This window comes from Carcharodon carcharias, chromosome 17 (genome assembly GCF_017639515.1).
Source record: "Carcharodon carcharias isolate sCarCar2 chromosome 17, sCarCar2.pri, whole genome shotgun sequence".
NCBI lineage: Eukaryota > Metazoa > Chordata > Chondrichthyes > Lamniformes > Lamnidae > Carcharodon > Carcharodon carcharias.
The window spans coordinates 79,470,553-79,542,641 of record NC_054483.1 but is presented as its reverse complement, the minus strand read 5'-3'; the positions used below and the strand labels follow the sequence as shown (position 1 = coordinate 79,542,641).

The 72,089-nt window shown below is 42.0% G+C and overlaps 1 protein-coding gene across 1 annotated transcript; it reads right to left on the bottom strand.

Annotated features, from left to right (window-relative positions):
• Positions 1 to 13,031: 13,031 nt before the first annotated feature.
• Positions 13,032 to 62,771, bottom strand: gpr26 (G protein-coupled receptor 26). The gene is made up of 3 exons (XM_041210425.1): positions 62,104 to 62,771; positions 52,891 to 53,004; positions 13,032 to 13,263 (listed from the first exon to the last, which is right to left on the bottom strand). Exons 1-3 carry the CDS (start codon positions 62,769 to 62,771, stop codon positions 13,032 to 13,034), a joined length of 1,014 nt encoding a protein of 337 aa, XP_041066359.1.
• Between the last annotated feature and the right edge of the window lie 9,318 nt (positions 62,772 to 72,089).

The window sequence follows — 72,089 nt, the reverse complement described above, 5'->3', positions numbered from 1 at the left end:
TCCACCTCACTATCTGCTCTAACACTCTGGTTCCCCTCCCCCTGCAAATCTAGTTTAAACATCCCGGAGAAGCACTAGCAAACCTACCCGCAAGGATGTTAGTCCCCCTCCAGTTCAGGTGCAAACCGTCCTGTCAGAACAGGTCCCACATTCCCTGGAACAGAGCCCAATTGTCCATAAACATGAAGCCCTCCCTCCTGCACCATCTCCTTAGCCACGTATTTAGCTGCATTATCTTCCTATTTCTAGCCTCACTAGCACGTGGCACGAGTAGCACTCCTGAGATCGCAACCCTGGAGGTCCTGTCCTTCAACTTTGCACCTAACTCCTTAAACTCTCTTTGCAGGACCTCCTCCTCCTTCCTATCCATGTCATTGGTCCCTACATGGACCACGACATCTGGCTGCTCACCCTCCCTCCTGAGAATACTGAGAACTCGACCCGAGATATCGCGGACCGTGGCACCAGGGAGGCAACAGACCATCCGGGATTCTCGATCTCTCCCACAGAACCTCCTATCTGTCCCCCTAACTATTGAATCCCCTATCACTACTGCTCTCCTCTTTTCCCTCCCTCCTTTCTGAGCTGAGGTTCCAGCCTCAGTGCCAGAGACGCGACCACTACAACTTGTCCCTGGTAGGTCGTCCCCACCAACAGTATCCAAAACGGTATACGTACTGTTGATGGGAATGGCCACAGGGATGCTCTACTCTTTCTGTCTATTCCCCTTCCCTCTCCTGACATTCACCCAGCTGCCTGCCTCCTGACTTTTAGGGGTGACTGTCTCCCTGAAACTCCTGTCTATTACTGCCTCTGCCTCCCGAATGATCCAAAGTTCATCCAGCTCCAGCTCCAGTTCCCTAACTCGGCTTCTCAGGAGCTGCAGCTGGATGAACCATTTGCAGGTGTAGTCATCAGGGACAGTTGTGCTGTCCATGACTTCCCACATGCTGCATTCGGAGCACTCGACTGCCCCAACTGCTGCCTCCATTATCTACTCCTAATTTACTTAAAGGACTTTACCTGGCCCTACCCCACTTGGAGCAAGCTCGTCCTCAGCTTCTGATCACCTAAGCCTCTCGAGCCAAAGCCTCAAAGCTCCACTCCTTCACTGGGCCGCTCACACGCTGGCCGCTTCTCTTCAGCTTCCCCTCCTTTTATTTTTGCTCTCCGTTCTCTTTTTCAAATGACCTCCCTGCGCTCTTTTTCAAATGACCTGCCTCAAGATCCGCGCTCTTTTTCAAAAAAAAAGAAAAGATTATGTGATAAGGGTGGAGTGGTATGCGAGAAGGTGGCTTAGGTAAAAGCTACTGTTATCCTCTGTGTTTTGAACCCTGCTGTTGCCACAGCCTCATTGATGGCCGCTCCAATGTCTTCCATCACCACATCATCCAAGGATGTGAGGATATGTAGCTGTGCCCATCCTCTGTCACTTTGTTTCTGCTACCCCCTATAATATCCTGAAAGAGGGAGGAAAGTGTGTCAGTGAGTGTGGTGCAATGAGATTGAGTGATGTGGCTGTCACAGTTGAATAGCTGGCAGTATGTGCAAGCTGTGTTATATGAGTATGAGGCCTGGAGCAATGCTATGTTTGTGAGGGTAGAGTAAGACAATTAATGTAGATTATGCATTATGATTGATGGAGATTGCTGGTAGCTGAATGAAGGGCAGTGTGTGAGGCTTGTGGTTATATATCATTGTAAAGATTCTTTCACTGATCTTGACCTCTCACATGAAGTTATTAGATCTCTTACGGCATTGGAATCAGGCCCTGGGACCACGATCCTAAGATTAACCTCTATGGCTATCTTTTCCATTGCAGTGTGTGCCTGGAAAGCCTCCTGGCTCCCTGAGGGAAGAGGACCCATCTCCTATTGGGTATCTCCTGCACCAAAGCCTCTAGCTCTGCATTGGAGAATCTTGACACATGCTATCCTGCTATTGTACAATTTGGCATGCAGTCTTCTTCCTTGTTTCCAACTAGCATAGAATGACTTCCACTGCCTGCTGAAGCCAGACTGCATCTCCCCTTTAAGAATTAAAGCTAGCTTTAACTGATGCTGGCCTCGCACTGAGTTTTCCCACCGGCTGAGTGTGCAGATTGACAGCAGCGCATTTAGCACTGAGCTGCACACCATAATCATGGAGAAGAGCAGGCAGAACAAAGTTTATGTGCTGCCTGTAGCACTTCCATCAGATGCAGGGTAATTACACATCATGATCCCTGTACCCACTATTGGGCCCTATCCAATTTTTAGCCCTGTCAATTCAGAGTTATCAAGTGGGATGTTTGTTTATCAAATCAAAGCAAGGGTATAACTGCAGTCAGCAAGGATGTAAATGGCTTTTTTGAGATGTGGAACACGGCTAGGTATCAGTTATATATTGTTTGAGATTGTATTAATTTCAACACTTTACATTCCATATTTCCAACATCTTAGTTACGGAGTTGGAAAAAATCACCAGTCAAACCAACTGGAGAGACAAATTAAATAAAATGAGAAAAATATAAATATGAAAAGGAAAATACAGATGTCACTGCATTAATTTTGTCAAATTTGTAAATGATGCTGGATACCCCAATAAGTTCTTTTATATGTATTAAAATATGTTCATGGAATCCATTATTAAAGACAATATTGTTGACATTTCTGAGGACCCATTTTGATCAGTGCGCAATTTACCAATGACTGTTGTCATTGGACTTTCCAGAGTATAAAATAAAGAATTTGAATATAATCAACTGCTTAGGCATTTTAACACATTTAACTGTTTCAATTATCTCATGTTGTTACTTTAAGACTTTTCTGGTTCATGAAGATTAAACCTGACGTCATTTTTGGAATAACATTTTATACAGGTCATAAGAAAGGCATGGAGATTGGGGGAAAATGCCGGGTGATCTAATTGTTGTTCAAAGCCTCAGGGTTTTCTTGTCTTTCTGCCTTTTAAGCAAAATTGTGCTTCCGATAAATATTTAGTAGATTTTTATCAGCTATCATGAAAATTTAATCATACAGCTTCTAAATTGGCTTGTTTAGGCCTTTTGAAGATTAAAGTTGTAACAAATTAATTGTTTTAGCACTGAGGTTATTGTATGATTTGCAGTACAAATAATAGGATATTTATTGTATTTGCCTTAAACCCACAGTGATTCCAAAGACATGTTGAAGCAATGTTCTACAATTACAACGTGGCAAGGTATTTGCAGTCTGTAATGTGTCATGGATTTTTGTCATTGATTACTTCACACTAGGGTTCTGACCTTTCAGTGATAAAATGCATGTTAATACTCAAAGGAATAGTATTCTTAAGCAAAAATAAATCTAGTGAGTTAATTTGAAGGCACATAAAGTTCATATAAAGGGCATAGTGACAAATTCATCTAGTGATTGAGACAAATTACTCTGACACCATGCTATTCAACATTCAGATTTAATTTAATAAAATCACAATAAATATTTTTTTGCAAATTCAACCAACATTCCCATATATTAAAAATAGAATACAGTATCTAATATTTCTTTATGCATACACAGAATCACTTTCAATATCACAGATGTAACATACATCATATTCATTTGTGTTTAACACTTTCCAGCCCGTGTCTTGTTTGGCAGTTCAGGTTTGGCTGTTTTAATGTGCCTTTAATATGAATGCACTGCCACACTGATACTTCATTATTGTCAATGGATTCAGCTGCTACAGTCACAGTCAGGCTTTCCGGTGCTTTGGTCATTATGAACAAGGTCACTTTTCAGCTGTTGGGGCTGAAAAACATTAAGCTGAGATGTAACTCAGACAACACTACTCAAGAAGCATCACTGTAGATAATCTGCACTGCTTTACATAAACTTTTCACAAATTGAATTGCCGTAGAATTTTATGACAAATACATTAGCCAGTTGGTCAAATTATGAAAAAACCTACTGTACATGGGATAAACTTTTTAAACTTTCTAATGATTGGTAATATCTTAAGTAATCTGAATTCATACATTGGACAAAATGCAGGGAATCTCACAGAAATATATGATACAGCCTCAAGAAACTTCTGAATGTAAGTGAATAAAAGACAAAACAAAACCTTTTGCCACCTACACTTGAATAGTAGGATAATCAATGATCATCATGTTCTTATCTCCAATCCAGTAGATATTTACTGTCCACCCACATGTAAAGGTCCATAGGCACTGATCTCTTGAAACCATGCACTTCAGAGTGGTTGTCAATACCTTCATTATATTTGATAGCCAAATTATATGAGGGAACCCCAATGATCGAGCAACAGTTATATAACAATGGCAAAAAAAAAAACTACACCAAATATAAGTGAGATTCACAACACTCATTAGTCTGATGATCATTGAAACAGTGTTCAATATTGGAGTACAAAATAAAAGATTACATAATTATTATGTTGAGTTTAGGAATGTTTTGAATTGCTGCCAAACTACAGGTTTACTGAATTGCTGTGTTATTTTGCAGTAACAGATTATTATTCCTTTCACAGCAAGTTGTGGGGTTAGGGGCTAAGGTGTTACAACTAAAGAATGAGGACAAGAGGTGAAATAACTACATGGGGGAGCAACAAACATTGTTCTGGGCCTTGTACTAAGGCCATCTTGTAACATATTGCAATGAAATATATCAAATCATATTTCCTGATATAGAAAAAAGCTGTATATTTGAACTTTAGATAAAGCCCTGCAGTGAAAGTTTTAATCTACATTTGTCTCCCCAAGTTTCCTTTCTCTTCAGGGCAATGTTTCATGTCTGGTGGTCCAGTGATTCTCAGGGAATGTGAACTCTCTTCAATTAGTGTACTGAGTTGCATGCCTTGTGTTATTCACGGAAAAAATGCATTTCATACTACGTCTATTGTGATTATAGATGAAATTAGGAATAAATTAATAACAATAAAATTAAATGAAGTGGCCATGCTCAACATCTGCAGAATTTAAATGGTTGCATTTTCAGTTTAGTAATGTCCCAATTTGATAAAATGTGTACATTTGAATTAAACCTTACAGTGAGAAGTACTACCAGTGCACTTAGCACTGTAGCATTCTTCTTTCTCAATAGTCTTCTATTGATGAATTATAACAATCAATGCAGGGAATGTTTTTGCCAAATGGTTATGTTTTGTGCTATCAAGCAGCGTATTCTCAGTGCATATCATTGCGTATTACTTAGTTAGTCTACCATGAAAAAATTGGGATCTGCTTCATTTTGATATTAAAGAAAACCCCACCGAGTTTGACTTTTAGCTGAAAAATGGAAAAACTTGTCAGTCCATAAGTAAATGGAGCAAAAGCATAATGGTATTGTCACTGGGCTAGTAATCTAGAGACTTTGATTAATTCTCTGGAGAAATTAACTCAAATCTCACTGTGGCAGCTGAATTAACAAACCTGAAATTTTGTTTAAAAACTCATATCAGTAAAGACGGTCATGAAACTACCAGATTATCATAATAACCCATCAAGTTCACTAATGCCTTTCAGAGAAAGGAATCTGATGTCCTTACCAGCTCTGGCTTATATCAGACCCACAGCAATGTGGTTGACTTTTAACTGCCTGCTGAAATGGCCTAGCAAGCCATTTAGTTGTTTCAAACTGCTACAGGAAAGTCAAATAATAATAAAACCAGCATTGACCTAGGCACCGGAAACAGCAAAAGCACACCCTGTTCTGTTGACTCTGCAAAGTCTTCCTTACTAACATGCGGGGGCTTGTGCCAAAAGTGGGAGACCTATCCCATAGACTAATTAAGCAGCAGCTTGGCATAGTCATACTCACTGAATTATACCTTACAGCCAATTATGTCCCAGACACCACCATCACTATCCTCTGAGTTGGCAGCATAGTGGAATACAATTGGGAGGGAGTAACATGATTCAACATGACTCTGGACCCCATGAAGTCTCAGGCATCTGGTCAAACACAGGCAAGGCAATCTCCTGTTGATTACATCTATCACCTTCCTTTCATCAGTACTCATCCATATTGAACACTACTTGAAGAACTGAGAGTAGCAAGAGCACAGAATGTATTCTGGGTGGGAGATCTCAATACCAATCACCAACCGTGGCTTAGTAGCACTACTACAGACCGAGCTGGCTGAGTCCTGAAGGGCATATCAGCCAGACAGGACCAGTGGCAAGTGGTGAGAGAACCAATAAGAGGAAATAAACCTACTTGACCTCATCCTTACCAATCTTCCTGTTACAGATGCACCTCTCCGTAACAGTATTGTTAGGAGTGACCACCACACAGTCCTTGTGGAGAGGAAGACCCATCTTCACACTGAGGGTACCCTGTGCTAAATGGGATAGAATCAGAACAGATATAACTGCACACAATTGGCTATCCATGAGGCATTGTGGGGCCATCAGTAGCAGAAGAATTGTATACAACCACAATCTGTAATCTCATGGCCCAATGTGTCCCCCACTCTGCCATTACCATCAAGCCAGGGGATCAACCCTGGTTCAATGAGGTGTGCAGGAGAGCATGTCAGGAGCAGCTAAAGGCATACATAAAATCACAGTGCCAACCTGGTGAAACTACAACACAGGACTACATAAATAATAGACAGAGCTAACCGACCCCACAACAAATGATCAGATCAAAGCTCTGCATTCATGCCATATTCAGTAATGAATGGTCTGCCTGGCCTATCTTTCACTGTTTTCTCTCTCCCTTATTTCTTGAAAAGTATGGTAACATTTGCTAACTTCTATTCGAATGGGATTGTTACTGGACCTAAGGAATTTGGCAAAATCATAGCCAGCATATCCACTATCACTGCAGCTATTTCTTTTAGAACATAGGCTGTAGGCCATCAGGTCCCAGGATTTATCAGATTTTAGCCTTTTAAGTTTCTCCAATACTTTATCTCTGCTGATATTAATTTCCTTAATTTCCTCACTCTTTTTAGCACCTAGGTTATATTCTATTTCTAGTATGAAACTGTCTTCTACTGTGAAGACAGACAAAATATTTATTCAATGCCTCTGCCATTTCCACATTCCCCATGATAATTTCTCATGTCTCTGCTTCTAAGTGACCAAAGTTTACTTTAGTTACTCTCTTCTTTTTTATATATTTAGAAAAGCTCTGTTTGATATATCTGTTGATATATTGCTGGCTACTTTACTCTCATATCTTTTTTTTTTCCTTTTTCATCAATTTTTTGGTGACCCTCTGCTGGTTTCTAAACCCCACTCCCAATCCTCAGACTTGCTATTGTTTTTTTGAAACATTGTAAGCCTCTTCTTTTAATCTAATACTATCCTAACTGCCTGGGTGAGCCACGGATGGATCTTTCATACTGAGTTTTTGCTTTTCAATGTAATGTATATTTGTTGAACACTTTGAATTGTTTCTTTAAATGCATCCCACTGCTCATTTACCTCCATACCTTTTAGTCTATTTACCTAATTAACCTGTTTCAGTTTTCACAACAGAGACTAGTTTCAGAGACCTATGGTTTGTGTGTTTAAGCTGCTAACTCCAGTTGATACTCCCCAATGTTGATTGTAAAATTAACAGGAATCTAACATCAAAGAAGAGATTAATGACATGATTACTAAAGTTCCTGAAACTAGGGCTAGGATATTGTTCCTGTGACAGAGGGACCCCATCAGTTGGAGATTTGGTGGGAATCTTGTGTCACTTCCATGGGGGAGGCCTGATGCAATTAACTGCCAATCAGGCACTTAGCTGGCCAGCTTCAGGTCTCCCCCAATGGAATTTAGGACCACAGGGTGGAAATCCCACCTACCTAGAGCTGATGGCCAATCAGAGGCCTCTAGCTTTCCACTACTGGCTGCACCAGTGGAAGAGGTGGCTGCTGCTGATAATTCTCACAGGAATAGTCCAAGGATCAACACTGAATCCAAGGACGCAGATGAGTGAGGGCAAGAGGGATCAGAGGCAAGGGCAGCACCCTTCCCTTCCCAATGCCAGGTCCCTCAACTAGGTACTGAGTGCCTGTGAATGAGGGAACCCCACTACAAGGCTGCTGCTGGGTGGCCTTTGAGAGGCAGGGGAAAGCCATGCAACTCTCATTTAATTCCTGAGCAACCGCTAAATTCCGATGGGTTCAGGGTTAATTGGAGTCAAATAGCTCATTAATGAATCCAATTGACATCTCACCACCGTCAGGCAGGATTCCCAGATCGAGCCCGTCCCAACCTCAATTGGGGACAGTTTTCCCGATGCCGTGAATCCAATGTGGGTACTCCCGCCTGATTCTCCCTGCACTCTGTCATCATGTCCACTCTAGTGGGCTCCATTAAATACTTCCCTGGAGTGCTAGAGTGGCAACCAGAAGTGTATGGGAAGGATTTGCTTAGTTTTTACCCGTATATTGGAAACATGCACATATTATGGATCTTTAAATAATGGAAGAATAGAATATGGTTTATCCTATTGTTCGGCTACATTATGTGTCAAGCAATGTGCTTTAAATAATACTCTTTCACTTATACTGGGAGATTTACTCTTGCTCATACAATCAGCAGTCTAGTTGCCTCTGAAGTTAAAAGTGTAATTACAAATGCATGGATGATCCACAATAATAATTACTGGAGGTTGGTTTCGGTGCCATATGCATATTGTGCCATATGCATATGCAACAGCAGATTGAGTAGGTGGGGAACAGTAACTGATTAATTTATTCTCCCCTGGAGCCAAAACATGACGATTGAACTAATATCACTACCATCATCAGTGTAGTGCATAAATATAGTTGCTCAGATGCAGTTTATACCTAACTTACACTGATGATTGAATTCAGTAGCTTGAAATCTTTTATGTTCACTTTATTTGTAAAGGTCAAAAAAGCTAAGGTGTCATAAAATGGACAACAGTTTATCATTTAACTTTTGGTGGTTTTAATTGACATAAGGAATGTAAAGAATTTCAAACTGAATCTCTAAGCTATACACATGTAGAGACTTCACCTTTCCAGAGCAAAAGAAATAACTTATTTGCATATCCAAAGAAGTGGCTGAAAATACTTCTTCCCTGATGTTTGTGATCAAAATGTTTGGGGCAGGTGGGGGAGGGGAGGGGAGGGGGCAGGTAAAATAAAATGGGCAGCCTGCCCGCTACCAACTTCCCATCCACCCCTGACCTGTCTTCTATATTACAGTTGAAAAGGAAGGTGCCAAGCAACCTGTCTGCTCTTGGGTCTATTGAGGCCCTTAAGTGGCCAATTAATGATGACTTAAGGGCCTAATTCTGCCTCCACCAGAATTTCTTATCTGGCTGGGGAAGGTGGAGGAAGATGAGCAGCACAGGAGCTTTCATTGCTTCTGTGGGCAGGAAGAGGAGGTATCGCCTTTGGGGGGGTCTCCTGTGTCCATCAAAGACAAACCCCAAGATCATACCCCTCCTTTATCCCTCCCCTGCTGGCCCCTAAAACCCAACTCCACCTCTCCCACATTCCCCTTGCTGGGATCTGGCAGGCAAGTCTGGCCAAAAATTCCTGACTTACCTGAAGTTGGGAATCCATCGCTCTTCTTCTTCCTAGACTGTTTGTAGTCCCAGCAGTGGTCACTATTTACTTCTGGCACTTCTGGGACTACAGAACTGCCAGCCAATCAGATTGGGCTGCAGCTCTCTAGGGCGGGACCTCATCCTGCATGGGGGTGGAAGTCCCACTCTGAACCAGTTATGGGGCAACTGGGTTTCTGGTGAGTGCAGCTAATCCGTCCCCCATCATAAAATCCACCCCCCAAAATGTCAAGGTTCAAATGGGCAATTTTATCACAGAACCTTCTAGATTGTAAATCTTCAAATACTTTACAACTGCAAAAGTCACAGCATTCAGCATCTTGAATAAGACCACACCGATCTAATTCCTCTGGTAACTTATTAGAACAATCATTGTAGACAAGCTAAATTTTATTATATTCACACTGTCAAACCACACTCATGTGGACTGAAAAAAACATTTTAATAAAGTATTCATTGCAATGAATTTATCTTTCATTTCACGATACAATCTTCAATCAGATTACAACTAATATTTTATTAGGTATTTAGAAAGCTATGAACATTAATTGGGCCATTGGTTTGACCTCAACTCTCCAATTTGAAAAGTAAATTCTACCCTGACAGAATCTACACAATTTTCAAATGATTGTTTGAAATTGGAAGAAAATATACATTATGAAAAGGTAAATGTTCCAGTTTGATATATTATAAATGAAGCTCTAAGAACCCCAATTAACCTCAACTAAATTTGAGTAGAATGAACATTGGCAGATAAATATTCTTCTCTGAGTCTATTTTGAATATAGTGTACTGTTGTAAGTAATGAGTCTGAAATTATACTAGGTTTGAACATTTTAGTTACCAAATAAATTACGTTTTTATTATTGCAGCCACAAACTTATTGGCTTGGATTTTAACTACCAGTGGTAGAAACATGGCCTACTTTAATGGCTGGGGCTGGTCTAAATCCCATGAACTGATTCTGGGCAGCAAGTGGTGGAAAATTATGTAGCCCAGAGATCTCTCACCAACAGTAGCTAAGGATTCAGGAGTCTCACGATCGGGGTTGGTAGAAGGAGATGAAGTTACAGTAAGGAGGGCTTAAACTTTCCTTGTGGGGGCCAGAGGAGCACCCCTACTTCTCCTGGCACAACAAGGAAAATGACAAATAAGTAAGGGCACCTCTTCACCATAGTCTTGGCCAGGCAGATAACTAACTTCCCATCAGGCTGCTTAGAAAAAGCTGCAGTCAAGTCCCAGTAATGTCATTGGGATCTGACATGCATATGTCAAGAAGGGCCTCAGCAGGAGCTATCGTTTCCAGTCTGTTCAGGACAGGTAAAAAGGGCTTGCTAACTGTGTGAAAAGAGACATTAATTTTATGTTACCAGTGTTACTTCAAGAGGACTGGAATCGGGCAGGGACTACATGACATTCTGATATTTTAAATGGTGATTTATGGACACTAAATTTATTGTGTTTGTTTACATTGATAAAGTCAGCTTTGGCTAGCTCCAGTGTGGGTAGGATTTAGTTCCGAACAAGACTCATATTCAACTTGAAACATTAACTCTGTTTCTCTCTGCACAGATGCTGGCAGAACTGCCGAGTTTCTCCAGCACTTTCTGTTTCTATTTCAGATCTCTAGCATCTGCAGTATTTTGCTATTGTTAAAATCACCCACATAGTATGGGAACATAGGACATTTGGAATTTGCTTTCCTGTGAGCTGTCATTAAGCTTTAGGCAAGATTCATGTGTTCTTTTGCACAAAGAGTTCATTATGAACCCTGTAATTATCAATGTAAGCTACAATGGATAATGCAACATTGTAGTTACAGTTACACTCTGATGTTCTCCAACTTCTGTTCAAATTGCTTTTATTAATAGAAAGATCAAAAGGACAGTTACACAGGACTGGTGAAGTCAGCAATATCAACTTTACATGAGATTTTGACTTCGACCTACTTTCAATGATTTCTTATACTATTTGTGGAGTGTTTCAAGGAAGTATTTATGGGCCTGAGTATAGCAATTCATTGTACTTTGGAGCATGAGAGCTTCAAGAATGATAATAGTATCAGGTTTTTCACAAGAAAATTATGACAAAAGGTCATCCGTCATTGTGACTGACGAACTGACTGATCTAAGTTGTTTATTTCCAGCTTTTACATCTCACAATGGACTGGCTGGAAATTTGCTAATATACATCATAATAATCAACTTTGACATCTCTAAAGTTAGTGATTACAGTATGTGTAACTCATTTTGAGCACGTTGGTAATCTACAACAAAATGCCACCATTTCTTATTGACTTCAGATTGATTGACTGACATGTCATACTGACAGGTACGGTAACAGACATGTTTCTGTGTACATTTACATTGTTATACAAAATAACAGCAGTCAAGTTGAGATTGTTTATCAGTAAATTTATTTCTGAATTGACTGCTAGTCAAGTCAAAAGCTTTAATTATGTTCCTACTCAAATAAATTATGTTGAATATGTGTTGAATATTAAAAGCTTATTTGCTTTCCTGCTGCCTCTCTAGTTGAGAAAACGAAGACATTTGCAGCCATGCCCTTTACATATTTCAATATTAGTCAAGGTATGAAGAGTGCAACAAATTTATTTAACCAATATCCTTCAAGGCTTACCTTTACTCAGGGGTATACCTGAAAATATCCAACAGTTCTTATGATTAAAATGCTGTATCAATAAATAGGGCTAATTTATAACAAAAGTTGGTGCTAAGAAAGATAAAAGCTGGACCTGATGATGCCAGTAAAGCTCAGTGTTCACTACTGAGATGATGACATCAAAATAAGTTATTGTCAGAAACCAACTTCTCAAATTATAGAAAAGCAATTACTGCAGATGCTGGAAATCTGAAATAAGAACAGAAAATGCCCAAAATACATGGCAGATCAGGCAGCATCTATAGAGAAATTTCAGGTCGATGAACTGTTGACTCTGTTTCTTTCTCCACAGATGCTGGCAGACCTGCTGAGTATTTCTGGCATTTTCTGTTTGTATTTCTCTACTAACAGTTCCCTCTATGATTTCCATTTGACATATACGTTTAAGGCTCTAACTTAAAAAAATAAACACAATCAGTGATTGTTACTGATAGAATTAGTTGAGGTTGCATTCTAAATGTTGCCTTTTGATTGGTTGACAGTGATTATCCTCTAATCAAGGTATTTCAGCTCTTATCATTTTCAGTTACCATTGCCCATAGACTACCCACAGAGTTCACAGGGTGACTTTACTTGTGAGCTTACAGGACCTCACTGAAAGTACATGCCAATCATCCAAGTACACTTAAAAAAAGAACAAACTAACCATTATAATTACAAAAGTGTAAAGGTGAGCTGTGAGAGTTTTTCTTTAAACATTAACCAAAATAATTGTCCAACATATTAGAAAGCAGAGTAAAGTCAAAAGTTCCATAAGACACATATTCCAATAAAAATCCCATTGCACGTATCTGTCAAACTGTTCCGTTCACAAAGTTTATTTCATTCAGCTGTTTGTACATAATTGCTGTTTATCGTTTCACCTGTCAGCGCAGAGGAGTTTAAAGAGCTTCGTTTAAGCAGTCTATTAATAATGTCCATCCATGTCTTCTTATACTGATGACGCAGCAAAGAGTATACAAAGGGGTCTGAGACAGCCTTGCTATATGCCAAACATTTGGAAAGGACTCCCCAATATGGATTGATTGGTCCTGATGCAGCCAACTCCACCAGCCTGTCAAAAAACAAAATGTTAACAGGAATCTTCTAAGTAAGTTTTTTAAAGAGATTACATTTCAGCTGTGAATTTGTAAACACTCCCCTTTGTCACTCACGTGTTTTTTTCCTCTACACAGACTGCTTCAAGAAGCACCATCAACAAGCTAGTTTTACTGTGGGTCTGAAAGTCAATTCCACATAATAAAAGGTGCACAGTTTATATGAAGAGACATATATATTAGCTTTGCTTCCCATTGAACCAAATGATGAAATTCATCACAGATTCAGATGTTTGTTAATTGTGGGGTTCAACTTTATGATAACAAAGTCTAAGTTAGGCAACGCAACAACATCTCAATGCTACATAATATTTCAAAGAGTTTGTTAATAATGGCCTCCCATTGTAACTGAAGAATAATGCAGTTCCTGAAGAAACACCATACAAGGAAGAAAAAATACTATATATGTCATTTCTCGTAATTCTGCCAATTTTCTCATAAGGATGAAAGGGAAGTCCCATATGGTTATGTTAAACAGCCTTAATCTTTGTTTCCATGCAGTAGTCAAGCTACAATTGCAAATTGAATCAATAGTTATTTAATTTTGCGTTAATATCTTGTTACAAGGCTATGCCCCTTTACTTTGGAAAATATGATTTTTCAACTTTCAGCTGATGGGTACTTTTGCAATTTGAACTGAGACAGAGCAAACTGCTTAAAAATGCAAGGCCACATTCCAAGGTGGAGGTGAGAAATCCACAAATCACCCTCAGGGGAGTGTGAAGAGGGAGACATTTCCTATAATTCAGAGATCCATTGAAACACGTAACTCTCTCAGGAAGGAGACATTCAAAATGCCAAGTATTATATATTGAAACAATGGCTGTCACAGACAGATCCACTCAAAACCGCTTGGAAATATAATCGGTGAAGAAGTTCAAGACAAAGCTGCCAGCCACTAGAGAGAACTTACAAGTGACACCGACAGTGTCCAGAAAGTCTTCAGCAGAGGAAACAAGCCAAGGGCTGCTAATTCTCTCCCTCTGTCTTTTGGAACAAGCATGTTGCCCAGCTTAAGAAGCGAACTTTATCAGAAACCCACCAGAGAACCCAGATTTCATAATCATTGCAACATATTCTACATTTGACTGCATCCAAGAAATCAGCTAACTTAAATCAGCCACAGCCTTTAAAATATATGTCTTAAGAACAATTAAAGGACATTTAGCCACATATTATTTCACCTTTTTTTATTGGACTCTAGCTCCCCTTATTTCTGATACCTCTGTGTGTATGGTGGCCCCAATGATTGCATGAGGGCCAAATGCTTGACAATAAATTTTTATTATTTTTCTCCAGTTTAGGGGTTAATATATTTGCTCTTTCTTTGATTCAAGAAAACCGTGTTTGATTAGCTCCTTATTGCTCACAGCTTAAATAGTTAAATACGTCCTTATTTGGAAAAGGACATATCCTTGTGGAAAAGAAACGTAAACTTTTGTTTCACCCGTTTTCACCTGGGTCATAACAATTTGAGGAAGACTCTTGAACTTTAATTCCTGACCTGCACCCTCCATAAATGCCTTTTCATCTACAAGTCAGTTCATTTTCTATCCCCCCCATCCCTTTCCTTGCTGACCTATGTCAGTTCCTACAAATTGAAAATTCTCATACTTGTTTTTACCTCCTGCATGGCCTCACACCATCCTACCTCAGTAACTTCTTTTAGTCTTTTCTCTTCCCCTTCCACTTGCCTTTCTGCCCACCTAAACCCCATTCTTAACTTCCATTCTTCTGACTCTGAGCTCTAGTGGATCCACCCTCCCTTCATGATTGGCAGCTAGACTTTCACCAATCTAGGACCAACTCTTGGAGTTCTCTCCCTAAACCTATCCACATCTCTTTCTTTAGGACCATCCTTCAAACCCACCATTCTTATCCAGCTTTCGATCAGTGCTCCTAATCCCTCCTTCTTTGATTCAGTGCACATTATCCTCACATCTATCTGAAGTACCTTGGCATGTTTTCTAAGTTATATGAAGGCAAAATTTTATACTTGACATCATAGGATACATGCCCGTCATTCTTATCTGAGGCATTAATATTAAAAAAGTTCAAATATAGTTGGGTACTGAGCTTACTCTATTTCTTCATGCAACAAACTGTTTTCGCACAGAATGTAAACACCCTTTGACCATTTGCAATAGTTTTTAGACTCACCATAGGCAGGAACCTTAGATTTAGGAGCCAATATCTGAGTTCCTTATATTCAAATAATCTTACATAGGACGTACATTCAATTATATAACACCACATTCAGATGTCTATCTGTGATATTGATGTTTAACTCAGCTTTTATGTGCATTAATATACTTTTCCAGCAGACCTGCCCAGCAGAGCTGGTTTTGAGTGTTTAGCACCTTGATGCTGGGCATGTTGGCTTGGGAGAAGCCGCTGCTATTGGACTGCTTTTCTTGTCACTGGATATGGGGATCTTGCAGAGGCACGCTGGTTAGACTTCTCCAGTGCTTTGAAGTGCCTGGAGCACAGGGATCACTGATGCTCGGATAAACCATGACCTTAGTTTCAGGTTTGAGATCCTGATCCTGAGACACTCTTTTCCTCAGTCGGCCAAAGGCTGAGCCGGCACATTGGAGGTGATGGTAAATTTTGTTGCCTATGTCTGCCTCCGTTGAGAGGAGGCTCCCAAGATATGGAAAATGGTCCACATTTTGCAGGATCTCACCATTGGTCTTAATTGATTTGGAGATGTGTGGTGCTGTAGGAGCTGGCTGGAAGAGGACCTCTGTTTTCTGGGCGTTTAGTGCAAGGCCCATTTTCCCATATGCTTCAGAGGAGAAGTCAAGAATGACCTGGAGCTCTGCTTCTGAGTGAGGGCAAACACAAATATCATTTGCATACTGAAGCTCAAAGGCTGGGGTTGGAATTACTTTGTTTTTGGACTGAAGGTGGCTTGAACAGTTTTCCGACTATTCTGTAAATTATTTCCACACCTGTGCTGGATGTGAGGTCCAGTATTGCAGTGAGAGAGATGGAGAAAAGGGTTGGTGTTTAACACAGCCTTACAGAGATAGGGAGGGGCAAGGCTATGGAGGGATTTGAAAACATGGAAGAATTTTAAAATTAAGGTGTTGCTTGAATGGGAGCCAATGTAGGTCAGTGACGAGTGAATGGGACCTGGAGTAAAGACATGGGCAGCAGAGTTTTGGATGACCTCAAGTTTACAGAGGATAGAATGTGGGAGGCCAGCCAGGAGTACTTTACAATAGTCAAGTCTAGATTAATGAAGGCATAAATGAGGGTTTCAGCAGCAGATGAGCTGTCACAGGGGTGAATACAGGCAATATTATGGAGGTGGAAATAGGTGGCCTTAGTGATAGCATGAAAATGTGGCGGAAAGCTCGCTTGGAGTCAATATGACACCAAAGTTGTGAACAAACTGATTTAGTGTCAAAATGTGCCAGGGTGAAGGATGGAGCTGGTAGCTAGGGAATGGAATTTGGAGCAGAGTCTGAAAACAATGGCTTCTGTCTTTCTAATATTTAGGGGGGAAATAGGAGGGAAATTTCCAATAGGAGGGAAATTTCTGCTCATCCAGCACAAGTGAAGCTATGAATGTTAGGTATGAGTAGTGATTAAAGAGATTGTTAATAGGTGAGTGATGGTGGTGTGGTGCATTGTACAGCATGTGAGGTTAGTGATGCAGTTGGTAGGGTATTGGTTAAAGATGCATTCGCTGACCTTGACCACCCAAATAAGCTAATTGAACTTTTTACAGCATTGCACCTAGGTCCTTTGGGCTTAACTCCTGACATTGACCACCATGGTTTTCTGCTTCAAAGGTTTGTCTGGGAGGGCCTCCTGGCCCCCTATGGTGGATGACATCTCTCTCCTCTCCACCTCCTGTACCCATAGCATGCAGTGCAGAGTTAGAGAATCTTGGAGCGCACTCTTTCCCCTGTTGCACCATAATTAACTCTTGTTCCTGTTCAGACACTCTTTCACAAACAGCTCCGGCACCTCCAGCCAGAATGCACCACAACTTTAAGATGTGCAGCTTAATTTGAGGTAGTGCTAGCCTCGTACAAACTTGGGCTCCAAACTGAGGCATGTAGCCGCTCAGTGTATGTAGCTCTGGCCGTATGAAGCAATCATGCAAAATGCCAGTTTGCATGAAGTTTGTTGGTGCCTACATCAGAAATAACAGGCCTGGGTTAATCACACATCATGGTGCCTGCGCCCATTTTTAGAGGCTATTAATTTTTTTCCCACCAAATATCTAATTAAACTGCATATAGCCAGTTGAACTGGTCTAATTCACAGAAAGAAGTCATATTAATGTGACATTTTGAGCAACTGACCAATTTTTATTAAAAAGATGGAATATTAAGAATAAGGCAATTTTAAAAATTCTCCTGTTTTATTATGATGCTAATATAGCATTGAAGGTGCCTACTGAATGACAGCACCTTGCATCTGATTAGCAGACTTATGTTTGTTAAATTCTTGACTGACATTTGCATGCAGACTTCACCCAGAGGGCAAATGTTGTCAGCTTTATTTAAGTCATCTGGAGATTGATGGAAAAAAAAAACCTCCAGCATTGCTGATATGCACCTCTTGGCAAACTTGTCAAGGAGCTACATTGAAGACATCTGTCACATTCTCTCACCAAACCGGACCACTCCCTACCTTCAACCAACCCCCAGGCCATGAAGGTGAATGGAGAAAGATTTTCAGGAGAAAAGAGAGAAAAAGAATAATAGCCTCAATGCTTGTTATATCACTTAATGCGGTTGTGCAACATCCCTCTGTTGGGTGTCTTAATTTGTTTATTTTAAATGGGTTAACACCTTCAGGAAACAAGCAGACAGAAACATTCATCAACTAGTAACATCAGCAGTGATTTCTAGTGTAGCTAGAAATTTAGAAATTTATTTCTACAGAATAGTTGATGGTGAAATTAATTTTTTATCAACAGGTGATACTGGGACTTATTTTCTCTGTCCACCTCTCTCTCCGGATGCTAGACAGGTACATTAGGTATGCCTGAATTTGGTGGGCTGTGTCATTTGAAAGGCCTGGTTACGTGACTGGTGCAGGCTCACCTGCTGATAAGGATTGGCATCTGGAAGGGGGAGGAGAAACTTGACCACTGATTCATGCCTGAGACATCTGCAGCTGTGGCAATGACAGCTGTGGTTGAGGCCCCCTGGCTGCTGTCTAAAACAGCAGGAGAGGTGGAAATGCACCCTCTCACCTTATATAATGACCATTCTGGGCTGAAATGTGCACTTACTTGCTTAGGGGGAAACTTCAACTTCCCATGACAACATCAAGGGTCAAAGACCAGACATCACAGGTCTCTGTCCCATTTCCTGTGCTTAATGCCTGACATCATTTATTGCATCAGTATACTCTTGTGTGCTCCATAGCAAGATCATGAACTATTCCTATACAGGATAGATTTGCACTGATTTAAAATACCAAGAATTGTATCATGCAGGTCTGACTGCAGTTTCCTGCCAGTTATCATGATGTCTTTGAGCTGTGACAGTTCCCAATCCCCCTGACTTCCACTGAGACAATCAAATGTTTAGTCTGGCAGCTTGGGTACAAGGTGTATCCCCTTAACACATGGCTCATATGTCACCTGTCATGAACCTGAGAGCACACACAGAGAAGGATAACAATCAGAGTCATAACTATCTCAGTGGACAAACTATTAGCATTCTGAAACAGCTGTTTTGCTCCTTGGAAAGGTACGCAGGTGTCCTGCAATATAACTGACAGTCCTCAGGTTTGTTATAGTTTACTGCAAGCAAGCTCCATAACTTTTCCCTGCAAGGGGGAAAACTCTTACGGTCTTTTGGGCAGGAAGACATAGTGGTGCAGGAGCAGGAAGAACAGCAGAATACAATGAAAGTCCAAGGGCCACCAATTCGGCCGGCTGCCAGCACTTTACAGCATCAGATCTCCCAACACCTTGGTTGAATCATCTCCCATTCCCTGCACCAACAATCCCTTCAGTCCCAGTCCTTACACCCTCCAAATGAATGTCCACAACCTCACCACTATGGGTATTGCTATCACATCATTAGCTATAGCTATCCAATCAAAAAAAAAATTACACAGCTACAAATTGTTCAAAATGTATCATTATCCAATTGGAAAAAAAATGAGGTGCAAAGCTTGGCTACAAAATTTGTCCTCCGGTTTAATAGAAGTATTAATCTTTGAACTTGTTAAAATTTGGTACCTAGGGCAGAATTTTCTGGCTGGTGGTGGGGGGGGGGACAGAGCAGGAGCGAGCATGGACCTGATTGCCATGCGCGATTGGGTCCCTGCCACCATTTTATGTGGGCGGGCCAATTAAGGCCCGCCCTGCGTGAATCACGGCTCCCGGGGTCAGAGGGAGTGGGTAGGCAGCAGCAGGACTTTAATGACCGCCGGGTCCAATGGCAACTCGGCGGCCTGTCTTAAAAAGTTGCTGCAGCCTTTCGAAGGTTGTGAATCATTGCCAGTGGAAGGGCTCCCCAGAGCGCTGCTGGTGAGCAGGCCAGGCAGGAGTGTAGGGAAGGTGGGCACTGTGCCCCTCGTTTTTCGGCTGATTGCCTTGCTCCCCTCCTCAAGGAAGTGGCAGCATGGTGGGAGATTCTCGTACCACAGGACAGAAGGAGGATGCCCCCCCCCACATGACCAAACGTGCCTGGGAGGAGGTGATGGAGGTGGTGAACTCCCGCGACATGGTGCGACGCACCTGGATCCAGTGTCGCAAGCACTTCAATGACCTGTTGTGCTCAGGAAGTGTGAGTACCATGTTGGCACTGGTCACTTAACCCAGCAGGTAGGCTTTTCCTCTGGTGCACCACCCCTGCCAACACAAGTCTGAGTGTAGTGACTGCATTGAATCATTGACGGCATAAGAGACCATAAGACACAGGAGCAGAAATTAGGCCATTCGGCCTATCGAGTCTGTTCCGCCATTCAATCATGGCTGATAAGTTTCTCAACCCCATTCTCCTGCCTTCTCCCCGTAACCTTTGATCCCCTTACCAGTCAAGAACCTATCTATCTCGGTCTTCAATACACTCAATGACCTGGCCTCCACAGCCTTCTGTGGCATGTGTCCTTCACTGGGTGGGCCAGCAGATATTACCCATGCCAAGGTCACCCTAAGGGGGTGGTGATGAGATGGGTTCTGCACCCGCAGCATATGGTAAACTGAGACCCACATTAGGTTTTGAGGACAACATGGAGGAGCTGCACCCAGGCGCAGTGCTAGAACTCCAGGACATGTCAAAGTCAGGATGATGACATGCTGGGAGGAGAGCTTCAAGGTGGTGTGGCAATGAACCATCTGCTGTCCTCTGCGCTTCATGTGCTTGCGCTTCCTTGTTATGGAAGGCTAGACCATGTGGTATCAAATATGATGTAGGCAGCATTTGCTCAAGGGTGAGGGGGAAGGGGGGTGGGGGGGTGGCAGGCCTAGCATCTTTGTGTGAGTGTTCGGCAGCAGCGGGGTGAGGAGGCACTGGAGCCCTGCAATGTACCACTCTGGTTGGGGTGTGCTGTCTGTGAAGAGAGTCCAGGTACAAGTAGCACTAATCAACGCTCTTCTCTCATTTTCAGGAGAAGATTGCACATAATGCCGCTGAGCGGGTAAGGACTGGAGGAGGGCCGGCACAGTTGACGATACTCAGCCACTTCGAGCAGGAGGCCCTAGATTTGGAGAGGCGCCAGGTGCCTATGTCCACCGGTGTCGGTGAGGTTGGGGTGCCGCGGGCAGATATGTTTGCCCAGCAATGAGGTCACCATTGTCTTCCCAATAGCCACAGCAGTGCTGAATGTTAAGTGATTTAATTTTGCAACATGGCTTAACCATTGCTTATGGAAGGATGAACACATAATGATCCGGGGGACAGGGATGCACTTTGTCATTGTCTCCACGTTAACTGATCCAATGTTCTTCCTTTCAGCATCAGTGGACCAGGGCTGGGAGGAGAAGCAGCAGAGGTCCCCTTTCACACCCGAGGGCCCTGAAGTCTCACCAGCGTCACATCATCTCTGCCAGGCAGGCACCAGCGCAGATACTAGCACCTCAGAGAGAGTTAGAACATCGGCTATTGTCCCGGGGCAGAACGGTGAGGGCACTTCACAGCTGCTGGAGGAGCTGGCAGAGACAGAGAGTGCCTATGTCGCCAGCAGTTGGAGGACTGTAGGGGACCATATGCTCAGTCGGTGCCCGATGATGTGCCTCTGGAGTTGTCTGTGATGCAGCAGGGGCATGAAATGCGGCCGGTTGTGCGGGAGCATCTGGTGGAGATACGTGAAGCTATGCTTGGCTTGGTGCCTGTGGTGGAGGAGTCTACGCGGATGATCACTGAAGCAATGAGCCTCATGTCCAAGCACCATGCATCCTCCATGGAGAGAGTGGCGACTCTCGTGGAGAGGCTCCTCCACAAGATCCATCAGGGTCTCCTAGGGATGCACTTGGAGCAGCAAGCCTTCACATCGGCAACTGACCTCAGCTGGTCATTGCCAATGTGGGAGATGGTCTGGGCACCAATTTTCCAGCTCATTGCCCATCCATCCACGGAGCAGGGAGGTCCGAAGCAACCTCACGTCAGCGCGGCAGCTGCCTGTTGTCTCTGCAGGCTCTTCTCAGGGTGCTCCGGATGAGGGCGGCAGCTCCTCCACCCCTCTGCCAGTGAACATTCCACTCAGCAAGGCTGCAACGACTGGGGTGATGCCAGCTGTGGAACTGGCAGCTCCCTCCCAGGTGGGGCCAGTACAGGTTCCACAGGCCAGAGGACGACCACCAAGGTCATCGAGGCCAACAGGACAGCAGAGTCAGAGTCTCAGATGCCACTCCCAGCGATGGGGCAGCACCAAGACGTAGCACCAGAAAACGTAAACATTAGGCACACCAAGGGTTTATCACTGGTGCTTTTGTGTTGGTCCACAATGAGGTCTTTATGAGTTGGTGTGATTTTTAACACCTTTGTCAGTTTGTCTCATTGTTTCTTTGGTTGTAATATTAAATACAGACATGTCACCATGGCAGAGGGTGCCTATTTTCTTCTGCAGGTGGATGGTTTCCAAAAATGTAATGAGTGCTTTGTGGGACATTCAGCTCTATTGACAAGGACCTTAGTTAATGTTCCTAACCAGGCAGATTTTGCACTTTGGTATCGAGTATGGAGCCTACAGCTCAAGCTTGTCCTGGAGGTCCATACGTGGTGTGCTAGCTAAAGGTTCATTGGATTAAAGTCTCCCAGGTGTCGCTGCCTCCCTGGAGTATGCCTGGGTCAGCGTCTACCCCCTCAGCATTTCCCTGTGCATGCTCATCTTCAGGCTTACTGCTTGAGCCATCGTGTGCAGCTGCAGACACTGTGTCGACGTCTTCATCATCCACAGTGTCCCCCATTTCCAGCAGAAGATTGTGGAGAGCGCAGCATGCACCCATTATCAGCGGCACGTGATCTGTGGGGTACTGGAGTGGTCCAGGCATTGGAAGCGCATCTTGAGAAGGCCAATGGTTCTCTCCACCACAGCCCTCGTGGAGGTGTGGCTCCTATTGTACCGCTGCTCAGCATCTGTTTTTGGATGGCGGAGAGGTGTCATGAGCCACCTTCTGAAGGGATAGACCTTGTCACCCAGCAGCCATCCATCCAGCCGGGCTGGAGCACTGAAGAGCCCCAGCACCTGGGAGTGTCTGAGGATGTAGGCATTGTGGGAGCTCTCTGGGTACCTTGCACAAACTTGCAGAATCAGCATCCTGTGATCATACACTATCTGCAAATTCATGGAGTGGAAGCCCTTCCTGTTGACGAAGGCACTGGGCTCACCTGCTGGTGCCTTGATGGCCACGTGTGTACAGTCCATAGCACCCTGGACACGGGGGAAGCCAGCAATGGTCACGAAGCCTCTGGCTCGCTGTTTCTGGCTTGCCTGGTCCCAACGGTAGTGGATGAAGGTCAATGCACACCTGAATAGAGTGTCTGTAACCTGCTTGACACAAGTGTGGACAGCTGATTGGGAGACACCACAAAGATCACCCATCGACCCCTGGAAAGAGCCAAAAGCATAGAAGATGAGAGCAGCTGTGACCTTCAGAGCCACTGGCATGGGGTGTCCATTCACACAGTTCACCGCGATCTCAGGCCCAATCATCTGACAGATATAGTTGACTGTCTCCCTTGAAAGATGGAGCCTCCTTTGGCACTGCACCTCAGTCATATTGAGGTAGCTGCTTCACCGCCTGTGTACCCTGGCAGCAGGATAGTGGCGTCTTCTGCGGCCCCTTCCACCTTGGACTACCTCTTGGCTCTGCACCCCTTGTGCCTGCACTTGACATCCCAAAGGTGGCTCCCCTGGTGGCAGAATGTGCTCTCCTGGCTTCCTCCCCCTTCTAGCCCTCCCTTCCTCCTCAGAGGAGGTGTCTCCAGTGAAGAGTTCAGCTCCCATTCCCAGGCTAAGGGAAGGCTTCTTGAAACCTGCAGGCCCAAAAAAGATTCCTCACTGCAGAGTGCTGAACTGAAGGCTGTGAGTCCAGACCAAGCAGCTGAAATGCATTTTGAAGTATTGCAGATCACACAGGCAAGTACCAGTAACTTTAAAACAGCAATATTTGACAGTGCACACTCGCGACCCCACTGAGCCCTCTTATCCCGCCCATGGATGTGGTTTAAACAAATGTGGCCTACCCGTCTTCCCATTGCGCCAATCTGAAAATTGCAAGGGCACCAAAAATATCACTGTCAATTGGCACCTCAAGGGGCTTAAGTGGCCGGTTAATTAATGGCAGGTGTGCATTGGAGATCAATGCCCGCCCACCCAACGAAATATCGCGATGGCACATGGTGACGTTGGGACATTCACCCAATGCCATCACGCGGCATTTTACACGTGCACATGTGGGCCCGCCCCGGCACGGTAATGGGAAAATTCTGCCCTTAGTGACTTTGTACGCTGATATCACGTGTACCATTTTTAGACTTTAATATCTTAAGGTACAATAGCAATAACCCCCAAAAGCATTTTGCTAGTTGTTGTTCATTATTAACTTCAATTCAGTCTTATCAACAACAATCATTGCTAGTATTTTAATAAACATCTAATTTACATTGTGGACTGGGTCCTACGGCATTGGATCAACTTGAGTAGCATTGGGCACATATAAGGAAAGATTCTACTCACAATAAGAAAAGGCACCCAGGTGATGGACATGAAACCTTTCTCTCTGTTAAAATGGATAGAAAATCATGGGCTGCACAATTGCAGTTTGCTAAGACATGGGAGTAGAGTTCCCATGCTGGGTGCAATCAGCCATCCAGGTGAAAACAATGCTTGAAACAGTGCCAGTTTCTCGAAGGGAAGTTCAAGCTAAATACATTTGTATAAACACAAACAGAAAATCTTCTATAAACCAGGGCAATCAGGCAATGTTCATTTCTCCTCCTTGCATTAAACCTATTCCTTGATATATTAAAGACAGGTAACCTGGTGTAATTAAATATATTTTAATATTTAAAAGGCTTTAAAAGGCACCTATTGTGATTGAAAAGGTAAATGCATTACTTGGGCTTATAATTATGAAAGCAAAGAAATCGTGGTAGAACCTTACTATTTGGTGGTTAGGCCTCAGACAATTCTGCAATCCCACTTCCAAGAAAGGTGTAAAAGCCTTAAAAAGGGTACAGAGGAGGCTTCCCAGGATGCTACCAGGGATGAGGGACTTGAGTTATGAGGAGGTGTTGGAAAAGTTAGGATTGTTCTTCATGGAACAGAGAAGGTTAAGAGATGATGTATGAGAGGGTTTTCAAGGTTTAGCTAGAATAGACAGGGAAAGATTGTTCCTGCTGGTGGGTGGCTCAGTTACCAGAGGTCACAGGTTGGCAAAAGATCTAGAACAGAAATAGAGGGAATGTTTTTTATTCAGAGAATTGTCAGGATTCGGAATACTATACCTGAAAAGATTGTGAAAGCTTATTCCACAAGTAATTTTGAAAGGAGTTGGATAGGTACTTGAGGATGAGAAAGTTACAGGCTTAGGGACAGAAAGCGGGGGTGTGGAAGTAAGCACGGCTGCTCTTGCAAAAAGCCAGCACAGGTATGATGGACTGAATGGCCTCTTTCTATGCTGCAAGTTTCCACGATTCCAGTGACTTTGTGTTAAAAGGATGCTTAATTTTAAGAGTCTAGTTGAAGGTCTGCAAATGGATGTAAGTAGCTGAAGCTCGCCATGCTGATTAATGTGGTCTGGAGCTGTGGCCAGTTCTATGTGTGGGACCAACTTCCAGCACAATGTTTTTTAAACTAGTGCAAAATTTTGCAGAAGCTTAATTTGCAACAGAAGTAACCCGCACTCAAAATATCTCAGTCTTTTGCACCAATTTGGTCCATTTCAGGGGAAATTTCACTAGAAATACCACAACCTAGCAGAAAGCCTCTCCCATGTAAGTGCTACTTTCGATGGGAAGTGTCAGATTGCAGAATCCTAGCAAGTAATTAAAACCAGTGTACACTCATTTCAAAATTGTAAACAGTATATGTTTGACAGGGACTTATTATCTTCTCCAGTGGTTTAGTGATGGTCTCTGTGGGGTAGTGAATATAAAACTAATTCCAGAACCTATTGTTGGGAATGAGCTCTTGAGTCAGATGTAATCAAGCAAGGAAGCAAGGCAGCTTTCCAATTAGTCCTAATATGCTTAAGTTTGAATTTTAAGTAAATATTAAAAAGTAATATTTATCATTAGGCTAATTGGCATCATTTTAAAATGATTTGCATCACAACTACTCTGAGGCAATTTTAACCCTCACCACCCAATGCAAACTGGATGGTTAGGCAGTTAAATGTCCCTGGGTTAATTACCTACTATAGTACCACCTGGATCCCATTGTGCATGATTTTTGACTCAAGCTTCTGGATGGGCAGCAGACTGATGCCATCGTTATTTTAACGCCAGACCAATTGGGGAAGCCCCTATGCTTTCTCTGCCACTTAAAGTTGAAAAGAGGCTAAAGGACTATAAGTGCCATTTATAGTAAGTTTATTACTTCCCTTGCGTGCCCCAGAAAAATAATTCAGGTGTCTTCTCCCCAGACTCCTTCCTTAACCCTCCTTTCCTCCTTCAAGACTATCCTCGTACCTCTTTCCTCATGCTGGTGGAGGCATGGGTTGCTCAGTTTTTCACAGGCCTGCAATTGCTTCTTGCCCACTTCCACCCCAAGGAAATATCAGCATGGGAGTTAAAATAGCCCAGGCCTCTTTACTGCTCTACAATGCACCTCCACCCCCTTCTTGGTAAGCAAAGGGATGAAAGGTAGGCAGGAATGTGGATTTGAGGTTAAAATCAAATCAACCATGATTTTATTGAATGGTGGAGCAGGCTTGAGGGGCTGAGTGGCCTACTCCTGCTTTTAATTCATATATTTGTATGTATGCTTGTTCATAAAATGCAGCTGGAGTTATCATTAGGGACACTTGTCAGTTTTCTGAGATGCAATAAACTCTTAAGAATTTATAATGTAGAAGTCTGTCAGGATATTTAAGACAGCAACTATATTGATAAACTGGATAACAGTAATTATAAAAGTAGTTGCTAGGTCAATTCAATATCAGGTGAGCAGAGTATCAGGTCTGAAGTGATACTACCACAGTTCAGTTGTTATCTGCCACACACTACTACACAAGGAACCATACCCAACTAGTGATCGCTACCATCAAAAAAGGAGGGAAAATTGGTGAGAGGAATTTTTTTAACAAGTACTGTTTCCATGACAAAACGTTTAGTCACATTTTTTGCAGAGGACATGAAGATAGATGATTATATGATTATGCATTTCGTTAGAATCTATGGGTAGAATTTTTCTGTCCCACCAGCAGCAGGAATCGTGGTGAGCAGGGCACTTAATTTGGTGGGAGGCAAAAAATCTGTTTTCTGATGACAGGATAAATTGTTGGAATTTTGTTCTCCCGACTTTCAAGGCTGATTAAAGACAGGTCAAGCTTCCCAATGAGCAATGTCGGGAAGTCTATTTGAATGCATTAGCATCTCATGCATGCTCATCAAAAGGCCACCTCACTGGAATTTAGTTCACCCTCCCAAACTAAGTTCCCTGCCAGTGAGAATTTAGAATATTCAGTTTCATGTCTGTATATAAGTGGCGTACACCTGGTGAGCTTCACCTCTTCCATGACTTTTAGGATGGTAGATGCTGCTTTTTCCTTCTTGGGGACCTTGCATAACTTCACTCGAGTCGCGTTAGCAAATGCAGACCAAGGCTGGACAAGGGAGTCAGGTGAAGGCTGAAAAGGGGGAAGGGTGGAGTGAAGGCTAAACGGGGGCGGGGGGGAAAGGCTTACGAGGGAAGGGTAGGGAGTGTGTCCGGTGAAGGGAGGAATGTCTTAGGGGAGGGGTCAGTGGTTTAGATGGTGGGGTCCTGAGGGGAGAATTCAGGGTACAGGTGATAGGAGGGAACAGTCACAGTCAGAAAGGGGAGTGGAATGCGGTAGGTCCAAGATGGGAGTCAGGTAGGTGAAGGTCTCATCAGGTGGGTCACGGAGGGGGACAAGACAGGTGTTTCAGACAACGGGAGGGGGCAAGTTCAGGGTGGGCATGTGGGACAGTAAAAGTTATCAGCTCTGAAGGGTGGAAAGGCATGTGGACTTAGATTGTCATAGGGTCCAAGGGGGAGGTCCAAGGGTGAAGAGGGGAGAGGAATGGTGATATTGGTTGGGTCTATGGTGATGATGGAAGTTAATGGGTGACAGAGAAGAGAGTAGAAGGTAGTGGAGCAAGTTTGAAAGGTGACAGGCACAATTTTTCCAAACTGACCTTGACCATGCAGTTACTGTGGGATCCCTCAAGGTGGGAGGAGGGTCTTTTCGAGTGGGTGGAATTCAAGTTCAGCACAAGTGGCCAACTAAAGGGACCCCTAATAATTATGAGGCAACTGGATGACAAAGATGCCCACTTGTGTACTCTCCTCTATGGTTAAGCCGGCATTGCAGCACGTTTTTGCTCACTCAAGGGTCTCATAACATTGAGACCCAACAGGGTGTGAAGCTGCTGTTCATTTGTGCCATTTATCATCAGCTGCCGTCAGGGGCAGGGATAAAGGAAGGGAGGGAGGTGGATGCCTCCAAGGTGCACAGCTGTTGGAGGACTGCCATCTCATACTCCAGGTCTCCATTACCCCGGATGAATGGTTATGGGTCATAGAGATAGCCTTTCTATGCTGCCAAGGTAATGGTCTCTCTATAGAGTTTTGAGGGTACTGGAGACAAGCAGGAAAGTATCCGCATGAGGCCTCTTCAACATGGCTCTTATCAATCTGGTCAAAGAGCAGGGAGGAATACCCACCTCTGGACCTACAGGTTGTCTATAACCTGGAAGGGGTGGGATAGGGGTGCCAAGTCTAGATGGAGGCCATGTGAAGGGCCTGCTGGCTTTGAGATGGAGGGAAACCCGGAAAGAACATGCTAACTAAATATATCACTTCAATTCCTAGCAATAATCTGCTGACTGAGCCCAGTTTGGGTTCCGCCAGCGCCACTCAGCTCTTGACCTCATTACAGCCTTGGTTCAAACATGGACAAAAAAGCTGAACTCTTGAGGTGAGGTGAGAGTGATTGACCTTGACACCAAGGCCACATTTGACTGAGTGTGGCATCAAGGAGCCCGAGCAATACTGGAGTCAATGGGAATCAAGGGGAAAACTCGCTACTCGTTGGAATCATACCTAGCTCAAAGGAAGATGATTGTGGTAGTTGAAGGCCAGTCATATCAGTTCCAGGACATCACTGCAGGAGTTCTTCAGGGTAGTGTCCTTGGCCCAACCATCTTTAGCTGCTTCATTAAAGACCTTCCTTCCATCATAAGATCAGAAGTGGGGATGTTCGTTGATGATTGTACAATGTTCAGCACCATTCATGACTCTTCAGATACTGAAGCAGTCCATGTCCAAATGCAGCAAGACCTGGACAATATCCAGGCTTGGGCTGACAAGTGGAAGTGACATTCATGCCACACAAGTGCCAGGCAATGACCATCTCCAACATGAGAGAATCCAACCATCACCCCTTGATGTTCAATGGCATTACCATCCCTGAATCCCCCACTATCAACATTCTGGGGGTTACCTTTGATCAGAAACTGAACTCGACTAGCCATATAAATACTGTGATTACAAGAGCATGTCAGAGGCTAGGAATCATGCGATGAATAACTCACCTCCTGACCCCCCAAAGCGCAAGTCAGGAGTGTGATGGAATACTCCTCACTTGCCTGGATGAGTACAGCTCCCATAACACTCAAGAGGCTTGACACCATCCAGGACAAAGCAGTCCACTTGATTGGCACCACATCCACAAATATTCACTCCCTCCACCACCGATGCACAGTAGCAGCAGTGTGTACCATCTACAAGATGCACTGCAGGAATTCACCAAGACTTCTTCAATAGTACCTTCCAAACCCATGACCACTACCATCTAGAAGGACAAGGGCAGCAGATAGATGGGAAAGCCACCACCTGGAAGTTCCCCTTCAAGCCACTCACCATCCTGACTTGGTAATATATCTCCATTCCTTCACTGTCACTGGGTCAAAATCCTGGAATTCCTTTCCTAACAGTACTGTGGGTGTACCTACAACACATGGACTGCAGTGGCTCAAGAAGGCAGCTCACCACCACCTTCTCAAAGGCAACTAGGGATGGGCAATAAATGCTGGCCCAGCCAGCAAAGCCCACACCCCATTAATGAATTTTAAAAAAATTGCTCACACATCCTCTGAGTCATTGATGATGCAGGCAACTCTACCTTGGTAATAGCTCTCATCCAGATGAGGAGAAGGAGTGTCCATCACTAATTAGTACAGGGCCAGGAGGAGTAAGGGCCTGAGCAGCAAGAGGCAGTGGGGCCTCTAGAAGTTCGAGATGCTGGCAAACATGGACCTCTGCAATGGCGAGCATTGGCCTGATCATGGCTGTATCACCGGCCATGCTCCTATTTAAAGATAAATGAAAGGCAATGCTGGGTGCACCCCAGTATCACAAAAACAAGAAATTGCAATATTTTTCTTTTGGTAATATCACTGTCATATTTATTATGTACTGGAAAACGGGCTGTTGGGGTTTGTAAGTATGGTTATTGGAGTAAGAGACAGAGTAACTGCAAGAATCTAAAACCGCCAGTAAGAAATAGTCTTGACATGTTAATGAACCAAGAGGATCTTCAATCAGAATTTTACATAAAGCAATAACAGTAGTAGTATCGAATTGAGTTGTTTTAGTTCAAAGGGGGATATATGTGTGTCGTAAAAGGTGTAAGTAAGTAAGTTAAAGATAGAGTAAGTTTATTTTTTTAAAACCTAAGAATTAGAGTGAAGAAATGAGTTTAATCAATTCTGGGAAGAAAGCATTTCTGAAGGGATTGTTGAAACAATAGATAGATCAAAGGGAAGAAATGCATTTAAGGAAATATTGAAGTCTATGTGTGGGGGGTAGCTGTTTAGATCTCCCAGAAGACAGCAGGATAACTGGTCAGAGCTCCCAGAGAGAGTGTGAACAAGGCCAGATCTTGAGAACCAGTTGCTGTCAGCTTCAGAGGACACCCAGAGGAAAAAGGCACTGTGTGGTAAAATTTAAAGGAATTCTATAGATTTTAAGATCTATAAAGATAATTACTGAACAGAAAAGGGAAAGGTCAGCTCTGAGGGTAATTAAGTTAAGATCTTTTGGAACTGTTTAAAGTACTGCTTACTGTGTAAGTAATTCTTTTGTTTAGGTGTAATCGTGAGGTTTCTTTTGCTTTATTTTAAAATAAACATTTACTCTACTATAAAATCATCACAAGTAGTCAGGGATATCATTTCCTGATTTCAAAACCTCTCCTCATGCTATACAAATTGTAAAACCCATTTTGGCAGATGTTTCAAGCTTCCCTTTGGGTTTTGGGCAGCTCAGCGTTTACCATCAGCCATGCCATAACACCCGTATGTCCCGAGATGTGGTTGCTCACATCTGCCAACTTCTCCAGTATAAACTGTAGCCGCAATGACTCTGACAGAGTAGTGCAGAGCTCCTGGCCTGCACTGAGTGAATGTCTGTTGTTTAAAAATGTGTGCCCTTTAAAGATGGCGCCAGGACCTTCGGCCCAATGAGGTAATGGCGTGGCGGGTGACTTCCTGCCCGACTCACCACTAGATTTACAGAGCTCCTTGCAGATGCATAATTAATGAGCTCAAAAGCAGATTACATGTGGTTCACCTGCCCTGCCACCCAGTGGGAATCACCTCGAATCCCCCAGCCACCGGACTTGATCTCCAGAATGGAAAATTCCATGCCTTCATTGTTTATATACGTTTTTTAAGCAAATTAAAATAAATTTGACATATGTATCATAACGATAACTTCAATTTAGCAGTGGTATACTATTATGATGACTGTGTATTGGATCATTTTAGATATCATAGATTAATATAACATTTCTGATTGGAGATTTCACAATGACTAGAACATTCATTTTCAGAAAAGGTCAAACTACCTTCAGAATTCTCATGCCAGTGAATCAAAACTCAAATTTTAAGTAATGATCTGTCGATTCAGTGAGAGTGGAACAGCTAATGAGAAACTGTATCATGCATCTATATAAATGCAACAATGTCAAATTGAGAGATTACTCTGGAGATCAGACTTGATACAATAATAATCTATTGTTTTCAAATAGGTACTGATGTGTGAAGATTTTGGTGTTGCTGAGTATTTATAACTTATCAATGGCGAAGACCTTTGGCTTAGTGGGAACATTCCTGCCTCAGTGTCAAACGATGCAGGGCTCAAATCCCACTCCAAATGGACTAGAGCTGCAGATCTGAGTTCCATATTGACATACAGTGAGATACCTGAGTGGGCTCTTCTTCTCCCCATGATTGTGTGTGGTGCCAGTCAATAGAACCCTCCTGTCACATTGAACTAACTATTCCCCATCAGTTGGTGTAAAGATAGTTGTGGGAGTATTTATATCACAGAGTTTGAATTCTTCCACTACTTCAAATTATTCTCTGAAGAGAGAACATGAAAAACAGTTGTTCTTTGAGTATAATTTATTGATTTTTTCCCCTGCATTTATCCTTTGTTTTAACCTTTTCTTTAGATTATTTTTTTCTTTTTCTAAACTTCCAATTTACAAAATGTAGTTATCTGTTTGAGAGCAGGATGATAGGGTTACAATCTTGTCTCCAGCTGAAATCTGAACCAAATTTACCACATGACGATGACTGGTTTGAATTTGAAGCAAAAGCTTGGCAGTTAACTGTTCTCTGCTGCATTCTGTTTGCCAACGTCTCTACCAATCACAGTCCACTTGCCAACCAATTAGTACTTTCTTCTCATGCAGTATAAATTGTTGTTCCCTTTACTATTGGTTTACCTTGGTGAACTATCCTCACGAATGCAAGATGAAAAGCTTCGATAGCATTATCTCTTTCTTCAGCAATACTCAAGTTATGTACTACTAATTGAATATCAAATGTTTGCAGTCTCTAGTGGTTCTTTTTAAGCAAACATGTTATTGTGCTATGTATAGACATTGAGTTATGTCTAAGTAAAATGTTGCTTTTCAAGCCAACATTATCTTGAAAAGCATTTCTAACAATTGGTGCATTTTGCAAAAGATTTAGAGTAAAATACTGTTTATTAGAATCAAAATGTCATGATAAGCATAGTTTCACTGTAACAGGAACAAACTGAATATTTGTATAATGCCTGGTTTCGAGTTGGGAAGCTTTTCATGATAATGGGAAATTCATTATAACTGAGTTGTTCTCATCATGCTAAACTACCCAACAGTTCTGTGACATTATTTAAAATTTTTGAACACATGTTGGGCGTAAGACATTTCTCAAATATGTGGTGTTGTCAGTTTATTAATCTGACTTTATATTTGTCACAAAAAAATTCTTCTTCTCCTCAATCAATCAAGGGTTACTGAATCATGGCTTATGCTGTGATTTTATAAATGGGGCAGGCCTAGGAAGCCTCAAGTCTACCTCAGCTAGAATGGGGATCGAAACCCATGCTGTTGACATTATTCTGAACCACATACTAACGATCTAGCCAACAAAGCTAACCAACTCCCTAATTAATACCAGATAAAATGATTGAAATGCTTATTATAAGCATTAGGGATAATTCCACCATTGCAGTTGAAGTGGAGTTAGAATCATTACATGAAAATGATGTTTCATGCATGAGGATCAGTGAGCTGACTTCAACAGGTTTAACATGCTGCATGTTTCTTATTCATGAGTGCAAGAGTGCTTTCAATGAAAAGGTGCAGACATTGAAGAAAGAATCAATTCTTAAAAGGGCCGGTGCTTCATTTGTTTGTTGTTGCATGGATGACAGGAACAGAAAGTTGTCAAGGGAAAGTGGTCAGAACTGCCATCTTTGAAAATGAGATTTAAGATGATCCCTAAAAAGTAGAGAACAATAATATTTGGGAGAGAGGGAACCTTCTCTTGTCTATTGGTTACATGCACAGAGGATGAAATTGTCAGACTTGAGGAAGAGCGATATAGCAAAGGTTACCCACAATCATATAATCCAAATTGAGTCTTCACCCGTTGTGTTCACGCCACAAGCATTATGACTCCAACATGGTGCAGCATCAGCTATGGAACTTGAGAAGCAATGACATAATCCATCACATCTTGCCCATTATTTCCATAATGCTTTAACTTCATCTTTGCAACTTCAAGACAGTTTGCCACTTCAAACCAATTGTATCACAAACCATTTGTACCGAATATAGGTTTTACCCTGAGGCAATTTCCAAATATTGAAAGTGTATGTTTTGTCTGTTGTATACAACTGGAGAGGCAGAAACTGGACTGGTGGCAGGCTTGCCAACTTTCTTCATTTTGAATCACCTCATCATTTTAAATCTTGAGGAGGCAGTCTTGAAACTGATGGAGATGGTGTGAGCCAAGGCTGTGACTAGGTAGTAATCCAACAAATTCACACAGTAACCTCTGCCCAACAGCAGCATGACCTTTGAAATGAACACTGAAACTGTGTGCAGAATTATTTCAACTATCCATCATGCCAATACATGTTTCTTTTCTCTTTGTGTAGGGACTGCCCAAGATGATGTACCTGCCACTGAAGATGAACGGGAATCTATAACACATCTTACCATGCAGGTACCAGATCATGTGCATTTAGAAAGGGAGGCTGAACAGAGAGTACCTAGAATTATAGAGCACAACTGAGGAGGAATTATTTCAAGCAGCAGAAGAGCAGCAGCAAAGTTAATAAAGGACCAGGGCTGCGTCTTCATGTGCTGCAAGGCCCATAAGTTCTTATTTCAGAGGTGCTGTCTACAAAACATTAATCAGAATATTCAGAGGTTCCTGCATGATATGTTAAACATTCTGCAAAAATACTACTCTGACATTTGTGTGGTCATATGAGAATGATTAGGGAACACTTTGGGTACCATAGAGTAAGCAATAGTTTCACAGTTATCTGTAAGGAAACCCGGAAAGATAGAAATTGCCGACACTGTGGTCTGACTATTCCTGATGCCATTGTGCTGGCATGTAGAGGTACCTCATGCCCTCTCTCCATTGCCCACAGTCGGCATCTGTACAACCGGAGAGGCCACCCTTCTAAATTGGAGCCGAGACATCTGGAGACCCAAATGGGCCAAGAAATCTTTGTTTTAACTCTTCAGCTCCGAACTGGAGTCACTCCAAACAGAGAAGGGAGCTGATCAAGCTTAAGTGGCTTATCTAATATTGAGGATTTTCAGGGAAATTAAAAGGAGAGATTTCCCTAGGAAGATCAGGAATTTATCCTGGTGGGTAATATCTGGCCCCACCCTCCTTCCCCCACCACAGTCCCACTATCCCGCCAACTCCACACACACCCCCCACCCCCTGTTCCCCGAAAAAAAAAGCTGGAATTTAAAGGTTTGATCCAAATAGGACACAGATCTGGGATGTGACTCATATTCTGGGCTTCCTGGGCATTAACTTCTCATACGGATGTTGTGACTGGAAATATGGAGATCCAGGATTCTAATTTGCAGGACCTATTGTTATGTGTTTTGGAGAGACCAGAGAACCAGCCCTAGGGAAACTTGCGGTCTGCCTAACATACCTAACTACCAAATAATCTATTCCCACATTGATTCTAAGTCATTTGAAAGAACATCCAGCAGCTGGAATGCACCATGAGGCACCTACTAACAGGGGGTGGTTACCCCTATGCCTACTTCAGAGGATTAAAGAAGTGACTGGATGAAAGACGGAGCAGCTGATCTAGGGGGGAAAATACTGGCAGTAGTTTCAGGCTTACTTGTGTGAAGAAATGTTTGCCGATATCACCCCTAAACAGTCGAGCACTAGTTTTAGGATTATGCCCCAGAGGAAATAGTTTCCCTCTATCTATCATATCAAATCCTTTATTTATCTTACACAATACTACAGCCATGCCAAAAGGCTTCCATTGCAGAGTAACAGGCTGCCACCACATTTTCTCCTTTCCCTGAGGTAGCACTTGGAAGGGGCATAATATTAGTTGTCACACACCATATACTCACAGCAAGGGTAAATAACAGGGAAGCATATAATGACAGCTCATGGACAGAACTGTGGCTCTGGATGAAAATTGGTGACCTAGAGAGTAAACTTATTTTCAGAAGGAACATCTGAATGTCGCAGACTGCGGATAGAGGCAGGTAAGGTAATAGAGGCACAGAACACTCTTCTTAGAGCCAATATATTATGATGAAACCTATTCAGGGAGAACACATTTACAGATTTAAGTAAAACCCTATCAATCAATGGCTTCTGGCTGTACATCTGTGAAGGTTTCAGGTAGTTCCTCCTTTTCCTCTTGTTTTCCCTATGTGGATAGCAAAGCACATTTTACAAATGGTTCTAATAATATTTGATACTTCGCCATGACTACAGATATTATGACCAGTCCCCAGGTGAGGTCTCCCAAATTGTTATGCTCCCAGGTGAGGAGGGATGAACTGGCTCCCCTTTCTTTATTGAACCCCCTCGCTTAGTTGCAACAAAGCTAATTTAAAAAGAATCCCTTCTCTTGAGGATACCTCTTCCCAGTCCAAATGTATTTATATTTAAAAGGAGTCATTTTAACCAGGCTGTCTTGAGCCAAAGAAAAAGTGAGTTTATTAGTTACTAAACACAAGTAAATTTTTTTAAAAAAGCAACACAGATTAGAAGTGAGAAATTGGGTCCAAAAATAAAAGTTAAAAAAAGATATATGAATCAGTCCTTTGGCTTGTTCATGTGGAGCAGATGGTGGAATGTTGTGACCGTTATGTTGGGGTGATTCCAGTAGCAGTGACTTTGGCAATTGAGCAGTTGATTTGGAGATTCTTGGTTCTGCAGGTTAGCTGAAAGGAGTTGCCCTATCTCTTTTACAACTGTGGCTTTGCTGACTCTTACCTTGCTTCCAGCAATCAGAGAGAGATTGTTTTTTCTAACCTGCAAGCACAGGGATGCCAGGTTGGTGTTTTTCAGCTGCGACCTTTACAGCACACACGCCCCAAAACAGAATACAAGACTAGCACACAGAACTATGCTTGCAGCTGGCTTTTTTGAACCCCTTTCCTTGTGTACTCATGCCTTTCACCCAGATCTGTTTTCTTTTCAACACAGTTCATGTTCACAGTCTGGGATATAACTCAACAGGAGGTGGTTTCGGCTGAGGTGGTAATCATTTTCCATTATCTCTGTAACCACAGGAGATTACAGTTCAGTTTGCATTGTATATTTTCCTTTTAAGTGGCTCTGTCTGAAGTAGGCTGTGTCATACCTTTGTAGGTGCGAATTCCATTTTCTCTAAGCTAGTCGGTCAAGTAACCCACATAGTAATTTTCCAGCAAGTGTTACCTTATGGTCTAAGCCAGCTTTTGCTTGTAATGCCCCGTTTTAAAAAGCACATGTCTTACTTAAAAGTTGTGTATATCCATAAGTAATTTGGGGATAGGGTCCATGGTCATGACACTTCTCCACACGACGAATGAAATGAGATTCATTCTCACTTCATTACAAAAGGAGAAAAAATTAAATATAAAACAACAAACACACACACACATTAATTCTTCTAGCCTTGGTCAATATTATTCTTTCAGTTCTAACCAGGTTTCTAAGTTCTGGACGAGGCGTCTGCAATCACATCTGATTTCCTGGCAATGTAGGTGATTTTTATGTGGTACGGTTGGAGAAGCAAACTCCAACAATATTACCTGGCATTCTGTGTCTTAAATCTTTCCACAAAAGCTAACAGGTTGTGGTCAGCATAGACTGTGGTCTCTCTGTATCCATTTTGGACCTATATCTCAAAGTAGCCAGTAACAAACTGAGGGTTTCCTTCTCTGCTGTGGAGTACCATTTCTGATGCATGTTTAGTTTTTTGGAGAAGTACCTGATTGGTCTCTCTCTCTCTGATTCGTCTTCCTGGAGAAGGACAACCCCTACCTCGTTGTCACTCACATTGATAGTTGGTTACAGTTCGGAGCTGCAAGCACATGCTCACCAATAAAAGGGTTTTCAGCCTTTCGAGAGCTGTCTGACATTTCTTAGTCCATACTACCTTTGCTTTATTCGGTAGTAGGTCTGTCAGCTACTGTGAAGTTTGGTGCAAACTTGCAGTAGAACCCATACATATCCAGGAACCTCATGATTTCCTGTTTCAATGTGGGAATGGGGAGCTGTGTGACTGCTTGTACCTTTGCAGCCCTGGACCCACTATGTGTCCTCAATAGGTCACTTAAGCCTTAGTAAACTCGCTCTATGCAAGATTGACCACTAGGTCAGCTGACTGTACTTTCTGGAAAAGGGCTTCCAGTTGCTCTAAGTGAGTTTCCCAGGTGGCACTGTACACTAGGAGGTCATCTAGGGACACTACGCAATAGGATAAGCCTGCCACTACCTGGTTCATCAGCCTTTGTAAGGTGGCTGGGGCATTTTGGAGTCCAAATGGCATGACTTGACAATGGTATAGCCCATCTGGAATTATGCAGGCGGAGATTTCCTTTGCGCATGCAGTCAAGGGAACCAGCCAGTGTCCCTTGAGTAAATCTATCTTTGTAATGTAGGCTGCTTTACCTACCCTACCTATGCAGTCTTCCAGCCGGGGTATTGGGTAGGAGTCGGCTCTGGTCACTGCAATAACTTTTCAGTAGTCAATGCTGAACCTTGTGGAGCTGTCCGGCTTGGAGCTCCAGCTACTGCTGTTAGGCTCTGTTAGTTGGTGCTCCAGCTTGTAGTGAATCTTCACCGAAACCTGGGCCAGCTTTTCTGGAGCTAGACGGTAGGGATGTTGTCTTATGGGAGTGGCCTTGCCCATAAGCACATCATGTAGAGCTAGTGTGGTACAGCTTGGCTTGTTCCTGCATTAGCCTTTAAATGCAGTGAGCAGCCACGTCAAGTCTGCTCGCTGTTCTGCACTTAGGTGGGTGAATAAGGAAGTCTAAGTTCGCTAGTGTCTCTGTGTTGGTTAGTCAGGTAATAGGGGGTTCAATGTGGGACTCACCCACATTTCCCTCCAATTCAGCCCTACTGCTACCCTCATCCTCTAGGTTGGTGGCAATGGGATAGATCGTTACCTGTTTGTCCCCTTCTGGGCTTTGATATTGCTTTATCATGTTAACATAACACAGCCTTTGCTTTTTCCCCTGATCTGGGGTCTCAATTAGATAGTTTACTTCCCCGAGCATCTTTATTACTCTGTACGGGCTACTGAACGGGGCTTTTAAGGGTTCGCCTGGTATTGATAGGATCACTGACACGTAGCCTCCTGGCTGAAGGGTTCGGGCCCTGGCATGTTTGTCTGCCTGTTTTTTCATAGATGTCTGACAGATTTTTAACTGTACTCGGATCACATCATAGGCTGTAATCAGTTACTCTCGGAACACTGTTACGGAGTGTAACGTGGAGACTTGCTGCTTCTGTTCTAAAGACCTCTCCCTGAGTGGTTTCACAGGCCTTTGCACTTGGTGCCTGTAAACTAATTCAAATGGAGCAAAACTGGTGGACTCATTGGGTGAGTCACTGGTTGTGAACAGAAGAAAACCTAGTCCTTTATCCCAGTCATGGGAGTACTTGTAGTGGTATGCCCTGATCATTGTTTTTAGGGTCTGGTGGTACTGTTCTAGCGCTCCCTGTGACTGCGGGTGATACGCTGAAAACTTCAGCTGGGTCACGCCCAGGTTACCCATGACTTCCTGGAATATTTTGGACATGAAGTTTGAGTCCTGATCTGACTGAATCTCGGTGGGCAGCCCACAGCTAGTAAAGAATTGGGTCAATTCTCCCACCACTGTTTCGGGAGATATGGTTCTCAGGGGAACAGCCTCTGGGAAGCAGGTAGCCACGTCCATGATGGTAAGGCTATATTGGTGGCTCCCTTTGGCAGGGGCCCAACACAGTCCATTAACACGTTGCTGACTGATTCCCCAAAAGCCAGCACAGGAATCATAGGTGCAGGTCTTAATGCAGTTTGAGGTTTTCCCAAAACCTGGCAGATGTGGCAGGTTCTGCAAAAGCCTACCATATCCCTGTGGAGGTGTGGCCAGTAAAAGTGCTGGCTGATGCGAGCTTGGGTTTTGTGTATACCAACATGCCCAACCATCAGAATTTCTTGAGCTAGTCGTAATATTTCCCTGCGTTTCGGCAGCATCGCTACCTGGTGGATCACTGTCCACTCCTAGTTTGCAGCTCTGTAGGAAGGGGGTGGGGGGCTGGTCTCCATTTCCTCATCAGCAACTCATTTTTAATATAGTAGCATTCAGGGACTGCTTCTGCCTCAGCTTCAGTGTGTGCAGTCTGAGCTAACGTTTTTAACAGTGGGTCAGCTTGCTGAACCGCTACCAAGAAAGATTTAGGCAAAATACTGCGGATGCTGGAAATCTGAAACAAAAACAAAAAATGCTGGGAAAACTCAGCAGGTCTGACAGCATCTGTGGAGAGAGAAACAGAGCTAATATTTGAGTCCGGTACGGACTTGAAACGTTAACTTTGTCTTTCTCTCCACAGATGCTGTCAGACCAACTGAGTTTTTCCAGCAATTTTTGTATTTGACCAAGAAAGGTTTGTTTATTACCTCCTTAAGGTCTTCTAGACTCCCAAAAAAGGTTTCAGATAACCAGACTGTAGGGTCTTCTGTCTACATTGCCACTTCAGCCTCCACTGATAGAGCTTGTGTGACTATAGGCTGCAGTCAGGGAAAAAGCCAAGCACTTTCTCCTGCAGCTGTCTGTCACCCTGCCCTCAGTGGGCAACTCTCAGACCACTTGGAATGCTATTACCTTCGGTCCCGACAGGTCATTGCCGAGGAGCAGGTCGGCCCAGTACCCCAGCAAACTGGGGACAACTCCCAGGGTCACTGGTCCAAACACAAGACCACATTCTAGATGCACCTGGTATAAGGGATGGGCATGTACCTTCCTTCAATCCCCTTTACTAACATTTTGGTATTTACTGCACTCTCTGGTGGGACGGTCATGCCTTTTCCCAGCAGCAGAGTTTGGCTGGCCCGTGTCACTCAGTATTATTACAGGCTTACTCACCTCACCCTGGGGAAATGTAGCCACCCTCCCTTCGGATACAAAATCCTTGTAATTCTCAGGGAATTATTTAATCTCATTCACACTCTGAGGAGTGTCTCTACAAGGATTCACAGCTGCAGTCAGAGCTGTAGCCTGGTCTGCTATGCTTTCTGACTGACTCTCACTCTCTGCACGGAGGTATGTGCCTTGATAAGTCCCACTGGTTTTTCCTGAAACCTCCAGCAATTTACTCGGAGGTGACCCCCTTCCAGCAGTCAAAACACACAGGCTTCTTAGCCTCACTTTTCATCTCAGCACCACCCTTTCTGTCCTGAGGAGGATACCCAGCATCTCCTTCTCTCCCATGGGTGCTCACCTTTCTATCACTCTCTCCACCTCTATCCTTTCCAGGTGGTTGGGGGTGACTAGGGAAGGGTATCTTCTTGGACAAGGGTTTGTGGATCAACTCATAACCATCAGCCAATGTGACTGCCTGCCTGGCCCCTGTTACCCCATGTTCCTTTAGGTGTGTTCTTATTGGGAAGGGTATGGAGTTTTTATACTCCTCAAGGAGAATTATTTCATGGAGGTTTTCATAAGTGGCTTCTGTTTTAAGTGCCTGCACCCACTAGTCAAAAGCAAGTTGCTTAAGGCTTTCAAATTCCAGGTATATCTGGTCAGGCCATTTCCTGAGAGTACGGAATTTCTGCCGGTACATCTCTGGCACTAACTGGTAATAGTCCTTTTTGCTGCCTCATAGTCAGTGACACTCTCCTCAGGCAAGAGGGAGTAAACCTCATGAGCTTTTCCTGAAAGTTTATTCTGCAGTTATAGGGACCAATGTTGAACTGGCCACTTTAACTGCCATGGTAACCGCTCGAAGGAGTTAAAGAAGACTTCCACCTCTGCTTCATCAAATTTAGGGATTAAATGAGCAAATCGGATTGCCTCAGTCCTTAAGTGTGATCTAATGGTGTCTTCAAGGGACACATTAGGATTCCTGCCCCTCAGCTTGAGCAGTTTTAAAATCCCTTTCTCTCTCTCTCTGTCCTGAAATTCTCTCCCTTTTATCCGTGCCCTTTCCTGTCTTTCCCTTTCTCTTTCCTGAAATTCTAATTTCCACTGCCCCAATTTTAATCTTTCTACTGCTACTCTCTCTGTTTCATCATTCTCAATTTCCATTTGTTGGCCACCCCTTTTAAAATTTTGGGTTTTCTATCTTTCAGTCAAACTTCCAACCCTAAGTTTTTCACTAAATCTTTTATCTGTTCGAGGGACAGAACTTTCATATCCTCAAAAGTAACCTCCCCTATTTCTCCTAGAAAAGCACTGAAATCAAATGTGGACATTTTTACTCTTTAATAGTACAGGTTCAAGAAAGCCTTTTTGCAGTTTTTAAAATTGGTTTCAAAGGAACAATTTACTTTCCCCACTCTAATTCTTTTGTTTGTTCTGAGGGAACAGGGCACCGACCCAGGTAAGGTCCCCCAATTTGTTATATGATGCCAGACAAGTGGTGAAACGTTATGGCTGTTAAGTTGGGGTGATTCTGCTGGTGCTGACTTTGGCAGTTGAATAGTTGGTTTGGAGATTCTTCATTCTGCAGGCTTGCTGAAAGAAGTTGTCCTATCTTCTTTTCGAATGTGACTTTGCTGACTTGTGATTTGCTTCCAGCAATCAAAGAGAGAGATTTTTTAACCTGCAAGCGCAATGATGCCCAATTGGTGTTCTTCAGTTGTGACCTTCACAGCACACACACACACACCATAGCAGAACACCAGACAAACACAACGAGGTTTGCAGTTGCCTGTTTTAAACCCCTTTTCTTGTGTATTCCTGGAAGGGATAAAATGAACATGCACAGATCTGTTTTCTTTTCAACTCCATTCATGTTCATAGTCTGGGATACAACTCAACATTAGGTGGTTTTAGCTGAGATGGTAATCATTTTCCATTATCTCTGCAACCACAGGAGATTATAATTCAGTTTGTATTGTATCTCTTCCTTTGATGTGGCTATCTGAAGTAGGCCATGTAATACCTTTTAGGTGTGACATTCTGTTCTCTGTGAATTAGTTGGTCAAGTGACCCACATAGGAATTTTCTAGCTAGTGCTAACTTTACAGTCTCAGCCAGATTTTGCTTGTATGTCTTTTTTTTTAAATCACATGCATTACTTAAAAATTCAATATGTCTGTAAGTAATTTGGAGATAGGATCCATGGTCATGACACAGCAGTACTTTCCTTACATCATTATGTCCAAACAGATTACAGACTACTTTAGCAAACTAATTGGATGAAGGCATGCGCTTCATTGTGTTTGAGTTCTGCCTTTTCTCAGAGAGCTTTGAATTCTGCTAGTAGCCAAGGGTTACAATGGGTTTCCTTGGCTCCCTAGCAAACCCCCATCAAGTTTCTCCTTCTTTCATTTACTGGTGACAAAGTGACTTAAAAATAAAGTCATCATGGGTGCTGCTGGTAGTCTTGCACCAATTTTCATTGTTCTGTGCTGTATTGTGTTCCCATGCCACTTACACTTTGAAAACCTTTTCTGTTCAAATATGCCATGGTGTTGTTTCTAAGGGCCTTGGTGGCTGCATACCCACCAATGAGGTCACATCCTTGCAGAAGGCCATCTACCCAGTAAAAGTGCTGTGCTGTCTTGTTCTGCTGCTCCATTCTATTCAAAACATAATGAAAATGCTTTCTTTTACATAAGGAGACTTTTATAACTAGTTTTAAGCATCAGAGAATTGAAGACTATTGAATGCTGAAAATGGCTTTGGAGTATCTGGTGGTGCAATGGTTAATGCTTTAAAAACCTCCACACAACCAAGAGCAAGACTCTCTCTGTGCTAAATGTTATCTGGAGATGGGGCTCCACCAAATTGTCTAATCCTGTGACAGCCTCCCTCATGAAGTAGATGACAATGCCAGATCACCTCATGCATCCTTGAGTAGGTGTAAATAGATCAGATGACTTGGCTCCTGGGTTGCAAATTAGTGGGTGCTAAATGCCGGAAGCATAATCTGCCTAAACTCATCATCCACCTCCAAAACCATTACTGTCATTGGAAGGCCCAATGGAAATCCCAAGCAGTAAGTATGAGGGGTTAGTGCTGATGAAGCAGGTGTTGTCAGCAACAGTGCTGTAGCAAAACGATCTGCAAACTGCTGTTAAAAAGTAATGCACCAAAATAAAGGCTGAATTGACAATGTGTAAAATTAAAAATATTTGGAACAGTCACTCATGCTTTAAGAACCAACGTTCTGAGGGCCCAAACAGGAACCTCCAGTATGAGTTTTAAGCAATTAATAATAGAAGCATGAACAATTGAAAATGATCACAGTGTTTGGTTTGTGATCAACTGAAATAAGGATTACAAGTAGGAGGTGTAATGAAATCCTCACATGCACCACATGAGGCCTCTAACAGGTACAAAAATGTGGACAGTCAACTTGGTGCTTTAGAAATTGGATGTTCAGGCCTACTTACCTGACTCAGCGATTTGCGCATATGAAATGCGTTCACAGAGAAATAATCCTAGTACATGTGAAAATTATAAATTAATCCCATTAATAATGATTATAAATAATTGAAATTATGGAATGTAACAAATTTCACACAGTAATATAACAGATTCTAAATAATATATTGCCTAAAAATTACTGATGGTGTATTAATCAAGAGTTAACTCAGTTGCTTAATTTTTTTGAGGTTTACGCAGCATTCATGTTAACCCCTGTTAATTCCTGTTAAAGAACATAAAGAAAATGCACTTTAAGTCTGTACAAGCTGCTCACCAGGCAAGATCGGTGATGAGAGCCAGCAAGCCAGCACCTGTTAATAGTGCTAAGCAGCCATTCAAATCATTCACAGTAAAATAAAGCAGCATCACGATTTGCATTAGGCCTTGCCTCACCAAAGTGTCAATCAGTTCACATCTCAGGAGGCTGCAAAATGATGTGGTCACACAAGCAATATGAGAGCATCCAGTTCATAAAACACTGAGCTTTTGTTGTTACAGCCCCGGGTCACATTATGATATGGCCAGATACTCGGCTAAAACATCTGTACATAACAGATGGAAGTATCCACCTACAGAGAAACCAGTGATGCTGCACCCAAAAGAATATGTAGAACAGAACTTGGCATTTGTAACACTTAGGCAAGGCCGAATGGTAAGGCACCCCTTATCAGTCAAGACAGCACCAGTTCTGTTTTAAGATCCTAGTATTTGATAATCATTCTGTCTGTTGCATAAGTTTCTTGTATTGATGTTTTGCTTCTTGCATGGTTGACACCAGAACCGTAAATCATGGCTGTAGTAGTTTCCCCTAATCTGTCTGGAGCAATTCTTCAATTCTTCTTTCTTCTTAAAATAAATTTAGCACAGATGATTGCATTAAAATGAAGGCATGATGAAATTTCCAAGGAAACAGACATTCCCCTACATTGTTCTGTGATTGTGATCATGTACAGTTGGACACTGAGAATAAAATCCCTTACAGTTGATATTGTGCGGGAAAGAGGGGTTCTATTTCGTGGGGCACTGGCATCAGTATTGGAACAGGAGGGATCTGTACCCTTGGGACGGTCTTCACCAGAACCGATCTGGGATCAATGTTCTAGTGAAAAGGGTAAATGGGGTGGTCAACAGTACTTTAAACTAGAAAGTGGGAAGGCAGGGAAGGGTAAAACTCCAAGAAGTATGACAAGTGGGAAACAAAGCAGCAGGTTAGCGTGTGCGTGGGGGGGCGGGGGGGTGGGGGGGGGGGGGGGGGGGGGGCTGGTGGGGGGAATGGATTCAACTTCATGGAAAATTATGAAAAAACTGAAAAGAAAGGAGAGCCCAGGAGAGGCTATTAAAGTCTCCATAACACAAAATAGGACAGAGTGTTTGGAAAGGGCTAGGAATCTAACTTCAAGCACATCAGATAAAGGGATGACAATGAGAAAGGCGATGGGAAATACAGGACTGAAGATGTTGTATCTGAATGCACACAGTATACGAAATAAGGTAAATGAGCTTGTGGTGCAGATTGAAATTGGCAGGTATGATGTAGTGGGCATCACGGAGACATGGCTGCAAGGGGATCAGTACTGGGAGCTAAATATACAAGGATATACATCCTATCGAAAAGATAGGAAGGTTGGCAGAGAGGATGGAGTTGCTTTGTTAGTAAGAAATGAAATTAAATCAATAGCAATAAACGACGTAGGGTCAGATAATGTAGAATCTGTGTGGGTAGAGTTGAGGAATCGCAAAGGTAAAAAACACCATAAGGGGAGTGATGTACAGGCAGTTATGAACAGTAGTCAGGATGTGGGGCACAAGATACACCAGGAGATAGAAAAGGCATGTAAGAAAGGGAAGGTTACAGTGTTCATGGGGGATTTCAATATGCAGGTAGACTGGGAAAATCAGGTGGATAGTGGATCCCAAGAAAAGGAATTTGTGGAATGTCTACGAGATGGCTTTTTGGAGCAGCTTGTGGCGGAGCTCACTAGGGAACAGGTAATTCTAGACTTAGTGATGTGTAATGAGGCAGATTTGATAAGGGAGCTTAAGGTGAAGGAACCCTTAGGAGGAAGTGACCATAAACGATAGAATTTACCCTGCAATTTGAGAGGAAAAAGCTGGAATCAGATGTAACAGTATTACAGTTGAATAAAGGCAACTACAGAGGCATGAGGGAGGAGCTGCCCAGAATTGACTGGGAGATAAGCCTAGCAGGATAGACAGTGGAACAGCAATGGCAGGAGTTTCTGGGAGTAATTTGGGAGACACAGCAAAAATCCATCCCTAGGAAGAAGAAGCATACTAAAGGGAGGACGAGGCAACCATGGCTGACAAGGGAAGTCAGGGACAGCATAAAAGCTAAAGAGAAAGCATACAATGCAGCGAACAGCAGGGGATTGGGAAGCCTACAAAGACCAACAGAGGACAACTAAAAAAGAAATAAGGAGGGAAAAGATTAAATATGAGCATAAACTAGCCAGTAATATAAAAGAAGATTGCAAGAGTTTTTTTAGATATATAAAGGGTAAGAGAGAGGCAAAAGTGGACATTGGGCCGCTGGAAAATGACACTGGAGAAGTAGTAGTGGGGAACAAAGAAATGGCAGAGGAACTGAACAGGTACTTTGAATCAGTCTTCACAGTGGAAGACACTAGTGACATCCCCATAGTTCGAGAGAATCAGGGGGCAGAGGTGAGTATGGCGGCCATTACCAAGGAGAAGGTGCTGGGAAAACTGAAAGGTCTGAAGGTGGATAACTCACCTGGACCAGATGGATTACACGTCAGAGTTCTGAAGGAGATAGCTGAAGAGATAGTGGAGGCGTTAGTGGTGATCTTTCAGGAATCACTGGAGTCAGGGAGGGTCCCAGAGGACTGGAAATTCGTTAATGTAACCCGCCCGTTTAAGAAGGGAGTGAGGCAAAAGATGGGAAATTACAGGCCAATTAGCTTGACCTCAGTTGTTAGTAAGATTTTAGAGTCCATTATTAAGAATGAGGTTTCAGAATACTTGGAAGTGCATGGTAAAATAGGGCAAAGTCAGCATGATTTTATCAAGGAGAGGTCATGCCTAACAAATCTGTTAGCATTCTGAGGAGGTAATGAGTAGGTTAAACAAAGGAGAGCCAATGGATGTTATCTACTTGGACTTCCAGAAGGCCTTTGACAAGGGCCACACAGGAGGCTGCTCAGTAAGATAAGAGCCCATGGTGTTAGAGGCAAGGTACTAGCATGGATAGAAGATTGGCTGTCTGGCAGGAAGCAGAGAGTGGGGATAAGGGGGTCCTTCTCAGGATGGTGGCTGGTGACTAGTGGAGTTCTGCCGGGATCAGTGTTGGGACCACAACTTTTCACTTTATACATTAATGATCTAGATGAAGGAACTGAGGGCATCCTGGCTAAGTTTGCAGATGATACAAAGATAGGTGGAGGAACAGGTAGTATTGAGGAGACGGGGAGGCTGCAGAAAGATTTGGGCAGGTTAGGAGAATGGGCAAAGAAGTGGCAGATGGAATACAACATGGGGAAGTGTGAGGTCATGCACTTTGGTAGGAAGAAGAGAGGCATAGACTATTTTCTAAATGGGGAGAGAATTCAGAAATCTGGAGTGCAAAGGGACCAGGGAGTTCTAGTCCAGGATTCTCTTAAGATTAACTTGCAGGTTGAGTCAGTAGTTAGGACAGCAAACACAATATTGGCATTTATTTTGAGAGGACTAGAATATAAAAGCAGGGATGTGCTGCTGAGGCTTTATAAGGCTCTGGTTAGACCACATTTAGAATATTGTGGGCAATTTTGGGCCCCGTTTCTCAGGAAGGATATTCTTGCCCTGTAGGCGGTCCAGAGGATGTTCACGAGAATGATCCCAGGAATGAAAGGCTTAACATATGAGGAACATTTGAAGACTCTGGGTCTATACTTGATGGAGTTTAGAATGATGAGGGGGAAACTTACAGAATACTGAAAGGCCTGGATAGAGTGGACGTGGGGAAGATGTTTCCATTAGTAGGAGAGACTAGGACCCAAGGGCACAGCCTTAGAGTAAAAGGAAGACCTTTTAGTACAGAGATGAGGAGAAACTTCTTTAGCCAGAGAGTGGTGAATCTACGGAATTCATTACCACAGAAGGCTGTGGAGGCCAAGTCATTGAGTATATTTAAGACCGAGATAGATAGGTTCTTGATTGGTAAGGGGATCAAAGGTTACGGAGAGAAGGCGGGAGATTGATGTGGAGAAACTTATCAGTCATGATTGAATGGCAGAGCAGGGTCGATGGGCCGAATGGCCTAATTTCTGTTCCTATGTCTTATAGTCTTATGATCATCTCATACGGTTTAGGCTGGCTATGGAAAAGGATAAAGAACAATCCAGAGTAGGAATAATTAATTGGGGGAAAACCAACTTCAATGAGGTAAAACAGATCTGGGCCAAATAAGTTGTAGTTAAAAATGGTAGGAAAAATGTTAGCTGAACAATGGGCTACCTTCAAAGGAGATAGAATTTGGACACAGTCAAAATATCTTCCCTCAAAAGGGAAAGGTAGAGCAAACAAATCCATAGTTCCCTTTATGACAAAGGAGGTAGAATTTAAGATAATGAAGAAAATGATAAAGAAACAAAGAGGGACTATGAAAAGAGATTGGCATTCAACATAAAAGGAAATCCCAAAGTCTTCATTAGGCATATAAATAGTGAAAGGGTGGTAAAAGGAGGAGTAGGGCTGATTAGGGCCCAAAAAGGGGATTTATGCAATGAGGCAGTGGGCATAGCTGATGTATTAACTAAATACTTTACATCTGTCTTTCCCAAGGAAGAAGATGCTATCCAGGCCATGGTGAAAGAGTAGGTAATTCAGCCACTAGAAGGATTCAAATTGGTATGGAGGAGGCATTGGATAGGCTGTCTGTACTTAAAGATGATAAGGCACTAGGATCGGATGAGATGCATCCAAGGATACTAAAGAAAATGAGAGTGGAAATTGTAAAAGGGCGGGCCATAATTTTTCAGTCTTCCATAGCCTCAGGGTCATGCCAGAGGACTGGAGAACTGCAAACATTACACCCTTGTTCAAAAAAGAGTGTAAAGGTGAGCCCAGCAACTACGGACCAATCAGTTTAACTTCGATGGTGGGGAAACTTCTACAAAGAATAATTAGGGACAAAATTAATAGTCACATGGACAGATGCAGGTTGTCATGAAAGTATAAAGAATATTATTGTGATTTATTGTAAAAGTAGATTAATAGTGGTGTTTGGATAATTTCTGTGTGTGTGTGTGTGTGTGTGTTTGTTTGCTTGTGTGTTTTAATTGAATTGGAGACAGCTGGTCTGGAGGCTTTGATTCATCAAAAGAAGCTAGGTTTGAAATGCTAAATATGCCTGAAGCCTTAGAATGTAACGTGAGGTCATGGCAGTATGAATTTCAAAGAGATCGTAGGATGTTTACACCTGGCCTGAGAAGCTAGGCCAAGCAGTGTGTTTATTTTTCCCAAAGGTTTCTGACAATATTAGCACCAAGAAAATATTTATATTATGAGGAAAGTAAAGTTCCAAAGACATATGGGAACAATAGGGCTTACATTAAAAGGGAGAAACATGTGTAAAGGAGCATGAGGCTACGTGTCAGGGAAGGCATTGGAAGATCCAACAGAAGTGCGAGAAGCCTCCAGTATTTGTCCATTAAGCCTGATGGCTACAGAAACTGAAACTGGGAAAAGCCACTTTGAACTCTACTGTCCAAGATATTGTATTGGCTTGCCTGGATCTGTTTAAAATCTTATTTTTTACCATTAACTTAATGGAGGTAAAACTGGAAGCCAAATTAATTAGGGGTTTTAGGAATTATTATAGTAGTAATTTGTAGACCTATGTATGTGCTTGAAATCTTTACTTTTGTTAATAAATATTTAATTTAGGTTCTTGAAAATCTCTGGTGGACTTATTACTTCTAAATTCAGAGCACACACCTCGAAATAAATATAAATTGCAAAACCGTTGTGATAGTGTGATAAGTTTCCCTTGTGGATTTGATCAGCCTGGCACACATCATCTGCATGACATAACAAGGTTAATTAAGGAAAGCCAGTATGGATATCTGAAGGGAAAATAGTGTTTAACTGACCTGCTGGAGTGTTTTGAAGAGATAACACAAAGGGTTGATGAGAGCAATCTTGTTAATGTGGCATACTTCCAAAAGGTGTTTGTTATAGAGCCACACAAAATTGAGAGCAAAGTTATAGCTCATGGAGTAAAAGGGGCAGTAGCAACATGGATATGAAATCGGCTGAGTGACAGGAAACACAGAGTAGTGGTTAATGGATGCTTTTTGGGCTGGAAGAAGGTGGAACTCCTCAGGTCAGTGTTGGGACCCTTTCTTTTCCTGATTATATATTAATGACCTAGATCTTGGTGGACGGGTACAATTTTAAAATTTATGGATTATATGAAACTTGAAAGCCTTGTGAATTGTATGAGAAAGAGTGTAAAATGTCAAAAGGACATTGACAATTTGATGAAATGAGCAGACAGGTGGCAGATGAAGTTCAACATGGAGAAATGTGAAGTGATTCATTTTGGTAGGAAGAACATGGAGAGACAATATAACATAAAGGGTACAACTCTAAAGGAAGTGCAGGAGGAGAGGGACCTGTATATATTCTTAAGTCACTGAAAGTGACAGGATAGGCTGAGCGAGCGGTTTATAAAGAATACAATATCCCAGGCTTTATTAATAGCAGCATAGAGTACAAGGCTATGTTGAACTTGTATAAGACTAGTTCGGCCTCAGCTGGAGTATTGCATCTAGTTCTAGGTGCCGCACTTTAGGAAGGATCTGAAGGCATTAGAGACGGTGCTGAAAAGATTCACAAGAACGGATCCAGGAATGAGGAACTTTAGCTATGAAGATAGATTGGAGAAATTAGAACTATTTTCTTTGGAGAAGAGAAGGTTGAAAGGAGATTTGATAAAGATATCCAAAATCATGAAGGATCTGGACAGAGTAGATAGGGAAAAACTATTTCCACTGATGAAAGGATCAAGAACAAAAGACCACAGATTTAAAGTAATTGACAAAAGGAGCAAAAGTGATATGAGAAAAATCTTTTTCAAGCAGCGAGTGATTGGGGTCTGGAATGCACTGCCTGAGAGTATGCCGGAGGCAGGTTCAATCAAGGCATCTGAAAGGGAATTTGAGTGTTATCTGAAAAGGAGGAATGTGCAGAGTTATGGGGAGAAGACAGGATGATGGCACTAAGTGAATTGCTCATTCAGAGAGCTGGTGCAGACATGATGGGCTGAATGGCCTCCTTCTGTGCTGTAACGATTCTGTGTCTGAGGGCCTGAGTGGCAATCTGGGTAAAATCAATGAACCCTCTGGAATCTTGGCAGATTCATTAACTTCAGAATTAAGCTACCCTTTCTCACTTTGATGCTAGTCTGTAGTGAAAGCAATCAAGTTATTGGCTCTGCTGAATAAGGCATTTTGTGGCCTCCTTAAAATATCTGTCAGCAGAAAACTGTCTAGCTGTGACAATGGCACTAGTGTTATCCTGGAAAAAAGTCAATATATCAAAATCAAGTGCTGAACTGCCTTTGGCAGCCATTGATATAGTTGTTTGATTGTGCCTGAGGTATTCATGAGCAAGATGGCACAATGCTGTCACTCCAATCCTCAAATTCTTGGGTATAGGCCTTAGGCCAGGTATGTTGTTTACCAGCAGGATCTGGCATTCTGCTTTATGTGCTGCCTGGCATCATGAATGGCCCTTTCTACCCATGCTGATCCTCTTCTGCCAATAGCAGTAATAGTGCAGCTCAGAAACCAATACTTACAGGATACAAAAAAGTGTAACTTGCAGCTCAAATATGTCACAGTTCAACTATCAAAATCAGCAAGCCAAGTATAGCTACTGTACATGAGAGCTAGTAGTTCACTGCATAGGCAATAAATCAGTATTGTAGCACTTTCTACATAATTGTTTATTATGTTACCAATAATAGCCTAATCACATCTTCAGTTCAGCAGTCCCCACAATCCACTTTCTCAGAACAGCAATTTGGCAATAGGTGAAACATGTGTGGGAGCTCTATGCTACTGAGATTATTTCTCTGTAACCCACAAATAGTATGGCTAATATTTGGAATGCTGACAGCAGTTAAGAGGCTCATATCTCTTGAAAATTTGACTTGTAGTATTGTTGCCTTTTAAAAGCATCCTGTACAATACCCCCATACTCAGTTTGAATTATGATAGTTCAAGCCAATGAGCAATGAAAAATCAAAAACTTATTCCTTGACCATCTAAAGCTGAACTACAACAATGTAAAGCTTAATAACAACATGTAAATAAATAAGACAAGGATGTATCTGGAAAGCAATCGATTCAACTTTTCAAGTCTCATAAATATTATTTTCTGAAAAATATTTAAATCTGTTACATGATCACCAGTGTGCTGCATCATTTGCTATGGCGTAAAACTACATTACTATACACACCTTGTAATGACATAAGGTGCAAAGCACAATATAAAGGTACCAATGAAAGTACTGATCTTCTTTGTTGCCCGCTGTCTTCGCCGCTTCTGCTCTTCTAGGCAGCGTTGTCTTACACTGCAAAGGAATATAGGTAAGCAATTATGTATGATACTCCATGAAGTCAGAAGCATTTGCTAGTAAAATTACAGAAGTAAAAATTAGCTTGTTTTTCTGAAACTTAGACATCAGTAGCAGGTTTTAAAAGGATTATTCTATAATGTGCAATAAAACAACAAGAAAGACCACAGAGATGGGAAGATATGCAGTTTATAATTAGTTCAGTTGCTATCAATATTAAAAGTGGTCAACTCTAGTCAACTTTTAACTGTCACAAGAAATTTATCATTTTAAAATAGGCAAAATCACTTTAAATAAGCTTCGCTGTTATCACCACAGCTGTCAAATTTACAGATATAATTTTACAGATAACTAATCATCTTACAGAAACAGTAAGGGCAATAAGAAATGAACTTACTTGACATTTAATTATTCATCAGCACAAATATATCTTTAATTAGGACAAAAATTTTATACATATATTAGGAATTCTCATTAGCAAAGTAATATGTATATCATGTAAAATATTATTTAGGAATGCTAATACATATATGACAAATATGACTATATTTATAATTGTATGTATGGGCAAACATTAAAAATGATGTGCACCAAATTCAGTGCTCTGTACTTGAGTAATGCAATCTGATAAAGAATAGATAGAAATAGCAATATTATTCGATGTGGTTGCTGGAGGAGGAGCTTTTTTTAAATGTTATTGAATGTAATAATTGTTAGAAAATGGTGAAAGTATATAACCAATTTCACTGATTTCATCTAAATTAATTTCAACTATGATTGAGAGAAAAACAGGTTTTGCAGTAGCACACGTTTGCTTCATTCCTGGGTTTTCACCAGACAGGCTATTTGCAGAAGCACTTGTCTAAAGTTTTTTTTTTCAGGTGCCATCCTTGCAAAACGTTACCTCACTATAACATGTGACAAATATATTACGGCTGAATCATGTCTTGCACCAATTGTGACTTGGCTCAACATGCTACTAGTGCTGTTTTTATATTGCATGATGAGAATCCAACTCATTGCAGACTTAAGCATACACAACCATTTAATTGTCCCAAGGCATAATAACCCACCTTCCCCAAGGCCATTACAAACTACTGAGTTTATAAACTTTTCCAAATATAAACAGTGCATTATATTGCTTTGATATCTAAAAGTTCAATCTTAGGTTTCAAATGTAAGCTGACAACAACCAGCTCTATCTCACCATCAGCATCAGCTCCCTCAACTCATCCGATTTGACACACTGCTTATCTGACATCCAGTATTGGATGAGCATAAATTTCTTCCAGTTATACCTTCAGAAGATCTACGTCATTGTCTTCAACACCCACCACAAATTCCATTCCCTTGCCACCAACTCCATCTCTCTTCATAGCCAACATCTGAGGTTAAACCAAACTGTTTGCAGCTTTGACACTCTATTTCAACCGTGTGATGATCTCCTGACCCCATATCCTCACCGTCACCAAGTCTGCCTACTTCCACCCCTGTAACTTGACTCCACCCTGCCTCAGCTCATCTGATGCTGAAACCTTCATCCATGCCTTTATTACCCCCAAATTTGACTATTCCAATTCTCTCCTGTCTGACCTCCCACCTTGTACCCTGTAAACTTGAGCTCATCCTAAAATCTCCTGCCTGTAATCTAACTCCATTGAATTCAGATTACCCATTACCTCACTTCTTGCTGACCTACATTGGCTCCTGGTCCCATAATGCTTTGAATTTAAAACTCTCATCCTTGATTTCAAACACCTCCATAATTACATCCTCCCTATCAGTGTAACCTCCTCCAGCCCTACAATTTTCCAAGGTTACTGCACTCCTCCAATTCTGGACTGTTGTCTATCATCAATTTTAATTGCTCTGCCATTGGAAACCATACCTTCAGCTGGCTAGGTCACAAAAACATGGATTTCCCTCATTAAACCTTGCTGCACCTCGACCTCTCTATTCTCCTTTAAGACATTCCTTCCTTAAAACCTACCTGTTTTACCAAGCTTTTAGTCACCTATTCCAACATCTCGGGGAGAATTTTCTGGTCAGGAAGTGGGAGCGGGGCCCACTCGCCGATGCGTAAAATGACACACGGTGACGTCGGGTGTGCATCCCAATGTCACCGCGAGTCATTTAGATTTTCAGTTCAGCGGGTGCACAGCCATCTCAGCTGCACACCCTCCAAACTGTCAAAGGCCTATTGAGGCCTGTTTAAAAGTAATTAAATCAATTAAATGAGCTGCCCGCCCAACCTTAAGATTGGCAGGGAGGTGAAGAGCCCAGGTGGCCTTTGCATTTTTCACAGAACCTCATCCACGGGCTGGATGAGGTTTCATGAAGTGTTTATAAATTAAATAAATTTTTACATTAATGTTCCTTGACATGTCCCAGCTCATTTTGAAAACATTTTAAGACTTATCCCCTCATGTGACATAGTCACATGAGGGGATAAGTCTTAAAATGTTTTCAAAATGTTAAAATGTTTGAACCTTAAACAAACCTCTCTGAGGCACCTCTGCGAAAGAGTGCAAGCCCGGACTCAGCGAATCCCCCCCGCACCCGCCCACGTAAAATGGCAGCGTGCACCCGATCGGGTTCACGCTCGCTCCCGCCCGCCCCCGCACAACCCACCCCCCCCAATGGGGAAAATTCAGCCCTTCCATCATAAGGTCAGAAGTGGGGATGTTCGCTGATGATTGCACAATGTTCAGCACCATCCATGACTGCTCAGATACTGAAGCAGTCCATGTCCAAATGCAGCAAGACCTGGACAATATCCAGGCTTGGGCTGACAAGTGGAACATAACATTCACAGTACACAAGTGCCAGGCAATGACCATCTCCAACAAGAGAGAATCAACCATTGCCCCTTGACATTCAATGGCATTACCATCGCAGATCCAGCACTAACAACATCCTGGGGGTTACCATTGACCAGAAACTGGACTAGCCATATAAATACTGTGGCTACAAGTGCAGGTCAGAGGCTAGGAATGCTGCAGCGAGTAATTCACCTCCTGATTCCCCAAAGCCTGTCCACCATTTACAAGGCACAAGTCAGGAGTGTGGTGGAATACTCTTCACTTGCCTGGATGAGTGCAGCTCCAACAACACTCAACAAGCTTGACACCATCCAGGACAAAGCAGCCCACTTGACTGGCACCACATCCACAAACATTCACTCCTTCCACCAGCGACAAATAGTAGCAGCAGCATGTGCCATCTACAAAATGCACTGCAGAAATTCACCAAGGCTTCTTCGACAGCACCTTCCAAACCCACAATCACTACCATCTAGAAGGACAAGAGCAGCAGATGGATGGGAACACCACAACCTAGAAGTTCCCCTCCAAGCCACTTACCAACCCTACATGGAAATATATCACCATTCCTTCACTGCCGCTGGGTCAAAATTCTGGAACACCCTCCCCAGCAGAACTGTGGGTGTGCCTACTACACCACAGGGACTGCAGCAGTTCAAGAAAGCAGCTCACCACCACCTTCTCAAGGGCAATTAGGGATGGGCAATAAATGCTGGCCTAACCATTGAAGCCCACATCCCGTAAATGAATTAAAAAAACAATGTCAGTTGTTATATTTTTCTTTGAAGATTAAAAACCTACAGTTAAACTCATAGGTGCAGGAGAAATATCTTTACTGGAAATAACTAATGTAATTCAACAACTACAAAATGACCAAAATGGGTTGCTTTGCAGCTTAAAAGGATACTTCAATTGCTTAATGAGAGCTCAAACAGGGATAGAATGTGAAACAGTTTCATTGAAGCATTTTCTCTTCCATAAGGTTTGAAGTCAAAACATTTCAGTGCATGGTATATGCAAAAACATGACCAACCATGGATGTCTGTTTCACAGTACAGTGGACATTCCTTACAAACCTGAATTAAATCAAGGAACCAAGAAATGGTTACAACTCAGAAGGCAGCTATTTGTCCTATCATATTTGTGCTGGCTCTCTGCAACAGGAATTCACCTAGTCCGACTCCTCCAGCTTTTCCCTGTAGCTCTGCAAATTTTTTTAACTTCAAATAATTATTCAATTCTCTTTTGAAGGCCTCAATTGAAGCTGTCTCCACCACACTCTCAGGCAGTGCATTCTAAATCATAACCACTCACTGCGTAATAAGTTTTTCCTCATATCGTCATAGCTTCTTTTGTCAAACACCTTAAATCAACATCCTCCGGTCCTCAATCTTTCTGCCAATGGAAACAGTTTCTCCCTTTCTACTCTGTCCAGACTTCTCATGATTTTGAATACCTCTATAAAATATCCTTTTACTCTTCTCTTCTCCAAGGACAATAGCTCCAGCTCCTCTAATCTTCCACTTAGCTGAAGTTTGTCATCCCTGGAACCATTCTTCTGAACATTTCTTGCACTCTTCCTAATGCCTTCACATCCATCCTAAAGTGTGGTGCCCAGAGTTGGATGCAGTGCTCTAGTTGAAGCTGAAACAGTGTTTTATACCAGTTTATCATAATTTCCTTGCTTTAATACTCTGTGCAGATATTGATGAAGATCAGGATCAGACGTACCTTATTAACTGTTTTTCAACGTATCTTGCCATCTTCAATGATTTGTGCACATAGGTCCCTCTACCTTTGTACCCTCTTTAGAATTATACCCTTTATTTTATATCGCGTCTCCTCATTCTTCCTACCAAAATGAGTCAATCCACACTTCTCTGCTTTAAATGCCACTTGCCCACCAATTCACTAGCCCTTTGCATTTTAATACCATCCTCCACACATTTCACAATACTTGCAAGTTTTATGTCATCTGCAAAGTTTGAAATTGTGCCCTGTACACTCAAGTCTAGGTCATTGATATGTAACAAGAAAAGCAGAGTTCCTAACACTGACACCTGGGGAATCCCACAATAAACCTTCCTCCAGTCCAAAAATCAACATTCACTACAACTCTGCTTCCTGTAGGTCAACCAGATTTGTGATCCATGCTGCTACTGTCCCTTTTATTCCATGAACTCTAACTTTGCGGACAAGCCTTTTATGTTGTACTTTATCAAATGCCCTTTGGGAGTCCATGCACATCACATCAGCCATAGGACCCTCATGCATCCTCTCTGTTACCTCAGCAAGTTATTTAAACATGATTTGCCCTTAACAAATCTGTGCTGGCTTTCCTTAATTAATCTTCATTTGTCCAAGTGGCTGTTAATTTTGCCCTGAGTTACCTCTTCCAAACACTTCCCTACCACCATGGTTAAAGTGACTAGTCTGTAGTTGGGTTTATTCTTCCACCTGTTATTGAACAAGTGTATAGCATTTATAATTCTCTAGTCCTCTGGCAACAGCTCTATACCTAAGCAGGATTAGAAAGTTAACGCCAGTGCACCCGCAACTTGCAACTTTACTTGTTTCAGTATCCTTAGATGCATCACATCTGGCTCTGGAGGCTTAACAACTTTTAAGTGGTCATTTAGAACTTGAACATTGCTGAAAAAAGAGACATGTTTAAGCTTTTCATCTTACCCTTAACAGGAAACTCATAAGAATGCTAATACAAGGGGAAGACAACAATTTATACTGTATGTGAAGAGGGTGCTGATTGGTTGGCAAGTGGCTTTGCCATGGAGAATGCACCACTAATAGTGTCTCACAGTTAACTGCCAGACATTGTTTGAAATTTAAACCAGACAACTTGACTTTGATTCGGCAAGGCATTGCCCTGAGGAATGAATAAGCGAATGGCTGTCACTTATTTTGTTTAGCTGAAACAGGCACAATGTGTGCACATGTCTTTCTGTCTGCAAAGAACAGGGCCTTGTGTATTAATATATGTAGCTTCCAGTACACACAGATGCACCACACTGCAAATCCAACTGACAATCTTAAATTAGTTGTCAGCATAATTCTTAGCACTTTGTGTTAAAAATGACGCTGACAACATATATTAAACCACAGGGCCATGATCTTTGCATACAGGAAGGCCTGTTTTAGCTAAACAAAATAAGTGATAGCCATTTGCTGACTCATTCCTCAGGGCAATCCCTTGACCAACCAAGGTCAAGCTGCCTGGTTTAAATTTCAAACAATGCCTGGCAGTTATCTGTCAGTCACCATCAGTGGTGCATTCTCCATGACAATGCCACTTGCCAACCAATCAGCACTCTCTTCACATACAGTATAAATTGTTGTCTTCCCCTTGTATTGGTATTCTTGCGAGTGTCCTGATGAGTGCAAGATGAAAAGCTTAGACATGTTTCTTTTTTCAGCAAAACTTTTAAGTGCTTTTTCTTTATCAATTTTTAGTTCATCAAGTGTTTCAACTACCTTGTTTTTCACTATAACTTGGCAGCATCTTTTTCCTTGAAAAAGACAGATGCAAAGTACTCATTTAGTAGCTCCACATAGCCCCCTGTCTCAATACATAAATTCCCTTTTTGGTCCATAATTGGCGCTATTCCACCTTTTACCACCCTTTTATTATTTATATTCCTATTGAATACTTTAGATTCCCTTTTATATTAGCTGCCAGTCTCTTTTCATATTCTCGCTTTGCTGCTCTTATTTTCTTCTTCACTTCCCCTCTGAACCTTCTACATTGAGTTTGGTTCTCAATTGCTTTATTCACCCAATATCTGTCATATGAGCACTTATTCTACTTCAACTTGATCTCTATTTTTTTGTCATTCAGGTAGCTCTTGACTTGTTTGCCCTACCTTTCCCCTTTGAGGGAATATATCTTGACTGTGCCTGAACTCTCTATTCTTTGAAGGTAGCCCATTATTCAGCTACTATTTTTCCTGTCAACATTTGATTCCAGTTTATTCAGCCCAGATCCATTCTGAACCCAGCGAAGTTGGCTTTCCCCTAATTAATTATTCTTACTCTGGATTGCTACTTGCCCTTTTCCACAGTCAACCTAAACCTTATGGCACAATGATCACTGTCCTCTAAGTGTTCCCCCACTAACACTTGATCCACTTGGCCCACCTCATTCCCAAGAACCAGGTCAAACAATGCCTCCTTTCTCATTGAACTGGAACCTACTGCTGCAGAAAATTCTCCTGAACACACTCTAGGAACTCTTGCCCCCTATGCTGTTAGTATCCCAGTCTATATTTGGATTATTAAAGTCCCCCATTATAGCTACTATATATTTCTTGTGCGTCTCTGTAATTTCATTGCAAAAATGTTCCTCTGCATGTTTTCCACTAGTTGGTAGCCTATGGAATACACCCAGTAATGCATGTTATCTCTGTTGTTTCTTAACTCCGCCCAGATAGATTCTGTCCTTGACCCCTATAGAACATCCTCTCTCTCCAGCACTGTAATATTCTTCCCAATCAATACTGCTAACCAACACCACCAGCCCCCACCCTCCATCACACCCCTCCCCCCACAGTTCTTTCCTTCCCTATTTTTCCTGAATACCTTGGATCCAGAAATGTTTCATACACAGTCATACCTTTTGAGCCAGGACTGCATTCTCATAAAATTATTTTTACAGTCCTTGACTTTATTAAAAACACGACTTGGTCTAGAAATTATGTTTATAGAACAGGGGTACATCTTTCTATATTTTGATCTGCGGATTCTAATCTTTATCAATAGAAAATCACAGAGGCAACTTCACAAACTTAGACAAATTCGAAGTTTAGCATTCTACTCCCCAGTGTTTTCACATTTCAGTATAAATACAAATCTCACGCACAAAATGATTTGTAAGTTATCATCTCAAGCTAAAACTTTTAGTCTGAAGCTGGAGTCTTAAATGTCAATCATGGCTGCTGGCTGCTCTTAATTTGGGCATTGTCTGTATAGCAGGAAGACCAATTTCCCTCTGGTGCTTTTGGAAAAGAGTTTAGAAATATGGGACAAGAAACAGGGGAAATATTAAAGTCCGATAAACCCCACCAGAAAACTTAAGTATTTGTTGTCAAATAATTGAAAATTAAAACGTGTCCAAAATTCACCGCAAACTATCATAACAGTAACTGTTGATTATTTACCTACATGGAGACAGCAATAGTTCCAGTGGCAATTAATTGCGACAAAGGACTGTGCTCGGCCATATCAGAAACATTTCAAACCAACAATTCTCATGTAATAAATAGATTTAGTGAATCCTTGACTTGGGACTATGTGGAAAAGGAGAATTTATCAGTGCATCCGTTTCATCAGAAACGTGAAGATGACATATTCCCCGCTTTGTATTTTGACGCGCTGCAGTTTTAGCGAATGTAATCAGATGAGCTTGCATAGGGGGAATATTGTATTGCAGAACACATTTTTCACACCGGTACACTGAAATCATCCATCAGGTCTCTTGAAACTGATCTTTCATGGGAAATCCTTTCAGCCCAGCGACATCATAATGTTCACAATAACAAATGTATTAAAATATGATCATTACGTTTTTTATTCTCATTTAAGATAACTCAGAGTCATGAACACATCTAGGTTGTTGTATCAAGGCATCCTATTCTATATCAAGTAATCTTTGTATATTTTTGTTCAATCGTTTCCCATATTAAAAGAAAACGGGATTTTAAAAACACTGTGGCTACTAGAAATCATTCGTTGTCTTACACCTCCTAGCTTGTTGCAGCGTGCGGACTGTTGGACTGTAATTTATTTTTATAATCCATCAATGTTAAGAGTGCGGAGGCTGCAAGGATACGTCAGCTGACGCATAAATCTGCAGAATTAACACAGCATCCACAAGCGTAATATTTCATTTTCATTAACTTTCTCGAATATATCCGTCACTCTAATGGGTGTATCTTCAAAAATTTAAACATACTAAAGAAATATTAAAGGGAAGGAATCTAGTGTTGGAATTAAAAGTAACCCATGTTTCTCAAGATACAGAAACCCTAAAATGCGAATATGTTTATATAGTTCAAGCAAGATCTTAGTCACAGTTCTGCACACACAACCGGTCAGAACATCCCAGTTTGCTATTTGCCTCATGAATGTATGTGCGTATAGTTTCAGGGAGAATTCCTGCAGAAAAGATGAGATCTAAAATATATTAACTCACATTTAGTTATTTATTCACGAAGAGAGTAATAAATTCTGGCGGAACTGACCCACGGTCTGGGTTGCCTACCTTGGATGAATGTCCACTAGTAACACTAGCGTCTGCATGGTGATAACATCTATCCTCTTGCAGTGAAAACGCGCCACTTTCAGCACTTTCAGATAGGTGAAACATAACACTATGAGCGAAAGGAGAAAACTGAGGCTGTGAAAAACTACCGTAAAAGCCACAAACTGGGTCTGATCGTCAGTCCGGGTCTGGCAGAGAGTGCAGGAGGCATACAGGTGGCTGTAACCGACCCAGGATAGACAGACTGCCACTATAGGAAAGCACAGGGAGTGGAACCACGTGTAACCCAGCATGATCGCAGCGTCCTTGTAACGCATCTTAGAATTGTAACTTAAAGGAAAAACCACCGCAATCCATCTGTCAGTACTTAGAGCAGCCATGCTCAGCATGGAATTGGTTACCAGGAAAGTCTCCAAGAAGCCCACGATTCGGCAGACGGAGTCGGCTCCCGGCTGCTCTTTATTGATAATCCCCACTAGAGTCAACGGCATGTTCAGCACTGTCATCAACAAGTTACTGAGGGTCAGGTTAATGATAAACATCCCAGGGACCTGTTTCCGGATTTCAGCACTGTAGAGAAAGCAGATCAGCACCAAGACGTTGGACAGCAACGACACGACCATCAGAACTACTAGGAAGAAAGATAAGATCACCTCCACTGTGCCCATGGTGTTCACCGCTCAGTGTCTCTTGCAGCCAGTTCTGTTATTGCCAAATCCAAGAAAATACATTTTTGGGCAGATTTATCCTCGCTTTCCACGCCAGTAAGTCCACTGTTATTTCGCAGCCGAGTTACAGTTTTGATGGGGATGTTGGTTTCTCCACGTCACTGGCTCGGTTGAATTCACCGAGCACAAGGGAAGTCCATTTCGCTGAGGGTCTCAAATGATCAGCCGGGCTCAACCACTTAGCTGCTTGTCCTTCCAAAGAGTTCACGGGCTCTTCCGAGAGTCCAATCACGAATGGTTACTGGAGCCACACAATCTAAAATTGGCACGGTCGCTTAAATCTCCGCGCTGCCTTGAGTGGAGGGAAGATTTATTGGGTCTATTTATCACATGAACATCTGAATCACAGAAAAATTGTAGTCAAAAGTGGCCACCAAGTACAGCGGAACTAAAGCGTCTCCTAATACAGAGCAACGTAATAGTCACGCTAGCGATAGGCACAGTAAGTAGGTGTTTATCAGAATACCAGATCATTAGGAAATATTTGCCGTATTTAACTATCGCATTAAACAAATTTTACATTAATCATTACAATAACTTGAAGATTAGACACTAGCTCATTAAGATATTACTTTGAATCTAATAATAGTTTAGATTTGCAGTTAACTGAGCAATAAGCAATCCTATTCAAACATGCTTTGAGAAAACGAAAGGATATGAGCAGGAAACCCCTTCATTCCGGGAGAGCTGTGGTTCCCTCAGCCTGGCAGCCACTCAGTAATGTCATTTCACCCAGGAGATATCTTACACAACGCGTACGAATTGGCACTAGTTTGCATAACACACACATTACCTGTGCTTAAGTCATAGCCCCATTAGATGGATTTCACAGGTGCAACATGTGGGAATGGTCACCATCTGCACAGGAAATATTCAGGATTTATACATCATATATCTCAATTCTTACCAAGTCAGATGCGAGGGAAATGAACCCATTCCTCTATTGATATTGCAGCTTTTGCCGATATCAGTTACTGATTCGATGCTAAAAAAGACTTATCAACAAGGTGTCATCTGCATCAGCAGAAGTGCATGATGTAGGGAATACGTTACCGTGATTGCAAAGGCGGATTTCATTTCGCTTATGGCCGAATATGTTGGAAACAACATTGCAATCTTAGACCAGAAGGTTTTTTTTTGAGTGGGGTCAAAAATGTTGATGAGGTTGGCAGGAAAACAAAGTTATGAGGACTCTTAGGTACATTTTATAGGATTTCTGGCCAAGTGTAGGGCTCTGAGTCAAACGCCAAAGCCTTAATTGCAAGATTATGGTCATCAGCATCTTACAATACTAATGAAGTTAGTATATAATATTATATTGTAATTTCTCTTGAACTAATGAATATAGGTAGCGATCAGATGTCTTTAACATGGCGAAAACACCTCAGCCAAGTCCACAAGTGATTGTAAGGAATCAGACGGACAGGTCACCACTCCCCACTGGGCTATCAAACTAGAGCCAGGATTTTGTACAGATAACAATGCGGCTAGCTGTCTTCGCCCTTACTTGCAAACCTGATAGCAACTTCTGTTGACTACACACAGACACAGTAAAATACAGAAATGTGCTCTCTTCATGCTCTTGCCTGGACCTGGCAAAATTAATTAATTTTGCTTCGAATTTCCACCCCTCCATCACTTTCATATGGTCCATCACTGACACTTCCCTTCCGTGACCCCTCTGTCTCAATTTCTGGTAATAGACTATCCACCAATATTCATTACAAGCCCACCGACTCCCACAACTACCATGACTACAACTCCTCACACCCTGCTTCCTGTAAGGACACCATCCCATTCTCTCCTTTGCCTCCATTGCATCAGTTCCGATGATGCCACTTTCCAAAACAGTGCTTCTGACGTGTATTCTTTCTTCTTTAACCAAGGTTTCCCTCCCACACTGGTTGACAGGGCCCTTAACTGTGTCTGAAACGTCTCCCGTGCCGCTGCCCTCACACCTTCCTCTCCCTCCCAGAACCATGATATTGTCCCCCTTGTCCTCACTTTTCACCCCGCCAGCCTCTACATTCAAAGGATCATCCTCCGCCATTTCCGCCAACTCCAGCATGATGCCACCACCAAACACATCTTCCCCTCACACTGCCTGTCAGCATTCTGTAGGGGCCATTCCCTCCACGACACCCTGGCCCACTCTTCCATCACCCCCTGCACCTCAACCCCCTCCCACAGCACCATCCCATACAATTGTAGAAGGTGCAACACCTGCCCCTTTACTTCCCCCCTCCTCACTGTCCATGGGCGCAAACACTCCTTTCAAGTGAAGCAGCACTTTTCTTGCACTTCCCTCAGTTTGGTCTACTGTATTCACTGCTCCCAATGCAGTCTCCTCTACATTGGAGAAACCAAAAGCAGACTGGGTGACTGCTTTGCGGAATACCTTCAGTCCTTCTGCAAGCATGACCCAGATCTTCCTGTCACTTGCCATTTCAACACACCACCCTGCTCTCATGCCCACATGTCCATCCTTGCCCTGCTGCAATGTTCAGTGAAGCTGAACGCAAACTGGAGGAACAGCACCTCATCTTCCGATTAGGTGCTTTACATTCTTTCTCTCTACAGCTGCTGTCAGACCTGCTGAGTTTTTCCAATAATTTTTGTTTTTGTTTCAGGTTTCCAGCATCTGCAATATTTTGCATTTACATACAGAAATGTGGAGATGGCCGTCCCAGATGCAATTGCTCCATACGCTTCCTGAAAATGGCATCTTGTCATCTAACTCACCATCCAAATACATTGAATGGCATTAGGTTGCTGTTTTAACCCCATAGGTACAAGCTATGTTCACCAGAAAAAGTCAGGGTTCATCCATTCCAGTGTAAGCATCCCATTTAGTACATCTTAATTGCTGCTAAACAGCCTGTCTGGCATTGAAAATTGCTTTGCAAGTGGGATTAATTCAGATTTTAATTATTGTTGGGGAGTTTTCAAAAAATATAAACATTATTTTCACTTTTTGTTTCTGCATCTTATATTGCTCTCCCTCTTAATGCAATATTTATTTCCATCCATGTAATTTGTTTTTCATATCTGCTTTGATACTGAATTCAATATTCAAACTGGTATTTCTTGGTTCACACTCTGCGCTGCTCCTTTAGAAAACTTTAAATTTGATTGGTTAAGATGATAAGAGCTGTCACCCTGTTCAACACAGTTCCCAGATACCCTGTAGAGGGTGCTATACTTTTTGGAGGGTTAGCCAATAGGAAGCTCCAGTGCAGAAGTGCTTAGAAAATCTGTGGGCAAGTGCAAGACCAATGAATGGTTAGTGCTATGTGTCTGCTTCTCAGAACAAAACGCAGTACAAGAAGAAAATAATATTCAATTTAGTCACCATGACTCAAATTTGAATAGCAACATGGAAAAATACGATGGGTTTTGGCAGAACCAGTAGAGAGAAATTATTTCTTCTAGTAAGTGGCTCAGTAACCAAAGCCTTAAACCAAAGATAATTTACTACAGTACCAGGGGGAGATGCAAAGAATAATTTTTTTTTGAACAAACTTCCTGAAAGGTGGAATCAGCTTCCATAGGAACTTTCAAAAGGCAGTTGGGCACTTACATGAAGAGAACTGATTTTCTGGGTTATTAGATAAAAAGCTGTGGGTTGTGATTAAATTGGATAGATCCTTCAAGGAGCCAACACAGGCATGATTGGCCAAATGGCCTCTTTCGGTGCTGTACAATTCTATGATGCTATGAATATAAAAGAAACTGTTAGCATCTATGTGAATCCACCATTTTTTATAAATCTCAGACCGGACAGTTCTGTCCCTGCAGTAACCAGATCGAATCAGCTTATTTTGTAAATTAACCAACTGGAGATACTTTGTCTTTAAAACTTGATTCATGATATAGGATATCAGTCAGGTGCCAAGTGTGAAAAGAATTGTCAGCTTTTATCCAATGTAGACAGTGAAAGATTGCTTCTCTCAGAGTAAGTTGTTGCATTCTTTCCTTTTTCAAAAATGCTTTTAAAGTAATGATGTTGCAATTCATCTTACACAGCTCAGCAGGGCTGAAACAAAATATGTTAACCTATAAAATTTACTCTAGTTAACTTTTAGAATTTTAGAATAGAATTTTGCAGATGACAAAGATAAGGATAAAAGTATGTTGTGAAGAGGACATGAGGAGGTTGTAGATGGATATAGATAAGTTGCGTGATTGGGCAACGATCTGGCAAATGGAGTTTAATGTGGGAAAATATGAAGTTGTTCACTTTGGTGGAAGAATAAAAAAGCAGAATATTACACAAATGGAGAACAGCTGCATCATTCTGAGGTGCTGTGGGATCTAGGTGTTCTAGTGCATGAGTCACATAAAGTTAGTATGCAAGTACAGCAAGTAATTAAGAAGGCTAATGGAATTCTATCTTTTATTACAAGTGAGATTGAACATAAAAATAGGGATGTTATGCTTCAGTTATACAGGGCATTGGTGAGATCGCACCTTGAACACTGTTTGGAGTTTTGGTCTCTTTATTTAAGGAAGGATTAAACATATTGGAGGTGGTTCAAAGAAGGTTTACTAGATTGATACCTGGAATGAGTGGGTTGTCTTATGAGGAAAGGTTGGACAGACTGGGCTTCTTTCCACTGGAGAGTAGAAGGGTGAGGGGTGATTTGATTGAAGTATACAAGATCCTGAATGGCCTTGACAAGGTGGACATTGAAATGATGTTTCTTCTTGTGGGTGAGCCCAGAACTAGGGGACACTGTTTTAAAATTAGGGGTCACCCTTTTAGGACAGAGATGAGAATTTTTTTCTCTCAGAGGGTTGTGTGGCTTTGGAATTCTGTGCCTCAGAAGGTGGTGGCGATGGGGTCATTGAATATTTTTAAGGCAGAGGTAGATAGATTCTTGTTAGGCAAGGGAATCAAAGGTTATCGGGGTTAGATGGGAATGTAGAAATCAAAACATGAGATCATCAGCCATGATCTTATTGAATGGCAGAGCAAGCTCGAGGGATCAAATGGTCTACTCCTGTTCCTATTTCTTATATTCTTATGTTCTAAACTAAATAGAATCCTTCATTTTAACGTAGATGTTGGCTTCAACGGATTGTTACTTAATCCCTTCACATCATCACATCAGAGCACAAAAGGATACTTACAACTATAAATATTTTGACCATTATATGTAATATGACTTGTGTAAAAAGAGGTACAGAATAAGTGCTCTAACTTGGACTGGCTATCTAACATTCTTTTCATCTTATTGCTGACCATTAGCTAGTTTTCCATCTTGATCCAGAACCTCATAACTTATGAATCAAAACCAAAATGTTGGAAATATTCAGCAAGTCTGGCAGCATTTGTGAAGGGACAAACTAAGTTAATGTTTCAGTCTGTGACCCTTAGCAGAACTGGGAAATTTAGAAATATAAGAGGTTTTGAGCAAGTGAAAGGGAGAGAGTGGGAAAAAGAACAAAAGAGAAGGTCTGTAATTGGATGGAGGGCAGGAGAAATAAAATGACAAAGGGCCATCGGCCAAATGGAACAATGATGAACCAAAATATATGACTAGAGGGGGTGTGAATGGCAGATGATGTATGGCTGTTACCCGCAAGCAAAAAAAAAACAGAGAAACAAGAGAGAAAAAAAAAGCCAAGGAAAAGAAAATAAAATGGGGGCAGCGATTACATTCTAAAGTTATTGAACACAATGTTGAGTCCAAACAGCTGTAAAATGCCCAGCCAAAAGATAAGATGCTGTTCCTTGAACTTTGCCTGAACTACATTGGAACACTGCAGGAGGCCAAGGACAGGAAGAAAGTTGGAGAATTAAAATTACAGCTGACTGGAAGCTCCAAGTTATGCTTGCGGACTTGACAGAATTGTTTTGCAAACTCTTGCATGGAAAGGTGCCATGGGAAGGGAAGAGGGTGTTGCAGGTGACTGAGGGATGGATCAACATATAGTGAACAGTCCCTTTGGAATGCTGAAAGGGGAGGGCAGGGTAGGATGTGTTTAGTGGAAGCAGCATGCTAAGATGTGGTGGAAAAGGTGGAAGATGATTTGTTGAATATAAAGGCTGGCGGTGTGAAAGTTGAGGATAAGGAGAACTTTATCAGGGTTCGGGGAGGGAGGCAAAGAGCTGAGAGTAGAAATAGAACAGATCTGGTCAAGGACTCTCTCAATCATAATGAGGGAGTCCTCAGTTGAGGAAAAAGGAAGACACATTAGGAGTGACAATTTGAAAGGTTGTATTTCCAGATAACCTACAATGAAGATGGAGAATCTGTAGAATGGGACATAGTCCTTACAGGAAGCAGGGTGTGAGGAAATGTTATTAAGGTAGCTATGGGAGTCAGTAGGCTTAGAGCGAATACTGGTTCATAGCCTATTCCCAGGAATAGAGAGGGAGAAGTCAAGAAAATTAAGGGAGGAGAATGAGAAAGACAATTTGAAGGCAGGAGAAATGTTGAAAATTGAAGTAAAGTTGATTAAAGTTTCCAGTACAGAATGAGAATAGGGAACAGCACTTTATAGTCATCAATGTACCTAAAAAAGAGGTGAGGAAGAGAGCCTGAGAAGGACTGAAACAAAAATGTTCCGCATGTCCCACAGAAGGGCAGGCATAGCTAGGACCCATGTGGGCACCTATAGCAACATCTTTTATTTGGAGGAAATGAGTGGAATTGAAGGAAGAATTGTTCAATGTGAGGACAAGTTCAACCAAGTGGAAAAGAGTGATGGTGGAAAGTGATTGGTTGGACCTCTCTTCAAGGAAGAAGCATGGAGAGATCTCAGACCATCCTGGTGGGGGCTGGAAGTGTAGTGAGACTCAGCATCCATTGTCAAAAGGAGATAGGTAGAGCCATGAAATTAGCAACTGTTAAAGTAATGGATGGCATTAGAAGAGTCACAGATGAAGGTTTGGATGGGGAGTGACTGGACGAGGGGAGGGAAAATAGTTGAGATAGGAAGAAATCAATTCAATGGGGCAGGAACAGCATGAATTGATGGGTCTACCAGGGAATCCTGTTTGTAGATTTTGGGACTGAGATACAAGCGGGTTGTTTGACCTTGGGAGACTGAGGTTGGGGCTCATTCATGGAAGATCTCCAGAGGAAATGAGGTCACAGTCCCGGAAACAATTTTCATAACTCATGTCTGATGTGAGGCCACATTGGCTCATTGGCTACATTGTTACACACTGTTAATTTTATATAAATTGTGTTTAATTGTGTGCAGGTTGTGGGCATTAACTGGGGATTCATTTGTGCTCCTATTAAAAAGGAACAAACCTAAACTGTGATTGTTAGGTGGGAGGTGCATGTTGGTAAAGTGTATTTCTGTAAATAGAGTTTATGAAAGTGTGTAAAAATTGGCTCCAGTTCTATCTTTTTGCCAACTGGCTTTCTGGAATATGACACTGATGGCTCAACAACTCCAAACTAAAAATTGAGATTAGTTAAGGTTGTTCCTTTTGGAAAATTTCTAAATGGAAGAATCATGGATTCGATTTTATTTCTGCTGTGGTAATACTCAGAAAAAATAATTTTAGAAGGATGAATGAGGTGAGGCAATACAAATTAAATGGCACAATTTTAAGAGGTGTGGGAATAGAGACCTGGAGTTTCACATACAAAGATCCTTGAAGGTGGCAGGACCTGTAGAAAAGGCTATTTAAAGATAAAGCACAGCATCCTGTATGCTTTACAAATAGAGGCGTAGAGTACAAAAGCAAAGAAGGTATGCTAAACCTTTATCAGTCACTGATTAGGCCTTAATTGGAGTATTATATCCATAGTTTAAGAAGGCTGTCAAGACCTTGGAACGGATGCAGAAAGTTACTAAGGTAGTACCAGGATGAGTGACTTCAGTTATACAGTGAGGTTAGCAAGTCGGGATTATTCTCCTTGGAACAGAGAGGCAAAGGGGAGATTTATTAGAGGCGTTCAAAATTATGAACGGTTTTTATAGAGTAAAAAAGGAGTAACTGTTTCCACTGATAGAAGGACACAAATTTAAGATAATTGGCAAAATAATCAGAAGGCAAGTTAAGGCAATTTTTTTTAATGCAGTGAACTATTACGAAAGTAAATGCACTGCCTAAAAGGGAAGTGGGAACAGATTTAAAACTAACTTTCAAAAGGGAATTGGATAAATACTTAAACCATATTGTAAGACTATGGAGAAGAATGGGGGAATGGAACTAATTAAATAGGTTTTCTGAAGAGCCGGAACTGGCACAATGGGTTGAATGTCTTCCTCCTGTGCTATATGATTCAATAAAGACTAAGAGGATAGTTTTAACTATGCTAAGGAGCATGAACACTACTGCAAATAGAATATAAACATCATGATCCTGATCTGTTGCTGTATCAGAATGGGCTTTGTTCAATCTTCTCTTCAGTATATAAAAAAATGCCCAAGCAGTGCACAATGTGTCACAACCCACTGGGGATAGTGCACTGTAATATCAAGCCCCACTGTTCCCTGAGCTGCGACAAATGTGAAAAAAGTTTGATCAAACCATCAGATTGACTCAATTCTACCTAACTGTTTAAGTTAGCAGAATACAAACACCAGGTTTGTAAACTTAATAAGTAAATAACTGTTTATTAAACAAACTGTCGTTAACCAGTGGCAAAAGATAGAAATATGAACTGCTAATTTCTAATACTATAACTTAAACTCAACCCCTTCTATACACACACTTACAAGACACATAAGACATAAAAAAACATGGATTTTAAGGGTGGGCTAAAACAGTTCAACAGCACCAATTCCGGATTACAGGATTCGATGGGTTGACTGATCGATGTCTTCCAAATTCCTTTTAGTTCTCGTTGATGCCATGAGGTGGTCTTCCAGTGCTTTCAATATTTAGTTCACTGGTTGAGCACTTGCCTTTCAATATCTCTCATGGTGATTTTCCCCTTTACCTCTTGACAGGGATTTTCAGAGAGAGCAGGCTATAGAGATATGAGAAGAAAAAACAACAACTAGCTATTATTGTGGAATTACTGAAATCTTCCACACACAGGAGAAAAAGAAAGGGCTAGGAGCTTTTCTGCTGTACTGCTCAAAACCTGGTCATCTGGTCAGGAATCAATTAAAACATTGTTGCCAGGCAGCTCCCTTGGTCCAGGACTCCTTTCCAGTACCTCCCGGTCTTTCACAGCACACTCTGTTCCAGGACTACAACATTGAATATATTTTACATCCTGTTCCAGTGGACATGACTTTCAAACAGCAGCCATTGTAATTTTAATCCACAATCCAACAGAA

Coding starts and splice junctions, on each gene's coding strand:
- gpr26 (XM_041210425.1), bottom strand. CDS start 62,771: ATGGGCACAGTGGAGGTGATCTTATCTTTCTTCCTAGTAGTTCTGATG. Junction 53,005..62,103: donor CTAGTGGACATTCATCCAAG/GTAGGCAACCCA, acceptor ATTCCTTTGCAG/TGTAAGACAACGCTGCCTAG. Junction 13,264..52,890: donor GCACCTTATGTCATTACAAG/GTGTGTATAGTA, acceptor GTTTTTTGACAG/GCTGGTGGAGTTGGCTGCAT.